The 72089-nt window shown below is 43.7% G+C and overlaps 1 protein-coding gene across 1 annotated transcript; it reads left to right on the top strand.

Annotated features, from left to right (window-relative positions):
- The first annotated feature begins 10376 nt into the window (after positions 1 to 10376).
- Positions 10377 to 60226, top strand: PTCHD1 (patched domain containing 1). The gene is made up of 3 exons (XM_068533525.1): positions 10377 to 10727; positions 46650 to 47310; positions 58292 to 60226. The coding sequence occupies exons 1-3, from the start codon at positions 10377 to 10379 to the stop codon at positions 59944 to 59946; spliced, it is 2667 nt and encodes an 888-aa protein (XP_068389626.1). The 3' UTR covers positions 59947 to 60226.
- Positions 60227 to 72089: the final 11863 nt, after the last annotated feature.

The following is a 72089-nucleotide window of genomic DNA, read 5'->3' on the forward strand; positions in this document are numbered from 1 at the left end:
CCTGTCCCCACCGCCTCCTCCTCATTTATCTCCTCTTCCTTCTCCCCCCAGTGAAGTTGTCTCATTTAAGCAACTGGCCTTAAGATATAACTCAACTCCCTAGGGAGCAAGGACATTTATTAATCCACATGAATCACCATATTACAGACCTAATTGACTTTAGCCTCCACATTGTGGACTCCTCCAGGCTACTGACCTCTCTTGTCCAACTCTCATGTCCAAACCATTACATTCAATCCCCATTTGTTGTAGCTTAGAGCTTACACAGTCCATCTTTCCTTCTTCCTCACCCTGACAAGAAGCTCTGTCCTCCAGTAGAATCTGGTAACAATAAACTAGTATCTCTAAGGTTGGATATGGTTTAGCATAGCTCTTTGCAATGAAACTGTGTCTTCAGAAACCATGATGCAGTGTCTTAGCTCCATTCTGCAATCATCTCAGTCCTGTCAATTCTATCCCCCCCCCCAAAAATGTATCAATCCTTCCCTTTCTCTCCATCCCACTGGCCTCCACCTTGCTTCAGGCCCTAATCTCTTCTTGTTCAAATTGTTATCATGACCTCCTAACTGGTCTCTTTGCCTCTAGTCTTGCCCTCCCTTTATCCACCTTCCACATAGCCACTAGAGTAACTTTATAAAACATAAACCTGGCCATAAACTCCCCTGTTTAAAGCCTTGAAATGGCTCCCCGTCGCCTTCAAAATAAACACCCAGCTCTCTATCTAGGCTTATAAGTCCCTTTTTAACACGGCCCCTGTCTACTTTTCCAAGTTACTGTCTATCCATCTTGAACTATCTGTAGTTACCAAAACAAGCTAAGCTCTCTATGGCCATCTTTATAATCTCAAACGTTATTCTCCCTGCCTGGAATATTCTTTCCCTCCATGATGGGTTGGCCAACTCCTTTTTTTTTTTTTTTTTTTTTTTTTAGACAAATTTACTGAGGTATAATGTACATACCATGAAATTCACTAGGCTTGACTAACTGCTAACCTTTGAGATGCCATTTGGATGTCATCTCCTGTTTTCAGATGGGCTCCCCCAAAGACAGATACTGAAACAAAGATGTGGGCACAAACAGTTTATTTGGGAGGGGATTTCCAGAAAGCAGAGTGAGGGAGTGGAGAAGGGAGAGAGAGAAGAGAGAAAAGCCAATAAAAGGTGTGTTCACAAGTGGGGTCAGCTCTGCTGTGGTGTCTTTGAGAGCCTGTGTGAAACATCTCTCTGAGTTGTCCTACAGAGAGGCAGAGAAATTTGGGTATTTCTTTCTTTTTCGTATCCCTCACTAACTGAGGGTCACTCCTAGGGTTGTTAGTTAGCTCTCTGGCACTTCCAGCCTGCCCCCCGTGGCCGGAGAATATCTCAGACAGAGAGAAGTAGGAAGCCATCAGCATATATAGGAACTACCTCGAGTGAACTTCTAGAGCAGGCCAAGAGGCTAAGGTTGGAGCACCAGACAGCACCTCTACACATACCCTTCAGAGCCTTTCCAAACCCTACCTCTGCTTTTCAGATTGGGTTAGAGGAACCTTCTCACTGGTCTCATAGCACCAATGTCCTTGCCACACTACACAACTTTGTTGTTTCACTTGGTGGCCTCAGTCCACTGCACTGTGGACACTTCAAAAGCAAGGTCTTTACACATCTTCGTTCTCCACATCTAGCAAGATGCCTTGGACTTATCAAGCCCAATAATGGGTATGGTCGTTTCAAAGCACTTTACATTCATTATCATGTTTTATACCTGAAAATCTCCTTACCTGGGAGATAGCATCATCATCTTTATCATTCTGATTTTTATGAAGAGAAATCTGAAATACGGTGATGAGACAGAGCTAGATGGAGGACCATATTTGCTGATGGCTAGGCCAGTAGCCAAACTGCTTCAGTTTTTGCTGCTAGGCGGACCACAGGAGGCAATGGCATTCACCTGAGGCTAAACCTTTCAACTCACGGAAGAAAAAGCTTTTCCACAACTAGAATAATCCCCTTTACAATATTCAGAAGATGCCTGAAGGTGGAAGCAAAGCAGCCCCAGAAATGCCAAGTCTTGTGTTTTTTCTGAAAAAGGATTCTTTGATTTTTTTTTTTCTTCTCTCACTTAGACTCTCTTAGGAGCTGCCTCCGATGTAACTTTTCTAGAATTCTAATATTTGTGAACATGTAAATCAGATTTTACTATTAATTAATTCACCAACATAATGCCATTCACTAGAAGGAAGTTATCAGCCATGGGGAACAGAATGCCTTGTAGCTCTGTCATTTTTAAAAGTCAAAGCAAGAAGTACACAGTTCTAATAACAGAAGAGATGAAGTGCTTTGTTCTTAGGTTATGCTCTGGAGTACAATTTTTAAAGGGATTAAATATATAAACATCAAAGAAAGACTGCCCCGAAGCTAAGAATTGTATCAGGAAACCCCCTGCTTTCTTATGTCCCCTATGCTCATACATAAGACAATGGATCTGGTGATTATAACGGTCTCTGTTCACTTTACACAGTAAGTAAGGGAAGAGAATTAAAGAATCTTTCCTTTGCAGTATAATGACTACTGGTGAACCACTAAAAAATGGAAGAATTTCAACAGGCATAAGGTCAGAGTCTATTTGGTTGCTTTTTCTGCTATGTATTTTGGAACCACTTGACAGTTTTCCATTTTAACATTTTGAGGGATTTTTCTTGGTAGAATCCAGACAAGGACTGCAGAAGTTTTGCCATCTGCAAAAAGAGTGGGTTGGATTAGATCAGCAAACACTTTGGGTTCCATAACAATATTTTTGTTGGTCCACAGAACTCCTCTAAGGAATACCAACATCAGAAATGAATACAAACACTGAAAACCTGACTAATGGATAGGCCATTGATATTGACGCTTTACAACACTATTAAATGAATAATAAATACAGAAATAGCATGAAATTGTTTATAATATTCATGGCACATTATATTAGCTGATTATGATTTTTTTACACTTTATGATATTCAGTCAAGGCATTTTAGAAAAGGAATCAGGTAGTTTTCTGCTTAAAAGAATGATTGAACAGGAAAACATGGATTTTGATATCAGATAGGCCTGGATTCTATTTATACTTCCATTACAGTGTAACCCTGAACAAGACAGTTTATCTTAATCCTCAATTTCCTCTCTTTAAAATGGGTTTGACAATACCTATAGCCCACAGAGTGATTTTGCAAATTACATGGGCTAAGATACGGGAAAGTGCCTAAGGCTAAACTTAGCACATAAAACACATGAGAGTATTCTTTTCCTCATTTTCTATCATTCCTGTGAGTTTTCAGCACAATCACTCCTAAAATTCAAGAGATTGTAGTTTAGAATTAGTTCTAACATTTTCCTTTAAATGTCCCCCCCCCCCAATACAAACACACCACAAATGCACCAAATTATTGGGCACAATTTTAAATATGATCATATTGGATTTAGTGGTCTGCCAGTTTAAATTTATTTCCATTTTAAATGACCTGGCTTAGAAAAAATGATCAACTCCCTGATTATATTAGTTTAAAGAAACTCTTTAGCTCTAAAATTTCCCTAAAACCAATTTAGAAGTGATAGAGGCTGGAAAGGGGAGGAGTGACTAGGTTTTAATGGATCTGTCCCTGGTGCTGAAAGTGAATAAAGTACCTAAACTCTCCTCATTTAGATGCAGTGGAAGGAAAGCCAGCTTCACTTAATGAAAAACCTGAGTTGCACTTAGATTTCAAGAAAGTGGCATTACTCAGGAATTCCCAGAATGAGGAGCGGTCATCTTTGACCAAGCTCAAAACTTTAGGACCATCCCAAGGGAAGAGAGAAGGGGACCTCTATCAGCCCAGCCCAGTGGTCAAAAGCCTATCAAAAATTGATACATAATATTTACATCTCATTAACGCGTAGATATCTATAACATTAGATAACGAAGAAGCTCAAAACAGCAAGATGCTAACTCGAGGCTAAAGGTATTCTAAGGCTGGAAACCAACCAGATATCATCTATGCCTTTTTTGTTGCCTCTCCTCTAACCCTTAACTCTGGTTCCTATTTTAATTCTCAGTATATTTATCCAACCCTATTAGACTAAAAATTTCTTGAGAGCAGGGAATCCCTCACTCAATTTCTCCTAGTTGTTGACCTCAGTAGAAACTTGCTCACTGAAATAATTCAAATAAAATTGTTCAATCAAGTTAAATTAATCAATGTTGTTTTGGCAGTCAGAGAAAGCTTATTAGATACATGAGCTAGGATTTTAAGAGAACCTTGAAGGACAGAAGGATTTTGAAAGATGGAGAAAGGGCAAGGCCATGCTTTCTGCTTTTTAGGAGAAAAAAAGCAAAGCAAATATTTGGACCTGGCCACCTCAACCTACTGGTGGCGTGGTGAGCCCAGACACCCAAATAGTGTCTTTCAAAATGGTTCTCCCTGAATCGATGCATGAAATATCCCTCTCTTAGCCCTGAGGCCTATGTTTATTCAAGAAAATTATTTTGCATGACTTTTTTCCTTATGTCATGATTGATCATTTTTCTACAAGACTCATGATGATATTGAGAGCCTACTGAGTTGGCAGAATATCCTGAAAGACTCAGATATCCAATCAGCACACTTTTCAGAGGGGATCATCTACACACAGCAGCGTGCCTCTTTATCTTAAGCAACCTATTAGGACTTGCCACACACATGTGTTCTCTCTTCAACTGCAAGTTCAAACTATCTGTAGAAGTCTCCCTTTGTGTAAACTTTCTGTGAATACAGTGTTGCTCTGCATAAAACGGTTTTTTGGTCAAAATAGGGCTGAGTCCCAGGAGATATTTTACGGAGGCATCCCTGCACAAAACACTGACGTTTGCCAGGGGACCCTCCCCACTCTGAAAGGAAAATGCTTGCTACACTTTTCCCTTCCCTGCATCTGTTTCCATTCTCCAAGAAATCTTACCTAGATGGCATCTTTTAGGATGGCAGAAGCACCCACCACTTAGAAATATATCAGGGTTACTGAGATTAGGATAGTATAAAGTGATGATAAACACACTATGCTAAGTACTACCCTAAATTGCAGCCACCCAACTTTCCTTTGCATGATCCTGCTATGTACAGTGATTTCATGGTGGATATAGAACAGTTTAGATTTAAGATATATGCATGAAAATATTTTGTTGTTTCTCAGGCAGAAAATGGTGGTGTGATTATTGAAAGCTAATGTTTGACATACTTGCTAGACCAGAGAACACCCTTGTTTCTAACCTTTTCAAACCAAATAAGCTTTTCCTTTGGGTCCACACTCCTTCCACACCATGATCAATCCCTCTGGCATCTCTGAGCCATACTGAGCCAAGAGACTGATTCCAAATATAACAGATGATAGAAATCCCCTGCCCCCAAGCAGGAATACTTCATTTATTTGACCAAGAAATTTAATCCGTGTGAAGGGATGCCCTTGTCCCTTCCAATTTAACAATAATCAGAAAGGCATTGGTTAGGAGCTGTCCACTTAAAAGGTAGTGATGGATATTTGACCCTAAGAAAATAGAGATGCAGTCAGACATTTATCTCCAGGCTGTTCATCTCACTGCTATTTACAAAAGTAAAAATTTTAAAAACCTAAATGTCCAGCAATATGGTACAAGTTGAAGTTTCAGCCATATGACAGAATTCTATGCAGCCATTAAAATGTCTTATAGCAATATTAATTGACATGAGAAAATGCTCATAATCTATTTAATGGGAAAAATGTTTATCGAAGAGAATGTTTATTATAACCCTCAATTTTAGAAAAAGGCAGTGTATAAACATTGTATATGCACTGCCAAAGCCCTCCTGCCAAAGACCACCAGGAACATGCCAATAATTGAACAAGCTGGCTTTATTTTTCATTGCAGCCAGGGAGAACACGCACCATGGAGAACTGAGGGGCGTCTCAATAAGAAGGTGTTAGAGAGGACTTATCATAGGATTTGGGCTCGTGTTAATGATTTGGGGTAAGGTTTAAAGCAGTGGGGCTGGCTCTGGTTTGGATGCTCTCGGGAAGCAGGCATAGTTTTCTGATTGTGTCTTACTAAATCTTCATCTAGAGGGAGAGAAGACTAGAGCAAGGCTAAAGCTGTCATTTGTTTTTCAACACACCACAACAGTCACTCATATTAGCCAGGGTAGGAACATGTTTGGTCAGTTTTGTGGTTTGGACAAGGTTCCTGTTTTGTCTGTGTTCAGACATGATTATGGAGTGTTCCTAATTTTGTCTGGATCCATCACAGTTACAGAGTGACCTTACCTGCCATTAGTGTTTTGGGGAATGGTTTTTGCTCAACAGGAGAACCCCAAAGCTTAGTTGTGAGCAGGTCCTAGCAACCCCAAGTCCCAGCAGATTATACCAGGCCAGCTTCTGCATGGCAGGGACTGACTTTCTTTTTCACATACACACACATATTCAGTCAGAGAAAACTAGAATTGTAACAAATATCATTTACTGTTTGTGATATTCCAGGCACCGTTTTAAGTGCCCCACATTTTTAACCTATTTAACCTTCACGGCAACTCTATGTAGTAAGTACAATCAATATTCCCACTTTCCAGAAGAGAGAAGTGTGGCATAAAGAGGTTAAGTTACTTACCCAACAAAAGTAGTAGAGCAAGGATTCAACTTAGTGGCTATAGACCAATAGCCTTAACCTCTACATTATGTTGTCTATGTATACAATAAGTTATTAATAGAGGTCACCTTTGAAAGGTGGTGAAAGTACAGGGATACAGGTGTCTTTTTCTTTTTCTTGTTCTTATTTTCTAAATTTTCTACAATTAATATGTATTAATCTTTAATCAGAAAAAGGAATAATTTACAAATGTACTTATGGAAGCTCTGTACCCAAGCCAAGGTCATCGTCCTAATGCAAACTCAAGTCTTTGGTGGTGGCAATGCTCCCCTGAACGCCTGAATCAAAAGAGAAGACGAATCAAATCGGGAGGAGGCAACGCCCTCTCTGCGCGCGCGCTCTCTTTCTCTTACTCCAACTCAATTTAGACAATACTAACTGGATTTCCCGCATTAAAAAGTGGCAGGAAGACCCACTCTCAGGCCGGTCCGTGTGTCTTGAGTTAAAGCCGGTAGGGTAAGTTCCCCCCAGCATACAGAAGAACAATTAGGAACCGAGTTGGGAGGACTAGAGGCAAATGCCTCGGTCTCAAAGGAAAGGCCCTTTCCTTGTGGGAGAAAACACCCCCAACCGGCCCGGTGAGCACCGCTGGGTTTGTCCCGCTCTAGGACTCAGCCCAGGCACTGAGAGCGGGGATGCCAGCTCTTCAGCCCGCGTGAAGGCTTGTATTAAAAGGCCGAAAATTCTAGGGACGGGAGCGAACCAAGGTTAGGAGGGAACCATTTGGAGGGACAAAGACCTCAGAATGCAAAGAGCTTTGCCGAAATGTTAAAGGCTCCCCAGCAGACCTGTCGGCTGGTTTCCCTTCTCTTACTTCTGTCGCTGCGCTGGCACCAGAGCAACAGGAAACATCTTTGTTTGCTCCCCGCGCCGAGACTGACTTTAGGCCTCCTGAGAGGTGCCCACCCACCAGCTGCCGCCGGCTCGGCCGCAGAGAACAGTGCTCGCAGTAATTCCCACTGCCACCGTACCCCCCTCCCTCCGCCGGCCCTTTCCTTCTCTCCGTGTGCCCCGGCCGAGAGCCAGGCGAGGCATCCACCCTGCCATTTAGCACCTCGGCTGCGCAGTGGTGGGTGGTTTCCCAAAGCGTGTGCCCTCGCAGCCGCTCGCGCTCGAGTCGCCGCTAGCAGGGGCACAAGTCAATGAGGCTTTTCCCTCCGCGATCATCGTGAATCAGCAAAGCGCTGCAGAGCAGCGGCGTCTCCGCGAGCAGAAATTAAGATGACGGGGGAAGGGCACAAGTGGAGAGTTGCAGGGGAATTTCTAGCCCCTCCCGGGAATGGCAATTCTGAGGGGGTGGGGGGGGAGGGTTGTCGGCTGGAAGCTGCTGGTGAACCAGAGGGAGTCTTTGGAAATAGAGAGCGGTGTGGGGAACAGCGAGGGGGAGCTTTGAAAGTGGACGAGAGTACGGCTGGGTAAAAGGACCTAGGGAGCGCAGGCAGAGCTGAGCGCAGGCAGAGCTGAGGGTGCGCCCCCGGGGTGGGCAGCGCAGCAGCTGCAGGTGTTGCTGAGGGAATATAGGACGGAGGGTCTGGTGTGGGGAAAGGGAGAAGAGGAACCAAGAAAGGAGGATTTCCCGGCCCACGACTTCCTGTTTCTGACGTGCAAGTTCCCAAGTTCAGTTTGAGAAGTGGAGGGCCGCTTGGCATTGGGGAATCTGGGCTGGGAACGTTAGGGAAACACCTCCCTTAGTCGCGGTCTCCCATCCATCTCCCTCTCCCTCTCCTTCTCCTCCTCCTCTCTTCCTCCTCCTCCTCCTCCTCTTCTCCCTCTCCCTATCCCGTCTTCCTTCCGCTTTGATTAATATGCATGCCCATGCTCAGTAGTGCGGGCCACACTCCAGGGACCGCGCCTCCAGTCACCGCCGCGTCTCGCTTGACCCTTGGCACTAAAAAGCTAAGCAGGAGCGACCGGAGGCGTGGGATGGGAAGGCCGAGCGCTCAAAGCGCGAAGCCTGGGGACCCCTCTCCGCGCCCCGGTCCCCACCCCCCTGGCCGGACGGAGCGCCTCAGCGGCCCAGACTCCGAGATCCCGCTCGGTCTGCGTTGCAATGGATGGACCCGGGGATTGGAGCGCGCAACGAACCGCGCTAAATTGTACCTGTGCGTGGCCGTTCCCGCCGCCGCCGCAGGTCTATCCCGGGCCCGAAGCCGGCGCCCGCCTTCTCGGGGAATTCTCTGGAGGGGGTGTGCGAGGGGAACCACAGTGGCTGCCTTCTAGCTCACGGCTGGCGCGCACAAGCACACGCCCAACTTTGCCGAGCCGTCGGCGCCCCCCGGGTACCCCCGCGCCCCCTGCGGCTCGGCACTCTCGGAGACCACATCTCTCCAGGTCTGAGATAAGGTGTCCCCCACTCCCACACTCGCCCATTTGAGGAGGAGAGGGCGGGGTAGAGGAGAGAAGAGGAGTAGCGCTACAGACTCCCTAACCAGCTGTCCACAAACACTCTATGCCCGCAGGGGCGCCCGCTCCAGCCCCGCCGCACCAGGTCCCCCAGACCCGCCAGTGACGACAGAGAGAGGAGGAGGAGGAAGAGGAGGAGAAGGAGGAGGCGGCGGCGGCGGCGGCGGCGGCGGCGGCGGCGGCGGCGGCGGCGGCAGTGCGGAGAGGCGGGAGTCCGGGAGCAACAGAGCCCTGGCGACCGGCGGCTCCACCGACTGACCATCATTATCAGCACTTTTATTACTGGGGGACGGTCTGGGGAGGTTGAGGGGCGCGCAGCAGAACTGTCCAACCCACTCTGGAGTGACCCTAATTGAGAGCGAGAAGACTCGCCAGAGGCGCCTTTGGAGTGGACGTGCCCCAGACGCACACCCGGACTCTGTGGTCCCGCGGAAGCTGCAATGTTGGGGATATTTTAAATGGCTCTTACTTGAGAGGAGGCGTGATTTCCACGTTCGAGCGTCTTCGCTCCCCACCCCCTCTCCGCACCAGCCAGTGCGCGCCACCACCTGAGCCTGGCGAGAGAGCCTGGGCGCACGCAGTCTTCAGCCTCTTCCTTTCCGCCTCTGGGGGGATTCGGCTCTGAGCGGGTCCGCCCGACGACCCCCGGGAAAACTCTTTACTTTTTGTTTGGAAAATCGGGGCCATTTCTTTATTCATCTCCGGGTCTCCCCGGAGGAGGACAGGGGAGGGGAGGGCGTGCGCGGCGGGCCGGGCCGGGGGAGGGGAGTGCGGGGAGGGGAGGGGACTGGGTGTAGCCTGGAATTCTCCGTCCTCGTGCTCCTAGGCTGGCGCGCAGAAGCTCCCCGCGATAGCGCCGCCGCCACTCCCCGCGCCACCCCGTCGTTGGCCTCGGGGGTCGGGTGAGTGGGGTCATGACGCGCCGCGGGGGCTGCCCCGGGCACCTCCGGCGCTGAGCCGGGACGCTGCCCCGCCGCTCCGAGCCCCTCTGGCGGGGAGGCGGCGGGGGGTGGGGAGGGCGCACGGGGTAGGGCGGGGTGGGGGCGGCGCGGAGGCCGCCAAGCTGGGGGGCTCAACGGGCCGGCGCGGCCGCGGGCAGGAGGGCGTGTCTCCGGCCCGAGGGGACCCTCCCGAGGCGCGGCGCGGGACTCCCCGATGGTGGTGCCGCGGCTCCGGGAGAGCACCGGGTCTCGCCTCCGCCGCCGCCGCCGCCGCCGTCGCCGCCGCCGCGGGCGCCACCACCGCCGCCGCCGCCGCCGCCGCCGCCGCCGCCCGAGCCCGCGCCGAGCGTGCGCCTCGCCCTCCTCCCGCGCCCGCTCTGCTCTAGGATGCTGCGGCAGGTTCTGCACAGGGGCTTGAGGACGTGTTTCTCCCGGCTCGGCCACTTCATTGCCAGTCACCCTGTCTTCTTCGCCTCGGCGCCGGTGCTCATCTCCATCCTGCTCGGCGCCAGCTTCAGCCGCTACCAGGTCGAGGAGAGCGTGGAGCACCTGCTGGCGCCCCAGCACAGCCTCGCCAAGATCGAGCGCAACCTCGTCAACAGCCTCTTCCCGGTCAACCGCTCCAAGCACCGGCTCTACTCGGACCTGCAGACCCCTGGGCGCTACGGCCGGGTCATCGTCACCTCCTTCCAGAAAGCCAACATGCTGGACCAGCATCACACCGACCTGATCTTAAAGGTGAGAGGGGGGCGGGCACGGGCAGCCTCTGCGGGCGCCGCTGCCGCGGTTGGGCTGACTGAGCGCGGGGGTCCGGGCTGAGAGCGCCGCCTCTCCCATCCCAGGCGACTGCCGCAGGGGCTCTGCTGCACCGCGCGCCCCTCGAAGGCCGCCCGGAGCCTCCCAGCCTCCCGGGCGGGGAGCGTCCGGGTCCGGGCCCGGCCCTGCCCTGGCCGCCGTCGCCGCCACCCCGGCAGCCGCTGCAACAGTTGGGGCGGCGGCGGCCACGGTGCTGTGGTCCGTGCGCTTGTTTTGGTTGCAGTGGTCTTGGGGGCGGGGAGGCTTTGGGGTAACTGGGCCAGAAGGAACCGAACTAGAGAAGACATTCTAGAAAGTCCTGCTACTTGAAAACAAAATACTATCTTGGGGGGATTCAGAGACCCCTCTCCCCTGTCCTCATTTCTTCTCCCTTCCTCTGACCCGGGAGTGTTTTGGAAAAGGCTGCTCGGAGGGGCTGTGAGCGGGATGGTAAAGGAAATGCCTCCCATCCACCAGAAAGAAGTACGGTCCTGGAGAGAGGACAGGGGCTGCCCTGCTGCCCTCTTCCCTGGGCGAGGTAGCCATCTCTGACTTACAGGGTGAGAGAGGACGTTTGTAATTCGCAGTTGTTTCATCTTTCACAGTAGCTCCTCTCCTTTGAAATGCAAAAAGTTCTTTGGGAAATGAGGGATTCGACTGATGCACTTTCATTTGGGTGTATTTGGGCGTGAGGGTGAGGGGCAGAGCCAGAAGGGTGAGGACAGAAGCCAGGCTGTGTGGCCCTGAGAAGAGCACAGGAAACCGAGCAGCTGCTTAGAGGGTGACACTCAAAGAAACAGGCTGTGCTGTCAGCCTGAGGTGGGAATTTGATGTAAAAAGTGAGGTTAATGGTGATAACTTTCAGGAAGTTCCTAAGGAAAGCAGAGGAGTGAGGACTAGAGTTGGAAAAGTGGAGACCTTGGGAGAGAAAAGCAGAAAGAGGTGAGAATGTTCCACCCAAGCCCTGGTGGGGATTCTGGGTCTTGTTTACTTAAGGTACTCCTCTGGGGAGGGCAGACAGGAACCAGTCCCAGCTGGAGCCCTGGGGCCCAGGGATGGAAGGTGCTGGTTTTGTGTGGGTCTCTGGTCCAGATCCAGGATTGGAGGCTGGTTAGATTTCTAGTCTACTTATCCCACCGGGAGTCAGCCAGTGAACCTGGGGGACTCTTTCCTTCTCTTTTACTCTACAGGTAACCCCCTAGAGACAAGCTAATTTTCCACCCTGTATTTGTTGACATGATCAATCAGCAATTAGCAATGAGCAGAATCTGACTAGAGACTCAGTGGAGTTAGGACCTTCGCACATTGGTGGCTCGTGGTATTTTTAATGGCACACACAGCATCACACATACTCACCACAGAACCTTAGTAACATTAATCCTGAGTTGTTTGCTTTTTTCATGATTATGCTTCCAACATCGAAGTGGTTTTTTTTTTCCCCCCGATACTTTAGTTACCGTATTTTGACACACAGATAAATACTGCTCCAAATGCTTTCCCAAGAAAACATGTAGTAGTTTCATGATAGGCTTAAGGAAACTATAATTTAGCCAGTCCTGACATTTAGAAGGCTGCCCCATCTTTTGATAGATGAGCTACTAAATGATGTTTCTCTTTGTTTTTGTTTTTGTTTTTTGTTTTTTGAGGTGATGTTTCCACTGGCTGGCTTTTTGGGCGTTTTTTCCCCCTAACAAACCGTCACGCCACTCTGACGGGCAGTCACCAGTTCTGCTCACTCTCAAGGTTAATGAGACATCAACGGGCACATAAGATGTCTTTTCAACCGGACTGTTTCTCTCCTATTTGATTTTGATCTGTTCAGGACAGAAAACCGTATTAGAAGAGAAAGTTGGGACTGGAGAGCCAGGGAGGCTGGCTTTGCCTTCATATCTAAAGGGCAACTTTAAAGGACGGCGGTCTTGTGAGTGAATTGTTTTAAGAAATGGGATGTTTTTTCAGGTTCTAGGTTTCTGGGGAAGATCAAAACCAAGTGGCATAGTGGTCAGAACTCATTTCTAGCTGATGGCTCTCTGGTGAAAATGAATTCACAGAGCTTATGAAAACCCAGACTCATGAAACTGAGGGAACTGCCTTCAATTCTATATATCCATCTTTTTCTTCTTATATCCAACGCCTATATTTGGTAGGTATGGAGGAGGGGGACAGAAAAATGGACCCTCGGTAGTCATGGTACTGTAAAGTGTGGGAACAAGCACTTACTTTTTTCCTCTTTTTTTCTATTAGAGACATGAAAGATTTGTCCTTTACACAAGATGTTAGGAGTGAAAGAGTCACTGTTTCCGCCCTTACTAGTGTTATTCTGATACTTTGTTGCTGGCACCAAGGAGAGCACTGACAGTTAACATTGTACCCAACACCGGCCAGCCCCTGCCTGTTTTATAACATCGCACTGGAAGTAAAGTGGACACAGCATAACCAGGGCTTGAGGCTTTCTCATGCCCCACGACAAAACTGAAGGAAGTAACTTGCAGGGCTGTGTCACTCACTCCTCATAGTGCTCCGGGGTTGTACCTGTTCAGTGAAGGCGATCCTCCTGGCAATATTAGTCCAACGACTTTCTGATCAAAAATAGACTGGGAAGGGATGATGACAAAAAATGAAAATCCAGGTTGGTTTTTTCAAAAACATAATTGAGAGTATCACAGAAAAAAATAATCCACCCCTGACAACCCAGCTGATCTGCTTTGCAGGAGCTTTCTCAAATTCATGCAAGTGACATGATTGCCATACTCTGACCTCTGCAGCGTTAGAGTCTGACCACAAACTATGAGAGAGGTGACTCTCCCTAGCAATGGTTTCCTCTGAAGCCTACAGGGCAAAGATGTAATTCTGGGTGAAAGCAGGTGGGGCCTGATGGTACTGGCAAAGGATCAACCATTAATTTCTGAACCCCTTTAAATACATGTTGATCTTCAAAAGTCTTCATTTCACTAGAATATAAAATTTAGCTCATTATTATATTTTAACAAAAATCCATGATGTTCATCTCAGAGCAAATTTCAGAGTAGTGCCTCCCGAGCTTTTAGGGATATGTTTCTTCCTGATCACCTAAAGTGAAGTGTAAGCAGGTCTTAGTTGATAACTGATCTGGCTGTGACCAAGACAATACTTGATTTGTTCCATCTGTGTAAAGAACCAATTTAGCCCATTCCTTATAACAATGATATCACCTTTATAACAGCTTATAAGTTATAAGCATATAGTATGTTTAAATACATCAAACACCTAAGGGTAGGCAGGAGAAATGGTGTGATTCCATTCTACCGATGAGAAAACTGCGCCTTAGAAATTAACCGAATTATCTATAGAAAAAAAAGACAAGGACAGAACCAGGACTGTGACCCAGGGTTTTGACTCCCCGCCCAGTGCTCTTTTCACTATCATTTACTGCCTCCCATATGATAAACTACTTGAATGATTTTAAATGTACATTTTTGGTATCCAAATGAGGTATATTCAATCAAAGTCTCATCCCCATCCTATACCGTTGTTCTAACAGTGGCAGTTGGATCATAAGGACATTCTCTCGACTGATGCTGCCTAGTGTCAATGGAAATCCACTTACAGAAACTCTACATGCCCAAAGTAAAGCATAAGATACTTGTAATTAGCAATATACAAAGACAGAAAGATAGACTATTCTGCTGGAAAAAAAATCTCTGGATGATTGAATGCAGCGATTTCCTGTTTGAGTGCTGTTCGTTGGCCAGGTCCAGGTGAATTCAACTCCAATGCCTCACTCACACAGTCCCTGGCACAGAGTAGACCTTCAGTAAATATCTGTCCAAGGGACCTGCCCTAGTTTGCTCAGACGTTTACGTGATGGGCAAAGAAAATTCCACAGAAACTACTCTGAAATGTATTTTCAAAATGACGTTTTTATGTGTACAACTTTATAGGCAGATTCTAAGGCTTCTCTTTTTCCAAGATACCATTCTTCCTTTCTCGTTTTCCAAGATCACCTCTGTAGTCCTATCAAAACACTTTTCAGTTTTGCAATTGCATAGGGGCGTCTCCTTTGCATAACGTCCTCTTTTTCAGGGGGACCTCATAGGCTGTTTTATTCTAAACCAAGGGAAGGACACATACTCACTATGCAGACATTCTTCCTTTTACTGGGGAATCTCATTTTGTTCAAATATTGAGTTTCTACTTTATTTAAACTTTTCATGTTTAATTATATTGAGGAGAATTAAGTTGCAAAATGAGACTGATAGAATTTAACTTGGAGTTATTTAATTCAAGCTTTCCACGAAGGGCAGCACAACAGCTAGCTCAGGGTCACAAAGACCTGATAGCTGGATCAAGATCCCAATTTTTCCAAATACTGTCTCAGCACTTTCAATCATTACAGGAATCGCCATTACGTCTTTCTCTACAGTCTAAGGATCGGCAAATTCCAGCCTATTTTTGAGCGTAGGAGTTTTTACATTTTCTAAAGATTGTAACAGAACAAAACAAAAACAAGGAAGAATATGAGACAGAGATAGTCTAAGACTCTCAAAGCCTAAAATATTTACTCTTTGGTCCTTTACATAAAGAAGTTCCTATACTATATTCCAAAACCCCCTTACCGGAGCAATTTCAGGAAGTTAATGCTGTTAAGTAATCTCTAAGGCAGTGGTTCTCAATCAGGGGCGATTGTGCCCTGCACGGGACATTCAGCAATGGTTGGAGACATTTTAGCTCATCACAACCAGGGGTGAGTTGCTACTGGCATCTAGTGGGTGGAGGTCATGGACGCTCTTAAACATCCCCTGTGCGCGGGACAGCCCCATACAGCAAAAACTTCTCTGGCCCCAAATCCTGCTTGAAAGGGTTCATGTGTGTATTTCTTTTTGTTTTGCTGGGAGTTTTTCATCTGCATTGATTACGTAAAATGAAAAAATGCCAAAGAGAAGTTCACATCGAAAAACCTTATAGAAGTTTGACTGGGGACAAATACTACAACCTGTGAGGAGACGCTCGCTCGGGCAGTTGGCCAAAGACCAGATTTTCCAACGTAACCTTCGCCAAGATGCACTTATCTTGCTCCCCTAGAGCTCTGTCCTTTATGGTCTAAATCCCAATGTAGAGGAACCCAGGAAACTGAATACGGTCTAACTGCTTGAATGATAAAGCTGCTGGATGGCTGCTGGCCTTGGGACTCGTCAGAGTGCCCACTACTGGCAGGCCTGACCCTCAGTCCGTAGCAGTCACCCACTAGGCCGGGCTTCTCCTGACACTGCGTAAGACCCCACTGTGAACAGTGACCTGCCGAGGAGACAGGAGGCCGTGCTCTGTTGCCTAGTCCAGCTGCTTTGCCTTTCTGGACATAAAATGACAAACGAAGAGCTTGCATCCAAAGGACAGGGGATCAAAGACCCTTGGGTTTGGAAGGCACCTTAAAGGTCATCTCCGCAGACACTGGAATGTGCTCTTAGCATCTCAGGGTGCTTTGTCTGGTGACAGGTGCTATGATGCCTTGGGCAGTCCTGTCACTTCGATGAGTTATCCAAGTGGCATGTACTCTTAGAGAAGATTGAGGCCAGGCCTGAAAGGGCAGCATTCGTGCATCTGCTGGACCAGCCAGTTGCCTTTTGCACTTTATTTTTGCACTAGGAGCAAAGTAAGGAGAGGGTGAGATCTCGTTTCATTCTCCTTGCATTTCATGGGAGGTGCATCTGAATAATCCAAGTTCAGTATCATTCTAGGGTTGTCTGACTTCTAAGCACATGTCATTTGTGTGACTAGTATCCTCCAATGCCCACTCTGTTTGTCTCATTTAGATTTGGGGAGCAATCTTTTACTTGCCCGTGTAGACAAGCATTTGGAACAAACTTTGGGTAAACTGCTAATTTAAACTGAAATGTAAATATAAAGCTGTAGTGTGAGAGGAAGCCCACCTTTTTAATGACTCAGAGTATCTTGACAGACGCCATATTAGAGTTGGAGAAGGATGGTTATTTTTTTTTAACAAACACAAAGACTGAACCTCTCAGGATTCACCAGACTTACAAACCTCATCCAACAGCTGAGCATTTAACCGGTGACTTCTTGTGATAACTAAGAGGAGAAGTAAGCTAAAAGAAGTTATTTGTTTCCTACCTGAGAGGTTGCAGCATCCCTTGGCACAGGAGCTAGGGGATCTGATCAGCTCCGACTTTGTGGTATATGCCATCTGGTACCTGACTTTGGGGCTCAGTATGAGCCCCAAGTGATACCTGAGATAGGCTTGAAGCAGGCCTTTGAAGTCACCTGCTTGGTAGCACATCACAGCAAGCAGGCCTGTCTGCAGCACTGCCTGTGCTGTTGCCACATGCCCGGAAGGCCACAGAACTTCCGAGGTACCCTGCCAGACTGATTTCATGACCAGCAGGGGAGGTGAGTAACCTTTAAAAGACAAAAAAAAAAAAAAAAAAAAGGAAAACCAACACCAGTTGTTATTTCATATGGGAATAACATGTCACGCCTTCAACTTCAGAAGTCATATTTTGAACAAAAGAAGGCAATGAGGGAACAGGGAAGTTATTTTTATCTTCTTGCTCTCCAGGAAATCCTCTTGAGAATATTGTTCCTGGTATTTTGAAAGATCCCCATTGTTAGGTCTTCTACTTTAGATTTAACTTGTGGGCTTCAGGTACAGTCGAGATGAGGATTTGAGTGCAGGCAGTTACCTTGGGGCGTGATAATCCAAAAACATCGGTAAGGAAGTGAGGACATGAAATAGGGAGTAGCCCGTCAAGGGAGTGTTCTCAAGCCAGTGTCCACTGCGGGCACCCAGGGCTCAGTCTCACTGGGGAACTCTGGGAGACACTGGATAACCTCCATCCAAGTTATCCCAACTGCGGGTGAAGGACCTGGATATTCTTCTCCCAAGTCTCCAGCCATCATTAGTTGATCCGGCTGCAGCCCGGCACAGTAAATAAATCTCTAGCAATTCCAGATGCTGTACGTGTTCCCATAATCAGAATTGTTTTCTGTTGTTGTTTTATAAAAGCCACAGGCAAAGAGCTGCAGGTGCTCACGGTGAGCGGCCTTGACATGTAGAGGCGAGTGTGAGTGGAGAGAATACAGGTGGAACCCTGAGAGCATCTGCACTAAGGGTCTTACCCCCATCTAGAGATATACCTCTAGGAGTTTAGGGCCCACATTGCTAAGGGATGTTCATCCCTTCACTCAACAAGATGGCCATGACCCAGGCAAGAATGACCCAGCATAGCTGTTCAGTTATTCTTGAATTTGATAAGTAACTGCCATTTTCATTTTTGCCACTGGATGGTGGTAAAGATGATTCCAAGCTGGACCTGGATGCCACCTGGATTTGTGGTTTTATATCAAGCCCTCACATTTGAGTGGCCTGTGTCCAGCCCCTCTTCCCTTCAGGAATACAAGAGGAGCCTTCAGGCCCCCCTTTCACAGCCCCCATCTTCACACATCTACCTGTGTTGTTCTCCCCCCCTAGAAGTGCACCCGCTGCTTACTATGAGGTCAGACTCACACGTCTCCTACTTTGTGAGGCCTTCCCAAATTCATGGCTCCCTCCCTCCCTTAAATCTATCTGGCTTTCAGTTGTACCCACATTCTTTAATGCTTAACTAGATACTATTCTATAATTTGCTCTATTGTCATGTGATACTTTCTCTTAAGATCATAAAGCTCTTCAAGGGCAGGACCAATGTCTTACACGCCCACATCTCTCCTAGAAACTAGTATAATGTGGAATGTACAGCAGGTGCTTAATAAGTTGTCGCTGGTTGATGGCTTGTAGGATGGAAAACACGCTCTGCCTTCCCTATTCATTTATTTTGCTTGAATATAATTTTGCCGGGTAGCATGACCATGTGATTTCTTTAGATCTGTCTTCACTTCTCATCCTTGATAAATTTTGGTTCCAAACTTGATGATACGCAATAAGCATCCATTCTGCCTTAGGATCTGTTGATACTTACTTTATATGGGGAGAAACTCATATAAAGAAAAACCAAAACCAAACGCCTGACCACCTCTTTTGGTTCAAGTAGTTTGGAAAGGTGTAAATTGACCTCAGTCTCCAGTGGTCCATTCCCATCTGGGAGGGCAGAGCACTCTGCAGTTCCCAGCAAGTACCGTCAAAGTCAGCTCTCCACTACACGTGTCCTTATGTACGTGAAGTAAAGTCTCAAAACATTGGCCTAACCCATACTCAAATGTAAACATGAAACACATTTTTTTTAAATCAAGGACGAGTGGTTTTCCCAGCTGTAGCATCAGTGTTCAAGAGATCACCATTCTGATGTCATTCAGCTTCGAATTTCTCAAGAGGGAGCCCAGGGTAACAAAGACTTGTTCTAAGAGGTGAACTTAGAAAATGATGCTGGTACACAATCAGTGTATCTCTGGTGAGTTTAACAGAAACACTAGAACTGTTAATTTCTCAGCATTAAAGGGGAGATTCCTTTGCTCATTCTTCCATGGGCTCCACGAATTTGTCAAATACCATGGCTTTGTCAATTCCTTCCAATTGTCTCAATAAAAACCGCATCTCTGCTATACAACTAGCATAAGCGCTCAAAAAAAAAATCTTCGTAATGCTCAGTACCTTAATTTTTTGAGTTTTGCACTGTTGTCTCGTTTTTATTCTGGTCTTGGTATAGCATGTAGGCAAGCGGTCATGCTCAGTAAACTGACTGCTCTTAGGCTCTTTATGTCCACACATCACCTGGGCATCTCGGGAAAATACAGATTCTGATTCAGCCTGGGGTGGGACCTGCAATTCTGAATTACTAACAGGCTCTCAGATGATGGTGATGTTGCTGGTCAGTGGCGCACACTTTGAGTAGCAAGGCTCAGAACCTTCATGCTTGACAGGGCTTTGCACACAAAGGAAGCGTTCACTTCTTGTCGAGAAGTATCTCTGGAATGAAAAGCTCTGGGAGTCTGTGGGCTCCAGCTTCAAGGTTCTCTTCACCGCTCCTCACAGCCCAGCATGCCAGAAAGGGATTCTCCAGCAATTTAGGTGAGCGAGTTGATAACTCTCCTCTCTCACTTAATTGACATGACTACACTGTTTCCCTGGGAAATCTTCCCCACATAAGTAGATCCACAAGCACTTCAAAGGGAGGAGTGTGTCAGAATTGCCAGAGATCAGGAGAACCAGGCCAAGTGATAATAAAGCCCCTTGAAACTGTGAAATGTAAAATTTTGCTGACTGGGGGTTTTAGTCATTTAGGTCAGTGCATTTCTCCACCTTCCCTTGTCTAAAATTTCTTTTCATAGGGTTATAAAAGAAATCTACAATTATTTAGGATCAAAGAAAATTTCTCTACTTTCCCGGTTCTCTATGCCTAAACTCTTCAAACAAAACTAACCTCAGTTTAAGTGAAGATTAGCAATTTTTCTCAAATTTGAATATGTTTTGGAATTCCCTGGGAATTTTATTAATGTTCATATTCTGATTCAATAGGTCTGAGACAGCAGGCCTGAGCTTCCGCATTTCTAACAAGCTCCCAGGGCTACTGCTGCTACTGCTGGTCTGAGAACCGCACTGACTAGATCAGTGGCTTGGTGGACCTGAAGAACCTTTGTATAATATATCCTGACTAATTAGTGCCATTTAACTGCCTCCATAGGCTAAAGCAGTGGTTCTCCACCTTGAGTAGGTATCCCCTGGAGGGCCTGTCCGAACACAGATTTCAGACCTCACCCCCAGAATTTCCAATTCTGTAGGTCTGGGGTGGGGCCTGAGAATTTGCATTTCAAACAGGTTCCCAAGGTGATGCTGTTCCTGCTGGTCTAGGGACCAAACTTTGAGAACCACTGCTATAAAGCATCCTAGTAATTAGCTGCCAGGACTAATTCTAAACATGCAGTTTCTCTCTGTCTGTAGAAACCTGGACAACAGATACAGCAGGGTGACAAAGTTATTTGTTCAGCCGTTAATTTTGAATGATGCTGTCAGTCAAAGGAGACTACATAAGCCTGAACCTTTAAGTTTGCGGTTTAAGGCAAGCATATTGGACAGAGGGCCCTGCCCCTGCTGCCTGTCTCCAGGAGCTGGAGTTTAGGAGAAAGGGGCTGAGTAGAAGAAAGGATGCTCAGAGATGAGGAGGAGAGAGATAGCCCCCCACTCCACACACATGCAGTGTGGATGTTGTTACTACCATCACTGTGTGATGGCCAAAGCTTCCTTCCTTCCAAAGACTTCCCACACAGGGTCACCTGCCATTTGCCTTTGCAGAAACATAATTTACATCAGACCAGAAGGCGCAGCAGGTACAAATAGGAGCGACATGTTGTGTTTCTGAGACAAGGACCCAGCTCTGTGGTTGCCAGAGGTGAGGTGTCCATGGGGAGGACCCTGGCAGCTAATGTTCAGTTTCAACTACTGACTGATGTCAGTTCTGTTAGAGAGAGGTGAAGTCGAACTGGAGTGAAGTTCAGTGAGTACTGATTTTGGCATAGTGGAATTAGCATTGTTTCAGAGCCCCAAAGTTCTGTGTTTGAGACTGTGAACCATCAAAGTGTCCGTGATAAAAGTCATTTATCCTCTCTGGGGTCTTCATTTCCTCACCCATAAAATGGGATCAGCAATATCATCATCATGGTGTTGGAAGACAGAAGGAGATATAACGTGTGTAAACAAACTTTGTAAAGTGCAGCATGCCTAAAGCCACACAAACCTCCCAATATCTGCACTGAACGCACACGTGTTTGTCTGGGGCAAGAGAACAACCTCTTGGGGATTCCCAGGGGAGAAGACTAACCACCTTAGTCACTCAGTTGACACATTCCAAATCACCGTCTCCTTTTATAAAAAGTGTCTGTACAGTCCGTGACTACCTTTTACTAACCAGAAGCTTTGTTGACATGGCCTCGTGCTCCCAGATGATGTAATATTACATCAGTCTATATTTTTACTTTGAATTACTCAAGGAGAATTTTAAAATAGCATATCTGATCACCTATCGTCTACACTTCTAAAGCCTTAGACCTACACTGTCCAATTCAAAAGCCACTAGCCACATGTGGCTATCTGATTTAAATTTAAATTAATTAAAATAAGAAATTCATTTCCTCACTTGCACTAGCCACTTTTCAAGTGCTCAATAGCCCGCATGTTCCTGTAATGGACAGAACAGATAACATTTTCATCATCAGAAAAGTTCTATTCGACAACACTGCTTTTCACAAATAAATAACCGATGCATCATACAGCTTAACTAATAAGCAGAGGAATCAAGATGGAAACACAGATCTGGCTTCTAAAGCATCAGTAAAAAATTAACTCCACCACATTGCCCCCAAGAAATACAGAAATAGATGAGCAAGGCATGGCCCCTGGTGCCAGATGCCCTTGAAGAAGTATTTCAATCAGTAACAGAGTAAGGAGGAGCTTTCGGCTTCAGCTTCGACATGTAAAGAGCTTGGAAGTTGTCATCCCCATCCTTACAACAGGAAAAACCTAGACGAACTGAAAATCAGTGATTTTTCTCGAGCACATCAGAGAACTGAGGTCACAGGGCAAAGTGCCATCCCCAAATCCATAGAGGCATGGAAACAATCTGCTGACCTGGAGCACATGTCTCTGGTAGAAACATTTAAATGGTAATTTTGACATACTGCTGGCAGGGAGTGGAAGAAAAGTAATCCTCCTGAAATTCACCTAGTCTTCTCCATAACGAAGGGCTACTCCCCAAGGAAGAAGACTTTGCCAGAGCACAATTCTGAAACTTTATCCCAGGTTCCTCCTTCCCACTGGAGCCCCCTTTAGCTTTTGTCTCATGTAAGTTGGGGGTGCAGAGTCCACAGGTGTCAGGGCTTCAAGGAAATAGATTAGGAGTGCAGCAGCCAGGAAAGGGAGTAGGAGGCAGGGGAAGAAAACTATACCACTGGAGAAATATCTGTGAAGGTCATAGCCCCAAGGCACAGGCCCACTTAAAGACTGAGATTTCTTCAAAAGATTATATACCATTTACCCTCCCATCACCTTGCCACCACACCAACAGGGCTCCAATATAATAATAGTGGATTATAGCTGAAGAGCTGCAAGACACAGACTCTCTCTGAGGAGGAGTACTTAGGGAAGCCAAAGTTAAGAGGAAAGACAAAAAGAATGACAATAGAGAAATTTGAAGCTTCTGGTACCTATAGCCACAACAAACATTAAATACATCCTAAGTCCTTACTATAAAATTCTATTTACCTCAGTTCCTACTAACTGATACAACATGTCCAGCTTTGGGGAAAAAATTACAAGGCATGCAAAAAAAGAAAAAATACATAGTCTGAAGAGACAAAGGAAGCATAAGAACCATACTCAGATATGACACAGATGTCAGCATTATCACACAAGAAATCTAAAGTAACTATGATTAATATGTTTTTGACTTTAATGGAAAAAGTAGGCAACATCAAGAACAGATAGATAATGTAAGCAGAGAGATGGAAACTCCAGATAAATCAAAAGGAAATGCTAGAAATCAAAACTGTAGCAGAAATGAAGAATGGTTTTGATGGACCATCATCAGTACACTCAACACAGCCCAGGAACGAATCAGTGAGCTTAAATACAGGATGAAAGAAACTTCACATATTGAAACACAAAGAGACAAAAGAGTGAAAACACCCCAGAACATCCACGAATTGTAGGACAATATCAAAATAACATACACGTAATTAAAATGTCAGAAGGAGAAGAGAGAATGCAACAGAAGAAACGTTTGAAATAATAATGGCCAAGAATTTTCTAAAATTAATGATAGACACCAAACTACAGATCCAGGTATCTCAGAGAACACCAAGGAGGACGAGTACCCATAAAAGCACACTTAGGCATATCATACTCAAACTACAGAAAACCAAAGACTAAGAGGAAATCTTGAAAGAAGACAGGGGATTGGGGTGGGGGAACACCTTACATATAGAAACAAAGGTAAGAACTACATTAGACTTCTTATCAAAAACCACACAAGCAGGAATAGTGGAATGAAATGTTTAATGAGTTGAAAGGAAAAAAACTCACCAACCTGAAATTCTGTAATTCCACAAAATTATGCTTCAAAGTGAAGGAGATACAAAAACTTTCTCAGACCAAAAAAAAAACACTGATGGAATTCATTGCCTGCAGACCTGTTCTGCAAGAAATTCTCTTCAGCAGAAGGAAAATTACATAGATCAAAAACTCCGATCTATATAAAGAACAGTGTTAGAGAAGGAATAAATGAAGGTAAAGTAAAATCTTTTTAGCTTTCTTATTCTTAATTGATCAAAAGATAACGGTTTAAAGCAATAAATAGTAACAATATATTGATTGACTATAACATATGGATAAGTAGAATGAATGTCAGCCATGTCACTAGGGACAGGAGGGAGGAATTGGAACTACTGTGTTACAACTGTACTACATATGAAGCATTACAGTATTATCTGAAGGTGAACTTAGATTAGGTATTGATATATATTGTAGGTGCTAGGGCAACCACTAAGATTTTTTTAGAAAAAGAACAAATGCAACAAATAGAGAATAGTTACAACTATGGTAGACATTAATCCAACCATATCAATAGTTACTTAAAACATGAATGGTATATACCAATTAAAAGGCAGTGACTATCAGAGCGGATCAAGAGAAAACAAGACCCAACTCTGTGTTGCCTACAAGGAACCCACTTTAAATATAAAGACTCAGATAGGTTAAAAATGAAGAGATAGAGAAAGATGTACCATGCTAACACTAAGCAAAAGAAAGCTATTATTAATTTAAGATATGGCTGACTTCAGAACAAGGAAAATTATCAGGAATAAAGAGGGGCATTACATAATGATAAAAGGATTAATTCTCCAAGAAGACATAACAACCCTAAACATGTATACACCTAACAAACAGAGTATTAAAATACAGGAGGCAAGAACTGATAGAACTGAAAGGAGAAATAGACAAACCCACTATTATAGCCAGAGACTTCAACATTCCTCTGTTAGTAATTGATAAGAGCAAGCAGGCAGAAAATCAGTAAGGATATGGATGACATGGACAGAAGTAAGGGCCAGGATGTCTAATACTCTGGGAAGAGTCATGACCCAAATTTTATAACGACAGTTCTTATAGAAGTATAGAGATTAAGTTGGAGAGGCAAGATATTGGAGAGGGGGAGATCCCCTCCTCCACCCAGGAGACATATGTAAGTTTGTAAGCAAGAGGCTTTGAGTAGAAAAGCTGCAGAAGGAGAAAAGATGGGGGCTAAATTAGACCACCATTTTCCAAAATGTGCTTTAGTAAAAATTTCCTGTGATGCGGCAAAGAAAATTGGCTTCTGTGACCAAATAACTTTGGGAAACAATGCATGTAGTAGCCCCATATTGAATGCACATTAGCATATCAAAGGCTTTTAAAAGCTCCTCTGTAAAGAAATCTATTTAACTCTATCCAGTTCAGCATTTCTGAAATTTATTTGATCATGAATACTTTTTACTTTTTTGATGACCCTTATTAACAACCCAAGGAACTAATGTGCTTCAGAATATAGACTGAAAATACTATCCCAAAAATAGGGAGATGGTATCAATAGGATTTGAGCTTCCCTGGATCTGTGAGTAAACAAAGGGAAAAGGGTGAAGTCACCTTAGAAGTTGCCCACCTGGGTAAGTAGAAAGAGGAGAAGGATGTTAACCATAACAGGAAACAGGTGGAAGAACAAATTTGGAAGAAAAGATTCAGCTGTTGGATATATGGCCAGTTGAAATATTGCCATAATATGTATTTTCAAATCTTCAGGAGGCAGATGGAAATTCAGATATGGAGTTTGGAAGAGAGGTGAGGCATTGATGTGAACTGGGGATTGGTCAGCATAAAAATGACCAGCCAAACCATGGAGATGGAACTCATTGCCCAAGAAGAGTTTATGAATGTGACAAGATCAGAAGTGCCAGAGATAGAATCTTGAGTAGTATCAAATTTACAAGGTAGGTAAAGGTAGAGAAGTCGGTTAGATAGACACTGGAAAACCAGGTTGAGAGGCAGGAGGAGAGGAGAAAATTGTGTCATGGAATTCATCGTGGGAGAGAGAGAGGGTTTTGGTCAAACCACACATATTGAGCACCTTTGTTTGCCAGGCACATAATCAAGGATGCAGCAGTGAAGAAACCATGCCCATGCCTTAATGGAACCTATTGGATTCCCACGAAAATCTCAAAAATGCCTAACCATCTTAGATATGTTTAAAGTACTGTTTTGACTTAACTGTGTGAATCTGCTGAGAGTTCAAAAAAATGAGGACTGAAAAGTAGTCATTGGATTTACCTGCTTAGAAGTCATTGTGGACTTTTGGTTGAGTTCTGGGATACAGTCCAGAATGGAGTGGTTTGAGAAGTGAGTGGGAGGTGAGGAAATGAAGTTAGCAAGCGTGAAACACTCTTTCAAGTGTAGTTGGAGACAGCATATGTAAAGAGCTTCTTAAAGAAGGGGAGCTATGGCAGAAGTTGGAAGGGAAGTGGGGTCAATGAGGCCTTTTTTAATATGGGAAAGACATAAGCCTATTTCAAAGCTCATGGGAAGGAACTAGTAGAAAGTTTGAGGACATGGGAGAAGAGGGGATAAACAATACTAGGAAGAAGGAAAGGAAAGCCAGAACCCAATGGAAGCAATTGATCTTAGAGAGAGGAAGGGTCATGGCCTTGATTTTCACAGGAGGGGGAGGATAGAAACGAATGGATGTGGGTATTTTTAGAGATATGGTGGCAGCAAGTTGAGGGTAATTTCCATCTGATGGCTTGGGGTTTTCTCTGCAAGATAGAAAACAAGGTCAGTAGCTGAAAGTCTTGTCAAGTGCTGAAGAAAGTGAGCGTTTGTCATTATAATATCTATGGGCTTGGAGGCTAATTGACAAGGGAATAAAGAGACTAGGTGGTAAACTGGAAACAATCTCTCTGGAATTTGGGTATGAATGTGAAGAGACAGTCTCTTCCTCCCTTTTGTCTCAAGATGGGCAAAAGTATAGAGAAGAAATTAAAGTGGAAGTGAGAGGCAAGCTGAGAGAGCTCACACTGGCTACATTTACATTTCAGAAGAATATGGATTATATAGAAGCAAGGATTTCTTAACTCCAAGGGTTGTTTGGCATCTGAATGGCTCATCAGAGGAGACTGAAATGACCTAGAATGGTTCAAAGAGAGGTTGGGATGGTGTGATCTCCAAGGGTAACATGGCCTTAGAATTCCATCCCATATCTCAGTGGTCCTCAACCCTGGCTACATGGTAGAATCCCTGGAGGAATTCAAACATACCATGCCTAGGTCTCACACCCATGGATTCTCATCCCATTGGTCTGACAACAGGGTGGCCTGCTCCAAATGTGGTCCTCACGCTGGCAGCAGCAGCAGCAACCCCTGGGACCTTATTAGGATGGCAGACTCCACCCAGGCTCCACCCAGACGTACAAGATCTGAATCTATATTGTTACAAGATCCCCAGTTGATCTGTGTACATATTAAAGTCTGAGAAATGCTGGACTAAAGCATGGCCTAGAGCAGGGCCAGTCATGGGTACTTTTTAAAACTCCCCCAGGAAATTCTAACGTGCAACCAGACTTGAGAACCACTGCTACATAGAAAAAGAGATCCTTTTGAAACCGTATTAATTAAGCTCAAGTGATAAAGTGTCATAGTATTACACACACACACATACACAAAGAGTGCACGTAGAAACTGGTGAAATCCAAACAAGGCCTGTAGTTGAGTTAATAGGATTGTACCAAGTCAGTTTCATGCTTTTTATCATGTACTATGGTTATGTATGATATTATCATTAGGGGGAAGCTGAGTGATAGACACATGGGAACTCTGAACTGTATGTACAACTTCTTGTGAGTCTTAAATTACTTTAAAATAAAAAGTTAAAAAGAAAACATTTTAAGCTAAGAGAACACCTGCCTAGGATGAGGAGCAGCTGTTGTCCATCATCATCTAAGAAATAAACGGGCTCCATCATTCATTCGGAGCGGAACCATTGGAGGATTTAAAGCAGAGGGATGACAGGTTTGGATTTGTGTTCTAGAAAAATAAATCTGGTGGCAGTTTGGAGGAATGGCTAAAAACAAAAAAGATGAGTTAGGAACCTGCTTCTGTCATCCAGATGGATTATAAGGGCTAGAACCAAATCAGGAGCAATGGAAATGGAGCACGAGAGGGTGGACTTGAGAGATTTTGGAGGTAAAATCCACAGGATGTGATGAATGATTCAAGGATTTGTCAACCTTGGCTGTGTGTGTAGGCCCCTGGGAAGCTTTTTCAAATAGATAACCTGAGCCCTTGCCAAGGGATTCTGATTTAAAGGTGTGAGGGGGAGCCCAGGCATCTGAGTTTGTAGAGTTCCACAGGTGGTTCACATGGGCAGGGTTGAAAGCAGCCGGCTCCAACTGAGGAGGCGGGAAGTGCAGGGTAAACCTCACAGGTTTTCAATCCAGTCGTGCTGGAACCACAGAGGATGACGAGGAGGCAGCAGAGAGGCAGCCAGGATAAATTAGGGAGGTAGCCCTTCCTCTTCCATTTGTTGTACATTGAGTAAAACTGTAAGACTCTGAGTTAAAATGTGTAAAGCCATTATCCTTGCAACCTAGCTGTCTTCCCATGGCTTGTCTAAACATATATTTTTTTAATGAAAACAAAACCTTAGTTCGTTTGTGCCATCCAAACATAACTTCAGCTTATTTAAAAACAATGACAGGGACTTCCCTGGTGGCACAGTGGTTGAGGGTCCGCCTGCCAATGCAGGGGACACGGGTTCAAGCCCTGGTCCGGGAAGATCCCACATGCCGCGGAGCAACTAAGCCCGTGCACCACAACTACTGAGCCTGAACTCTAGAGCCCGCGAGCCACAACTACTGAGCCTGTGCTCCAGAGCCCGCGAGCCACAGCTACTGAGCCCACGAGCCACAACTACTGAAGCCCGCGTGCCTAGAGCCTGAGCTCCACAAGAGAAGCCACCACAATGAGAAGCCCGCGCACCACAAGGATGAGTAGCCCCTGCTTGATGCAACTAGAGAAAGCCCGTGCGCAGCAACAGAGACCCAATGCAGCCACAAATAAATAAATAAATAAATGTATTAAAAAATAAAAATGATGACAGAAATTAACACAACATTGTAAACCAACTATACTTCAATTAAAAAAAAAAAAACCAACGACAACAGCAACTTTCTGTTAACCCCAAATTTTGAAGGATTTATACAAACAAATCTTCAGGAGGCTAGACTAAATGCTTTGAGAACAAGGTGAAATTCCTTGTTTTTACTGCCGTTGGCCCCTCTGCATATTCTGGAAGCCCCTCCCAACCTTTCTCCCAAATCCACGCAGATGCTGTTCCCGTTTTCCTCTGAACAAGTCTTTCCTTTGGGGTTGCTGAGGCTGCTTTCTGGAATCCATCCAAACGCTTGCTCCTGCCCGCCCGCTACCCTCGCCGCCACCACCACACCTGGGTCACCAGGCCAGCAGGCGCAACGGAGCCTCCGCAGTCAGTGCTCACTGCTAATAAGCCCCCGGATTCCGGAGAAGGGCTTCTGGGGCCGTGCACCATGCCCTCAGAGCTTCAAGTCAGAAGTAGCCGATGGCTAGTGGTTTATCTTCTTCAGGGTGACCCGCCAATGCCACCAGTCTCCAGCTCGTAAAAACAATCTGGGGTTTCCCCACTGAGAGCTGCTTGCTGCCTATTGGGACCTCTCTTCATAAAGCTGTGTGCAAAGCACCGTGAAGATGTTTCCATCTCAAAATGGTCTGTTCTTTAGCATTTCTGTTTTCCCCATTAAAGACATTCTTGCCCCTTTTTTAACTTAAAAAGAGAAGTTACAAAGCTCACCGATATCCATTATAATAGTGCAGAAGCACCTCATAACATATAATAAGCACATTACAGCGTGTAACAATGATTTAAGTGGTTAATGTGAGATGGAAAACACTAAGGTGACATTTACAGGGATACTTCTGTGTCTATGTCTCAGCTTTCTACTAGCTATGTTATTTACAAGGTAACAGAGTAATGCCTAGGCTCATCCATTTCTTAAATGAACCCGAACTAACTTTGAGATCTGCAGGCTGGTTTATATTGATTCTGATAAAGCTACTTCAGCATGGAAAAGGGGAGAGGAAATAATAGACTCAGAATTTTAAAATCTCCTTATTCCAAATTCCAATGTCCTATTCTTTCTAGAACTGCCTATATTAATAACTGCCTGTGTATTCCCTTGAGAGCTGGGCTGGAAAAGCATTACAGTGCTGTTTTGTTTTGTGTTTAAATTGTCACAGCATCTTTACTTTTAGACATAAAAGTACATATACTCATTGTAGCGACCATCATTCCCCCACGTGTTCTGGTTCCTCTTGCTTGTCTGTTTGCCTTTTTGTTTGTTTTGCTTTTCCCCCCCGAGTATTTGAGAACTACCTAGTTCTTCTGCTTGATCACTTCTCAATATTTAACTAGGCTTTAGGCCATGCAAGTGGAAGCTGTTTAAAGCATGCTGGTGATGCCAAGGCGACTGGGCAAGAGTGTGTTGGCTTGTCCAGAACGTTTCTGTCTTAAGTACTGTGTGCCTGCACTGTGCTGGGAGTGGGGATATAACAAAGAATAAGACTCAGAGAGCTGAAAGAAGATGTCCTTATAATATGGCAGGTGATGAGACAGATGTGTCCACACGCAGGGGACCAGAGAGGACCTTGTCTGCATTTCCAGGGCAGGCTTCCTGGAGGGGGTGGTGCCTGAGCTGAGTCCATCGCTCCTCACAAGTCCAAACTCCCAGAAGGGAGGGCTGGGGACCACGAGTAGGCTGCTCACTCTGCAGCCCTTTCCAAAGCAGCCTCACTTTCTTATTGGTCCTGCTCTGCAGCAGCTTCTCCCCCTAAATAGAGAACATGGCTCTAAAAAGTGCCCTGCAGATCCTTCCTGCCTCACATCAAATAAGGCACTGCAAAATATCATGCTTAGGAAACCTTGCCATCGTGCCTCCCACAAAAAGAGAAATGCTACTTCTCACAAAGAATAAAGCCCTCACATCGTGAGACAGGCGGTAGCTTTATGACAAGACACCACTAGACAGCCAGGAAGAATATAGGATTTCTAGGCATTAAAACCATCATGTGCCTCGTGAATAGAAGCTCACAGGTGATTCTCACTGAGATGGGGAGAGGCTCCAACATTTACTAAGAACCTGTGATGTGTTCCTCTGCCAGGCATTCCATCTACATTGACCTATTCAGAAACCAACAGCACTCTAGATAGCAAGCCCATTTTGATGATGTGGAAACTGAAGCTCAGGAAGGGGATATGCTCAACGTTATCAGGTAGTCACCAGTTTGGTTGGATATGATCACAAGTCTGTGTGACCCCAATGTCAGGCTCTTTTCAGCATGCCAGGCTGCCTCTGGAGCTCTTCTTTTTGGCTTTCTTTACAAGCCAGCCCCACTTGTCTTGAACTTACATATTCTCTTAAAAATCAATAAAGAAAAGACCCAACAACCCAATAACCAAAGGGACAAACAGCTTGGACAGGCACTTTGTAAAAGAGGATAGCCAGATGGCTAACGAGCATATGCAAAGGTGCTAAGCTTCAGGCATCATGGAAATGCACATTAAACCAAGATGAGGTACCAGTACACACCCACCAGAATGGTAAAAATTTTAAAGACTGATAATACCAAGTGTTGCTGAGGATATGGGGCAACTGGAACCCTCACACATTGATGGCGGGAATGTAAAATTGTACAATCACTTTGGAAAACTTAAACCAAATATATGCCTACTCTCTGGTTCTGAAATTCCACCCCTGGTCTCTGTACCCAGTGGTATGCTGAGACTGGCTCCCAGTGGCTCCTGAAAGCTGATTGGGCACATCTCTTCCTAACCCACATCCCCTTGGTAGCTTGAAATCGGCCAAGTCAGAGCTATTTTTGTTAGAGAACTTACTGTTACACATTTACCAACACACCACTGCATATACCTGAGAGAAATGAGTACAGATGTCCACAAAAGGACTTGTACAAGAATGCCCATCGCGGTTTTATTGATAACAACCCAAAAGGACCACCGATAAGAGAACGAAAGAATACACTGTGGTATGTTCATGCAATGAAATACTATGCAGCAAGAATTAAAATACAAGCTATAGATAAACACAACAGGGATGAACCTCAGAGGCCACGGGCTGAGTAAAAGAAGGCAGACACAGAAGAGTACAGCTGACTTTGAACAACACAGGGGTTAGGGATGCCGACCCTCTGCACGATTGAAAATCCATATATAACTTTACAGTTTGGACCCCAGATTCGTGGTTCTACATCCACAGATTCAACCAACCACAGATCATGTAATACTGTAGAATATACTTACTGAAAAAAACCCGAATGTAAGTGGACCCACACAGTTCAAACCTGTGTTGTTCAAGGGTCAGCTATACATACTGCATGATTCCATTTATTGCAAACTCAAGAATAAGCAAAGCTAATCAATGTTGATAGAAGTCAGAATAACCTTCCCCTGGGGGTTGTAGGGGTATTGACCAGAAAGGACACAAGGGGGCCTTCTGGGTGCAGTAGATGTTCTGTGTCTTGATCCAGGCAATGTTTATATAGGTACGTACATATAAAATTCATTGAGCTGTACACTTAAGATTTGTGCACTTTCCTATATACACGTTATACCTCAATAATGAACACTGTACACACATACACATTCTATTCAGTGACCCTGTTAATAAGGCGGAAGCGTTAGACCACCATCCCAGCAGAGCATCCAACAGTGGTGAGTACCGACATGAAGAAAAGCCGTCTGAATCTTGGCAGACAAATCAGCTCAGTTTTACTGACATCTGACACACCACCATCATGGAGACTTGCAACACCTGTACTGGCAGCACATGCTCCCTGGGCACATCACTGCCTGGGAAGGAATCCAGTGAACACATCAGCTGTCTCTCCCACACACCTACCACCATAACAGCAGAAATCCAGAAATGTAAAGATAGGGACTCTCATCCAACATTGGCGATATTCCAGCACTTGCTGTCAACAGAGAACACTGAAGCCTGAGACCCTACCTGCTGAGATGTTCCAGAAGCATGCAAAGAGGCTGCTGACTGTGTCTCTGAGTGGTTTTTTTTTTTTTTTTTTTCAAATGAAGAAAAGCCAAAGAAATGCCTGCTTCCTTTACCATCAGCAAGAAAGATGAGAGGTCATGTAATCTCACAGTTCATTCCTGGCAGGACGTAGGCCTAATCCTTTCTTGAGGGATTACCGTGCATTCTTGTCACGAGTATACCCTGGACCCAACATGTGGTTAGCTATAAACCTTAATGAAGAGAATGGACTATGCCCCAAATGAGGGAGAAGTGCTGTTGGTAGCATCTGGACATTTACATTCATGAACGTATCAGAGCCACTTGAGAAATATTTGCTGCGTACCTACTGCATGCAAGTTGGCAACATCAAAGAAATGTGTCCACCATCAAAAGACAATATGAAGAGAAGCTCAAAAGATCATAAATTTACTCCCTAAGGGTTGAGTTTTGACATAACCATTATTTGAATACACAAGAAACTGGGGGGTTGGTTTTAGAATGGTTTAGTATTTTGAGGATACTAGGAAACTCTAATTCCAGAGGCTTTGAGCGTTGTTAGACATCTTAGTTTGGGTTTCCCCAGAAGCAGACCTTAAAATAAGAAATCAAGTAAAGGTAGTTTATTTGGGAGTTGAAGGGCAACCAGAAGGGATGCAGGGCAGTGAGACAAAGGGGAAGGAGCCTCAAAGGGTATGTGATCAAGCAGACCAAGGCTGTGGGCAACCAGAGCACAACCCACTGGGGAAGCTCTGGGAACCAGTTTAAAACACACTCACCCATGAGTAATCCCACCCATGGGGAGGGAGCTGGGTATTTCTATGCCAACTCCCATCTGTCATTGCTTGAGGTCTGCTCCCAGGGGATGTTAATTCCCCAGAACTTTTGGCCTGCCAAGCAGATGGCAAAGTGGGCTCTCTGACAAAGAGGGGTGGGTACTGGAATTCAAGGTTAGGTAGGTATGTTCTCAAGAGCTAAGGGCTGGAGGATATGAACAGGGTGCCAACCACATCTGCTACAGAGGAACTTGAAGCAACTGGCCAAGAACTTCTGCACTTGTATGGTCTATGACTGCACTTTACAATCATACACACAGAAAAGTGAAAGGCCACACATCGGCTAGACCTGCACATCTATAAACATGCAGTTGATAGACGACACATTAAGACCCAAACGTAAGAAATGCAGTTCAAGTGTTTAATCAGTACTGCAGATTTAAAAGATGTCATCGGCTTCTGCTACGTGACTTACTCCCTGGGCTAAGCTGTCCAGATCTGTAAAAAGGTAGAGACATCAACCTTCTGCCTCCTTCAAGCCAGTATGACTACTCACTATGGTTCAGATCTTCATTTCACCAATGACCTAGTTACTGCATTGATATTTTAGTCCAGTTCCCCACCTCCACTCTCCAGTTTTCCCATTCCAGCTACCATGTTGCAGACAGAGTGGTCTTCCTAAGACACAGTTCTGGTCACCTCATTCTCTGTTTGAAACCCTTCATTGGCTCCCAAGTGCCGACAGGACAAAGCCTGTCTCCCAGGTTCAGCAGACAAGGCTTCGTGTGGTTTGGACCTTGCTTGCCTCTTTAGCTTTCCTCTCAGTTCCCGGACCAGCCTGAATCACGTCCTTTTCCCCGACATCTGTTCTGTGCCTCGAGTTTGCCCATGCTGTAGCCTCCACCTGATATACTCTCCCCACCAGTTCCATAACCCATGCCAAGCCTCTGCCTGTGGTTAATTTCTTCTCATTCTTCAGGTGCTAATTTAGAAGTCACTTCCTCAAGAAGAAGACTTCCCTGGTGCCAGCAAGGTTGGTGTAGGTGCCCTTCCCTTAATATCCAGTATTTCTCCCATCTTAGAACTCCATGCAGATTTTGTAATTGCCTCTTTGCCTGTCTGTATCTCCCATAGTTTGAACGCTCTGTGAGGGCAGAGCCATACCTATCTTGTTCACATGGCTTGATGTAAGATTTACTAATAGTTACTAATACATATTTGTTGAATATGAAAATCCTCCCTCATCTGTCCCGTCTCCTCTCCAACTTTGTATTTCATTGTACCCCCCACTGCTACACACACACACACACACACCAACATACTAGACTCCCTGTACCCCCCCTTTACTCCTATTATAGAACTTTAGCACTTTACTTCACTCTGTGGTTCGCCTGTGCTAACCAATTCTGACAATCTGCCTAAAGTCCCTCTACAATACTCTAAGTTTATTGAGGGTAAAACTATGTCAATATTCTTTATCTCCCCAGGGCTTATATTAATGCCCAGCATAGTGTAGACACCTAGTACATGTTGAGTAGATGGTTCACTGCTTTAACTGGTGATGAAATGCCTAAGACTTTCTCTGTATGACCTCTAACTCCTAACGAAGCAACAATGCTCTGGCCTCCCACCTGCCTGAGACCCATCACAGACTTCACATCTGCGAGCCTTGAAAAATTTCATCAGCCAAGTCTGAGCGCCACTGTCGGCCTTAAAGCAAGATAGAATCACCCAGAGTGACACCTTTGGACATGGAAAGCAACCTCGGCTCCTGGCTGGACGAAGCCACATGTCAGTAAGACAACCAAGGGGAAGCTACCTGTCAATTCCAGCAAGGCCAGTGTGCTCAGGGCAGGAGGATGGAATGTTCTAAGGGTACTATGGATGCACTCCACCTCTGCAGGAGTGAACAGAACTAGGCTATGTGAGAGCTGAATCTTGCAAAACATCAGAGCCTTGACATGGAAGGAAGGTGCAACGGTGGGAAGGTAGGTGTGGTTGGAAGTAGTTAGAGACGGAAGGAGTTTCTCCAGATTCCTTTCCCAGAGGCCTGTCTGATGACAGGACAGCATCACCTGCAATAGTCTAGGTTCCATCAGCAGTGATGGGTCTGCAAACCAAAGGACTGGCATCTCATGCCCATTGTGAGGCATAAATGGATGAAGTCACATCAGTGCTTACCTCCTCTGAGACCCCCATAGATAGGGAGAACATCCTGCTTTGCTTATGATGGTCCCACTCTATGCTTTGCTTATGATGGTCCCACTCTATGCCTGGTATTCCTGTGAAATTACTAGTGCCCTCTTGCACTCTCAAAAGTGTTCCAGTTTGCATGATAAATTATATGGTCACCTACACGGACAGCATTAACATCAGGGCCAGAATCTTCAAACAGACATGACACTGGATATAGGTACATGGGAGTTTTTATGTTAGTCTCTAAACTTTTCTGTATTTAAAAAAACTTTTCCCCTCCAACAAACAAAAACACTAGAAAAAATTCAAACTACTCCATAATTAAGCATAACACATAATTATTTCAGTACCTAATCTCCTACCTAAATTGTTTCTCTGCTCTTACATTTTTTAGATTATATTCTAACCATATCCATTTGTCTAATGAGGTCAGCCATTTGTCTGCAGTGTGTAAGTGACAGGACTAAATTCAATGTCATCTGTTTATTTAAGATGGAAATGATATGCAGGTAGAACAGTAGCCTTTGGGTACAAATGAAGTATCATTCAATGTCACCAGAGAAAATATAAATCAGCAAGAAGGAACAAACACGGAAGGTTCAGTCAGCACGGCTTTGTTGGGCTTCCTCTATGTACCATACAGGATGGAGTGAAACAGAGTCCCTGCCCTCATGGAGCATTTATATTCTAATGTTCAACTGCCTTTGTGGAGGAGTGATACCCAAATCCTGTACAGCCCCAACTTAAATCTGATGTTTTGCAATAAATCCCCAAATTGCCAGCCCTTTTCACAAATATATTCTATAACGTATTTTTTTCTTTTTCCTTCTGCGTGTGTGTATAGGGGGTGGGGGGAGAGTCACATAGAAAACATACAAGATGCAAAGGATGCTACCTGGACCGATGAAAGGCTTGTCCTCATACATCTGTTTTCCGCATCTCCAGCTAGTGGCATGTGCTTGTCACTAGTAATGAGATTGTAGCTTCTCTCTGAGGTCTCTATCATAGATATCTGGCATTTGCTGGGTCTCACTGTTCAGTACAGGTCAGAGTCTTGCTGCTTCCCCTAGGCTGCTTTGTCACGTTTGACCCCTTGATTTTGCTACGTCATCACCACTTTTAATTCATAACCGCCCCTAACCATGTCATTCTGTGGCTTGACCATGCTTAAGCCTAACACCCCAAAACAAGTTTATCAATATCCAGATGGCCAAAGCACAGAGATGAAGGGGTAAAGTCTTTACTGTGCCAAAAAACCCCCATTGGGAGACAATCTTATGAGCCCAAGATTTAAATCTGGGCTGATCCACTTACTAAATTTGTGACCGTGGGCAAGTTAAGTTCCTTGAGGCTCCGTTTCCTCACCTGTAAATGCAATGTAACATCGACCTCTCTGAATTGCTGTGAGGATTGAATGAGATGATAGATGCAGCATTCTCTGCACAAAGCCCAACCCTTCATAGGCAGTTAACACCTTTTAGTTTCCTTCTTCCGCCCACACCACAGTCCCCTTCCTAGTCGGATGTGCACGGTAATCTAATTGGGCAGCTAACCTGAAAAAGGCGGAATGGTTTCAGGCTGGGAGCTTATCCTGGAATTAGGGAGTGCAACTTGTAAACACATACAGTCCAGCTCTTCTCTTCAATTATGTGTATTGATGCACGCTATTAACCCCATTTACCCTTTAGTCTCTAGTAAAGATGTGAGCAAAAATCTGTCACCTTTACATTTCATTGAAGATACTTTTCAAGAAACACTGAGGAAGTTCTATGGGTAAAAGAAAAAAATTAAGGGGGACAAGGCAAAACAGAGGATAGAAAGGGGGCTTTCTGTTTGTTCGTTTTGGTTTTTTTGCTAACAGACCTTTACTGGGTAGCACTTGTGTGTCAGAGACTATATCGAGCAGTTTCCATTCAATTTCTCACTTATCCTCCAACAATCCTAAGGGGATAGGTACTATGATTGACCCCATTTTACTGATGAGGAAGCTGAGGCACAGAGCTATTAAGTAACAGCTTAGTGTTCAGGATCACATATCTACTAAGAGCCACAGCTGGCAGTTGAGTCCAGGCAGCCTGTCTTCTCCACGCCACATGAGGCCACCAACAATGGCACCTCCCAGAAAGGTCAAGGCCCTAGCAAGCTGAATCACAGAAACTATCATGGCCTTGACCATTTGCTCTGTAAGACTGCTTTTCCGATCTGGAAAAGGAGGGCAGCAGCTGAGACACTCCTGTGATTTTTAAGGTCAGTAGCTCTGTAAGGTCAGTAGTTTGGGAAACAGAAAAAAAACAATTTCCAGGAAAAAAATACACTATCAGGTAACACACTCTTTTATGAATTAAATCAAGTACTCGCTCTTATAAAGCTCACGGTCCACCACTCAGGAGTGCCGCCGCCATGTCATCAGGCGGAACTTTTTCCTTGCTCAGTGCCCATTACAAACTTAGTGAATCCTTTGAAGGAAAAAAAATTGCCAAAGATCTCATCTGATGAAGACGCTTGTTCATAATTTTGTAGGTTTAATATTGTTATCAATTATTTGCAGTTCCAAATAGTTCAGTGATGTGGGTTATATGGCATTTTTTTTCCCTTAAGCTGAAGACTGCTAAAAGTGTGCATTCCAGTTGCATGCAGGGACTCGTGGCCACAGTATCTGCAAGTCTCAGTTTTGCTCGTGGAAAAGGGGATGAGTGGATATTCTAGCCCCAAACTGTTGTCTTTTTCCTAAAAGCCTGTCCTGGTACCACCAAACTGGTCCTTGGAAACCAAATAAAATTGTCTGTGACCCCCTCCCCCCAGGGGAGTTCTGGCAGGACTCTTGGAAAGGAGGAGGGGCTAAAAGGGGAAAGAACAGACCCTTGCTGAAGGTCAGTTAGGGGATCCACATAAAATTGCCAATACTGAACCACTCTTTTACCTATAGAAGTGGAAATTTCATATGGTTTAACCCAATATTAAATGCCAGACCACACACCTTTTTTTATGTTATCACACTTGATCTTCATAATGACCCTATGAGGTCAGGTTTATCCCCATTTTACAGATAATGAAACTGAATTAAATGCCTGAAGTAACTGTCTTAGTTTGGGTTCCCCCTAAAGTTGACGCAGAGTCAAGGAACTGATGCAAGTAGTATATTTGGAAGACAACCCCAGGAAGCACTGGTAAGAGAATGGCAACATGAGACGGGGAAGGGAAGAAGTAAGTTATGGGGACATTGTCAAGCCGGTTACTCTGTGGGCAACTGAAGCCTAATCCCTCTGGGCAACTCCAGGAGCCAATGAGGAACACATGTCGCAGAGTCAGCCCACCTTGGGGACAAGGGAGCTGGGCTATTTATACACAAACTGTTTTTAGTCATCGATCCAGGCTGCTTGGGATTGAGATAGTACGCTAATGCTTCATTATTTCCACATCAGGCTGGAAATAGGGCTGATGTGCACTGAAGTGGTAAGGAGATAGGGGCAGCTATCTACGCCCTGAAAGCTAGCACTAAGCAGCGGGATTTGAACTGGTGGCATTCTGACCTCATAACCCATGTCCCTCCCACTACAGCACAAGATGTTGCCAAATCGTGGGAAAGATCACGGGCTCCAGGAGAATCAGGAATCAATTGTAGGGTTGTGTCTGGACAGCTGGAAGATACTAACCACTCCATGCTTCCCTGCTGAATAAGAACTACATTTGTGTAGCCCTCTAGAGTCTACAGTATGCATGCACATCTGTCACCTCATTGGCCCTCATCATGCCCATGAGACAGACTAAAATCCATTCACTCACAAGATTATTATAGTCATGTGTTTACTCCATAACTATTGAGTATATGTTTCAGGAACTAAGTAATGGAGATATAGAAGTAGACCAAAGAGACAAACACTCCAGCGTGGTAAAACACATATTCTAGTGGGGACAGCAGAATAAAGAAACAAATACGTATATATTGCATATAATGTAATGCCATATCGTAATTGGTGCCATGAAAAACTTAAAACAAGCCAAGATGATGGTGATGACAAGGGATGCTATTTTTTAACTTGGGGGTGGAGTCAGGGAAGATGATTACATTTGAGCAGGGAAGTGAAGGAAGTAAGGCTATCTGAAGGAAAGACATTCCAGGCAGAACCATGACAAAGACGGGCAAGTGTGACTAGGGCCCGGTGAGATATGAACCCGTAGAAAGTGCCAAGGGCAATGGATCATCTTGTTGGCTACAGTCAGGACTTGGGTTTTTGCTCTCAGCACGATAAGGAACCACTGGAGACTTTAGGGCAGGGAAGTGGCATGGTATGTGTTTTCAAAAGTTCATTCTTCATTTTTCTCTAACTCATGTGGCCAGCAAGACCCAGAACAAGGACTCAAATTGAAGTCTTCTGACTCCTGATCCAGTGCTTTTCCCACTTAGGTTCACAGTTGTTCTCCAGACCTAGACGTCCTTGGTATCCTTTTTTAATTTTTTCTGTCCCCTTGCATAGTTATTTGTGGTCTCCTGACCAAATCTTAAAACGGTTGTCGCCAGTTCCCCAGGCATTCGGCTCCTTGGGACTTCTCTTTGCCTCTTAGCCAGTCAGCTTTAATATTCTCCCATTTCTGAGAGCATCCTGTTCTCTTAGTTACCTAGCAAAACTCATGACCCACAAACTTGCTCAAGCAGAGTTTAAGCTTGACCATGAAAGTCAAGTGAGGACAGCAGGATTCAAAAATAACCACTCTAATCAGAAAGTTTAACTTGACAGATTTCCAGGAGTCTTCATATCAAGGATTTTTTTTTTTTTTTTTTTTTTTTTTGGTAATCAAGAGCAAGTCAAATTTTCTCCCAGACTACGGGAAAAAAGAGAGTATTGAACCTGTGGTTCATTGCATTCTATCTCATCCAGACCAACGTGGAATCAGGCAAAAGCTGCAATGAGATATTGCAATTGCCTTTTCCTTCGTCATTACTATATTTTGTTTCGAAAATCGCAGATTCATTTACTTCAAATCCAAAGCTGCAATGTCTTTTCAGCCAAGGCTGCAAAGACAAACAACCTGTTTCGGGAATTATAATGTGGGGCTTTTAGTGTCAGCACCCGCAAAACAGTGTTTACCCCCTGGTGAAGCAAGGAGAAAAACAGAAACATTCCGCTCTCCCAGACCTGCACTGGCACTGCAGCACTGACAAAGGTAACCATTTGGTTTTCTCGTCACTGGAGCAGGCCAGCATGACACCAGGCACCTGTGTGTAAAGGAAGCGTGTGGATAGTCACTTGTTTAGCTATATCCACAGCTTAAATTCGGGGTCCTCCGAACATGTTATGTTTCAAAGGCAGAATGATATTTCTGTCCACTTATTAAGGCATGACTAACTTGCTTTTGGCTGCACTACAAATGAATCACAGTAACAATCCCCAACTTGCGACTGATGTTCTGATGTAATACACTTCTATTAAAAGAAGAGGAAAGAGAGTGGGTGAGAGTGAGATCATGCAGAGACAGAACATAACACCGAGGGAGCTAGAGTAATTGATGAACTGCAGAGACCAGATCCATCCACTTCAAGGTGCTTTCTTGTGTCCTGGGTGAGGATACCTTGCCAGTCAGTTCCTACCCACTTACAGTGGCAGAATATAGACCCTGATCAAGGCCTGGAATTTGGAGGGACTCAGTGAAGAAAACACTTCATTCGGGGATGAAAACCAGATATTCCTTGAAAGCATTTTAAAGCAATTTTGATTTAGCATCACTTTGAAGGTAATACTTGGGGGCAAATGATATAGATTAGAAAGGCAAACCAATAAGCTCCCCTTTTAAACTGTTTCCACGTGTGCAGCTTATTTGGGAGTGGCAGAAGGAGGGGGCAGGAAGGTGAGATAAGGAAAGGAAGGCGGCTGATAAAGGTGGTGCCATCAGACTGATCCCCCCTGGGGACCACCCACCTCCTCTGAGCCTCCCGGCACAGCTGAGCTTGCTGGGGGACAGCTTGAGGTGTTAATTGCCCTGCCTGGCAGAATGGCCTTCCTGCCTTCTCTCTCCCCTTTTTCAACAAGAAACAAATACAAAAAGAGCTGGAAGGTATCGTAAAAGCTCTTCTGAACCCACAGGTATTTTTCCTATGTTAATTACCACTCAGGAGCAGACACTTCCTTCCTCCCAGATCCCTTCTGTACTCTCCTCTACAAGGTGCCCCTGCTGTGTCTTCTGAGGAAGATCTGAGTGTGCCAAGGAGAGGCAGAGAGGAAATTAGACTCTGGCCTGTCGTGACCAGCAGCCCACACTGGCTTTGTCCCAGGCTCTGGCAGAAGGGGATTATAAGAGCCAGTGCCTCCCCAGCACGGGAAATCACTCAGAGAAGGGAATCTTTTTTTTTTCCAGTAAACCTATTTTCCCTATCCTGTGGTTTTCTTTCTGGGTTTCATGTACTATCAAATCTGTCACTGACCTAAAAAGAACTTCAATGTGTTGGAAAAGCATACTTCAAGCAGCTGTAACAAATCTCAAATTGATATTTATGAAGTTAACTTTCTCTCACTGAGGATCTGATTGTATACTTTGTGGGTGTCACTCATCTTCGAATCATGTCATGTTAGAACCAAATTGTCCGTGGAGATTAGCTAGACCAATCTCCTTTTTTTACTGAAAAATCTGAGACATGAAGAGGCAGAGTGACATTCCTAGGGTCTCCGACACTCCTACCTAAGCAGCAAAAGCCAGACTTGAAGTCAAAACTTCTTATTACTGGATGCCATTATGCCCCCCGGTCTTTTTTCTTGGTAAGCCGGTTTTAGAAGTTTCATTTGGCAACTCAAGAGGCTGGATGGAGAATAAGAAAATTCAGTAAGTTCAAAACCCATCCCCTTCATTACCTGTTAACATTGCCATGTTCCGTTGCTGCCTAAAGATGAAGTTTGGCTGTTTGGATTATTTCTGGTCTCTCTTAATGGACCCCAGATCCCCAAATGTGGCCGTCCCACAGTTCAGTCACATCAAGGCCGGTCATTTGAACCAGGTGGGCTGACAATTCTTCATTCTTCCCCAAAAGTTCTAAAGTTGCCCTGGTCTAGACTCTCTAGGCCTCAATTGCTCCAGCTATAAAACGGGAATAATGATGTAACCATGTCCATAGAGTCTTGTATTGAATAAATTTTGAAAACTATATAGAGAGTACTTAGCAGACTAGTTACTATTACTGTCATCATTCTTAGCCTGAAGGGTGATGAGAGAAAAGAATCTAACAATTTAAACAGTATGTTCAGAGCCCTAGAATGAATCTCAATTTAACATTCAGTTTGGCCTCTTTGGCGGCAAATACAATAATAATAAACATATTGTGATCAAGACTGACATTGGATTAGGCTTTACTGGAGCGCTCGGCATTGTCTACTGTTAGGATAGTCCCTTTGTTTTGGACGTCAGATCTCTTATGTGATTTTCCATGTGTAAGTGTGAGCACCCTAAATTCAGGGAAATTAGCCTATTTTGACAACACAGTAGATTTGATGAGTACTTATTGAATGTGTGTTGAGTGAATAATCCAAAATCTATACATAGTTATAGAAACGTGGATTATATGCTGATTCACATGACAGATTCAGACTATATTAAGGGTCAGGACTATTACTTTATGTCATTTCCCTCTCCTTTTCTTTTCTGAGGGTCTCTAACCAATAATAAGCTTACAGGGATTGAGATTGTCCATTTCGTGGACTGAGGTGTCTTGGTCACCATCTCACTATCATGCTATGATGTTCTCCTATCTTTCTTTCCCCCTTCTGCCCCTAAGAGCAAAGATTAATTTAAAGGCAAAGATGAAGTCACTGTAAACTAACTTGTCATCGTTTTCACGTTCCTTTTCTTTTTCAGTGCAGAAATTTAAAGTGAGTATAAACCAAAAAAAAGCATAGCTTTGATCTCTGGCTTCCCTTTTCCCCTGTGAATGTAATCTAAGATCACCTACTAATGCCTCTGCTGTCCTGAGTGGGGCTCCTTTAGGAAAGTAAATCAAGGTATTCTAAAACCCTGTACAGGTAGATGTCCAAGTAGCACGCGCAGTGTGCAGTGTGGAGAGCCAAGAGTAGACTGTGTGTGTACTTGACGTGTAGGCATAAGAACCAAAGATCAGAACTGAGTAATCCCAAAAGTCCCAGGAGGGAGTCTCCATTCTCCTTTCCCATACCTCTCATTATCCTCTCACCTCTTATCCCACAGCAGAATCCCAGTAGACTCCCCCTGCCAGGTGGGTAGCCTCAGCCAACAGCCCTTCTCTGGCTGCTTTTTCACCCAGCATCTCCCTGCCACTGAGAAGCAACAGTGACACATTTCCCTTCGGAAATTCAAAGCAGGTGAATCTCACAGCAGTTCTGGTACTGAGAGTTAAGAAATCTTCCCTCTCAAACTTCAGTAAGGTTCTTATTTTCCAAGCCTCCCTCCTATGAGCTGGTGGTACAGGGGTTAACAGCATGTCTGCTTTCTTTGGTCTGTGGTCCCAGGGGGTCCCAGCAGTAGATCGGCAGAGTTGGCAGATGACTAGTTTACAACTCCCCACCCAGCATGGCATGGTCGCCTTGGAGAATGGATGGAAAATATCCCCTTGCTATAACTGGGTTCAGCCCTGTGGCTTAGCACCATCTTATTTGGCCATCTTTTTCTCTTGACATATTTAGTAATCACTCTAAGGGAGATTTATTAGACTGTTCATGGGAACAAACAATGCACTAAATATTACACATATGCATGCTTTCAATACCACTCCTTTTCTAGCCTATTCTGAATCTTTCCCCCAAAGTCTTTCTTTTAACTCTCTCTTGTCTTTAAATTCCTCTTGGTTCTTCTCTCCTCCAAAGTAACTTTTCATATTTTGGAATTTTTTTTGTAGTTAGGAGTTCTTTTAATCAAAATTCACTGGGCCAAGCTTAGAGAAGGATGGATGAAAACACACTCTCAGTGTTTAGAACCATTCAAGACATTTTGCTCTTCATCAATCCCAAAGCATCAAAACAAAAATTTAGCATACGGTTAGAGTTTTGTGAAAACAGTCTCCTAGGTATCCCTGGGACATCAACTCGTGTGTGTGTGTGTGTGTGTGTGTGTGTGTGTGTGTGTGTGTGTGTGTGTGTGTGTGTGTGTGTATGAAGGAAAGGACTCAAAATATTTCAGCCAAATGTAATACAATGAAGTGTCTCCTGAACCTCAGGGTTGGGGCCCATGAGGAGATGTGACGAAGGAGGCACTGAGAATGTGGATTAATAACCCATGCTCTGTGCTAACTAAAGGACTTTGGCAGCTGGTGCCCCTCAGACATTTTCAAAAAACATAGTAAGTATCCCACTCACCCTGGCACATGCATGCACAGGAAAATGTCTCAGCAAATAATCCAGCTACAGCAGATTTAAGAGCAAATCTATCAGGGTCATGGAGACGCTCAGAAGGTTATGAGTTATAATGGCACAGCAACAGTATGGCAACTCTGGATATGAGGCTTTTATTCCCTTTAAGTGTGAAATGTTCCTCGTTCATCAGGTATGTAATAATGGCTAGCTCTGCTCTTGGGAGAGCCCTCTCAGTGCCAGACACGGACCTAGATGTGCTCATTTGTTTAACACTCAGCTACATGTCCACTAATGGCCTCATTTCACAGAGAGAAGGCCTTATTTTCTCACCTTAGACTGTAGATTACACACGCTCCTACATATCTGAACTTGAGCCCTTGTAATTTTTTAGAGGTGGGGCAGTGAAAGCACAAAACCAGGATTTAGTTGCTAGCAAGAACCTTCATCTAGCTTCTGGTATTGCCAACCTAGAGGCGTATGGTGAGGGGCTAGGAGCACAGGTTCTGGAACCAGACTGCCTGGTAGAGCCCAGCTCTGTGTGGCCTTGGGCAAGTGACTTGGCTTCTCTGTGTCTCAGCTCCCTCGTCTGTAAAATGCGGCTAGTATTTGTACCTACTTTAGAGTTTCTTATAAGGATTAAATGACTTACTCCATATAAAGGGCCTAGAACTGTGCCTGGCACGCAGTCGGGGCTGTTAAATGAGTGTCTGTATTCCCATGTGCACTTGGATCACAGGCATACAGAACCCGGGCACAGCAAATCTGATTTAGGGCAAGGTGTGCAGAATAAATCCTACTGTGTTCCCTGAGCATGATTGCCATGTATCCCAGCCAAGCTCTGCAGTTACAGCTCCCTTCCCACAGAAGCAGAGACTACAAGGGCCCTCAAGGTGAACCGCTTGTCTTTTATGTCACAGAGTGACTACATTGAATGGGGAAATCATTTAGCTGCCCTACAAATCGGCAGCAAGGGATGGGCCTACAGGGGATCTGTGCACTTGGTATTGCACCTTAGTTCACTTTTTACATTTTCAAGGGGGAGACCTTATACTGGGGTGGACCAATATAAGATTTTCAGATATTTATAGACCAACTGAATCACACGTAAAGAACACACAATAATGCTGGTGCTCCTCAAACTTTAGCTATATCAGAATCCCCCGGAGGGCTTGTGAAAACCCAGATTCCTAGGCCACACCCCAGAGACTGTGACTCGCCAGGTCTGAGAACGTTCATTTCTGACAAGTTCCCAGGCTGTGCCCATGCTGCTGGCCCAGGGACCACACTGTGAGGACCACTAGTCAAATCTGTGGTTTACATCCTTACTACCCACTTCTGATGTAAGGTTATAACATTTAATGTGAACTCTTTAGCTTAGAGATGAGATGGCATGAGTGACTCCCTTTCCCCTCCGCCACAAAAAATAGAGACGTTTGAATCCACAGAGCTAGTGTCACTTAGTAATGTCTTATTTTTGGTAATAAACACTGACTCTCATTTTTTTCCCCATAGTTGCATGCTGCTGTGACCAGGATCCAGGTTCCAAGGCCTGGATTTAATTACACATTTGCTCACATATGTATCCTGAATAACGATAAGACTTGCATCGTGGACGACATAGTGCATGTCCTGGAGGAGCTAAAGAATGCTCGCGCCACCAACCGGACCAATTTTGCTATCACGTACCCGATCACTCACTTAAAGGACGGGAGGGCAGTTTACAACGGGCACCAGCTTGGAGGCGTCACCGTGCACAGCAAGGACCGAGTGAAATCCGCAGAGGCCGTCCAGCTCACCTACTACCTGCAGTCAATCAACAGTCTCAACGACATGGTGGCAGAGAGGTGGGAGTCCAGCTTCTGCGACACCGTCCGACTGTTCCAGAAATCTAACAGCAAAGTCAAAATGTACCCTTACACGTCCTCCTCACTGAGGGAAGATTTCCAGAAGACCAGCCGCGTATCAGAACGTTACCTGGTCACCAGCTTGATCCTGGTGGTCACCATGGCCATCCTCTGCTGCTCTATGCAGGACTGCGTCCGCAGCAAACCCTGGCTGGGCCTGCTCGGGCTGGTGACCATAAGCCTGGCCACTCTCACTGCGGCCGGGATCATCAATCTGACTGGTGGGAAATACAATTCCACCTTCCTGGGAGTCCCTTTCATCATGCTAGGTAATTACTACCCTTTGTTCTTCTGTTTCCTCCTTCTGGTGGTGGTGACTGGGTTCCTAAAAGGCAAGGAGAAGCCGCCCAACAAGTCTGTTTCATTTACGGCATCCTCCTCTTGCCCAGAAGCCCTGGGGCCAGTTCTATAAGGTGGTGTTGGGTCACAAGAGGCAGCCTTATCTGGCAAATGTGCCGGAAGTCCAAAGTCCTGGGTTCCAGCCCTGGTTCTCCGTTAAGTAGCTGCGTGGTGTTTAGCAGATATTAATCTCTGTGCTCCAGTGCCTTAGGTTGGGCTTCCCCAGAAGCAGACCCTGAGACAAGGATTTAGATACAAGTACTTTGAGACCCCAGCATGGGAGTGAGGACATGAAACAGGGAAGGAAGACGATTCAGGGTATGTTAATCAGCAGGTTACTGCTGTGGGCACCTGTGGCTTAGTCCCACTGGGGACCTTTGAGACCTCAGAGGTCTCCTTGAGGGGTGAGGAGGCTGAAAGCTGCACAGTGTACCCAGAAACCCTATGTATGATTCACTGAGGGCTCTCCCCCGAGTCATTACTCCCCAGCACTTCCCAGGGAAGACCAAGCACATTCCTGCAGCTGGAGAAATCCCTCAGGCTACCAGTATTTGGAGTAAGAAGACTTCCGTGAGCGCAAGCACGGGGAACGGGAGGGCGCACGGGTTGGGCACGAACAGTGTCCACTGGCCTCGGTTTCCCTACCCGATGGACTGAGGGGATGCGAACATCACACAGAAGGATATGGTAAACGTACGAGAACTTCGAAGGCAACAAGTGAGACATAAATAAGAAGGTAACTTTTTCCTGTCTTTGCTATGAACTCAGGAGAACGTTTTAAAATGATAGTGTGAGAATCCCACTATGTTCTCTCTTGGAGGCTGCAGGAACTTCCTGATAGAGATAATTGTCAACGTAAAGCCATAGTGGTCATAACATAATGTCACTTGCTCTGTCCATCTGATTTTGAAGGTGCCATGCCCAGCAAACCTGATGGCAGAGTTCTCGTGGGCCAAGGATTCAGTTAGCTTCCCCCTCTTCTTTGGCAACTTCTCATCAATCCCTTTAGCAAAATTAAAATGTCATTTGCAATCAGATACTGACATGGCAAATGAAGCGACATTTCTCATTGGCTGTGAAAAAACTATGGTGGAGCTCATTAGTATGCCTTGTGTCCCGTTTGGGGGTAGTAGAGAAGAAAGGAATTTACTCGGGAAATCTCAGCTGCATGACGGTTAAATGATAACGTGCGGGGCTGGCGGCCTCCCATGCTCTGCGGCCTGTGGGAATTGAGACCCAGGCAATAAACACATACTAGCAGCCTTTGTGGAAAAGTGGGGCACCGTGCGGAGACTGAGCATGCTGCGAATTTACCAGCTCGGTTTACTCATCACTGCCGAACTCAGCACCGGAGGAGGCTGCTACACTTCCTCCTGAACTCAGTCTGTTAAGACAGCAGCATCACTTGCCTCTTTAAGTAACCCCAAGACAATGTGGGTCAATTGTGGAATACAGGGCGGTTCCTTGAAGCGTGAGTAAGGACTGGTCATGAGGAGCTTCCACGGAGGCTTGAGTCAAGATTTCAGTTAAAATGTTCTGCTCGTGATTAGTCAGATGCTTGGGGGGTTTTTTTGTTTGTTTGTTTTTTTAGCTTTTCATTTTAAAAATACAGTGTTTTTTTTTTTTTTTTGGCTGTGATTGTTTTTGTGGGAGGAAGATAAACGGGGATAAGGGTTTATGGGAAACTGAAGGGAGACAGGTTCTTAAGGTGAGGAAAAAAGGATGTCAGGGCTAGAAAAAGGACTATCATTCCTGGTTTTATGACACTCTTAAGTAGTTACCAGTGAGCTCAAAGAATGATACAATATTTAAAACTTCCTGAAAATGAACTGCATTCATAAAACAAAATTACAATACTTAGAGGTCCTTAAAATTAATTTTTAAGTAAAACTAAACAGTAATATTCAAAACTTCTTTAAATTAATTTCACTAAAAAATCAATTTCACTATAAGTAAAATGAAATTAAATATTCAAAACTTCTTGAATTTTATTAAGTAAAATAAATTACAATATTTAAAATTTCTTAAAACTGATTTTTGTACTTTTTTAAGTTTTAAATATTGTAAGTAAAAGTCAACACAAAAAGGAATACAGCAGGTAGTACTGGTGTGGGGAGGGATGTAAGAGATGGAAAGATGCTGTTAGCAAGGGAGACCCAGTATCAGTGAACTTCACATGAATTCAATTCAGAAAAATCTGGCATTTGTCGTGAAAGAGATCAAGCGCCACAGTGCTCCACACACCCTTGCTTGTAATTTGTGAGGAATGTTACATGCACTGATTTGATGGCAGTTTTCCCTGCTGACAGTCAGTAGGCAACCTTTCTGTACATTTTCAGCTCAAAGAGATCTCAAATTACTTAGTCACAACATGAAAGGAAGCTACGCATTTCAGTAGCCAAGGCCCATTTGCAATAAATACTTTGCATCGCGTAATGGATGCTTAATATGCTCGTAAAGCCAACAGCGTCTGGATTTAGGATAGTTGCCCTTCTGTATTTCTCAGATAAACTCTTCGTTCTCAGATTTGATTGTAAAATGAAATATAAGCCAGAGCATGCTCATAAATGTGGCATTCAGGACCAATGTTTAATTCTGGTTTTTTGATGACCAGTCCTAAAATGCCAGTAAATATTTCAAATGACCAAGAAGAAATGCAGTGCAAAGCGTTTTGCACTATGAGTCAGTAAACTTGTCCAGTTTCTAAACTAAGCAGATTTAAGCAAAACCTCTTGATTTTCTGTGATATTAATATACTATCAAATAAAAAATTAAAAATATATGGCCTCCTTTAGAAGGAAAAGTATCTTAGAAAAAGTCTCTTTTTCCTTTCCAGACATTTCCTTGGCCGACAATAGGTCTATAATGTGGTAAACAATTATAGATTTAAAATTCAACAAACTAAACAGTCTCAGTGTGATGCCAGTCACATAAGGCCAGATCCAGCCAAATGCCAAAATGGCAGTAGATTTAGAATGGAAAATTTTAAGACCATGTGTGTCAAGCAGTATTAACCTGACAAAATTCCAGAATAGGAAAGAATTTGGATAAACTCTGAGAGTTCACCATAATGGGATGTGACTGTGTGTTTCTAGCCAAGACGATACGTGACATCTCTGGCAATAAGAATATATCCTACACAGATGAATCATTTTGGCAATGATGTAAGCATAGATACATCAGGATTTAGAATGTTTTTAATCAGTGTCATGCATATTAGACAACCCCACTTCTGCCAAAACCCCTGTCCATATGAGTCAGATCAGTTTATTTAGAGCTGAAATTCTTAAAGGTCTACAGTATCATAAATGCTCATTGACATTCTTTAGTTGTTATAATTTGGAGAGGAGTTTATTTCATCCATACCCCTTATGCGTAAAGTAATATCCTTTCTTTCCAAACTATGTTAACACCAGGTATTGAGGTACCTGAACTGCCATTTGTAAACATCTGACACTCATCATGTTAATCCGTTATGGAATTTCCTTTAAAGGATGAGGATTTACAACGTTGCCCTGCACTTGGGTATGATTTAAGAAATTGGCACAGGTTTTGTACATGCAAGCTCTCCTTACAGGCTTAATATTTCCACAGCTTTGCTGATCAGACACAAATCAGGAAAGGAATGGAATCCTGGAGAATACAGAAGGGAACAGAAGGAAGGTTTTCTTCCTTCTTCATCTGGCAGGTTTGGTGCTTCATGTACCTTCTGTACAGCTAAAACGGGAGAATTGAAGTTGCGGTGAAAGATATTTTGGATATTACTTTATATGTGGTAATCTAATTTATAAGGGTTGCTTTGCATTTATTAAGATACAAGAGCCTCAGAGACCAGATGAGACGAAAACTTTTCTTCAAGAAAAATATTCTTCAAGCCCTTTCACATGTTTGGGATTTTGAGACAGTCTAATGTCAGATCCAGGGTTCCCTCTTCCTTCTAAATTATCCAGCCAGGCCACTCAAATTCAAGGATAGGAAAGGAAGAAAGGATGTGATTAAGTGCTAGGAGGAGACTAATAGCAAGGATGTTTGGCTTCGTTCAGGTATATATTCTAAGATTATCTGTATGTAGCAGAAACCAGAAGATCAGGTTCAGTTCTCTGAGAATTTGTTCTTATTTGCTGCCACCTAGAACCTGATGCAGTATATGGAGCTCAGGCTTATAAAGAGGTAAAAGTTCCTGTGCAAGAAATTTCGTTCTAACGGAGAAATTGGAACTCATAATTATCTTGGCTCTAAACTTAAGCAAACCTGCAAAGTTTTGCTTTCCTGATGAGTATTCTGGTATATTTCTAAAGTCATGAGAAATGTGGGAGGGAAAAATCAGCCAGATAATAATAAAATACAAAATTGTCAATATTCAACCATTTTTCACCTACAAAATTGGTACCAACATCTGACCATTTTTGAACGGCAAAAGTGGTCATTTCTTATGGCTCAACCTACTACATTATCGTAGAAGTCCATTATTTGCAACAATAGGACAATCTACATGATGGAGTAGCAGTATGTTAGAATGCTGTGGAAATACTCTGCGTAGATATAAATCACTAAAAGGTTCAGTAGTTTCTAGAAAAATAATTGATTTATAGGGGGTTTGTTGTTCCCACTGTTGTTTACATCTGATTTGAAATAAGAGAGTAATTTTTCACAGTTTTTTCCTGAATAGCTTTTTTCTAATGACCTGTGCTCACTGTGGGACTAATTTACAAGGATGCTGTGTAAGCAAGTTTTGTGGCTAGTTCTCAGCTTTTTATTCTTATGCTCCACCACTCCTTACAGTAAGGGGTGGGTGGGGAAAAACAGGTTTGAGGGGATGGAGCAAACACGTTTTATTGTTCTATCCTTAACCATAAAGGAAGACAAGAACGGGACTAGGGGCACAGTCCAGGAAGGCAGAGCTCAGTTAGGCAGAGGAATGCAAGGGTGCTTCATCTCTGACCCAGGTCTCTTGGGTATCCTCTGGGCGGTCTAGCCAACTAGTCTAGGGAATAGGAGAGTGGCCAATTCCATGGAGGTCCGGCAGCTGGAAGCAACATCAGGACACTGAGCTGGTTAAAAAAAAAAAAAAAAAAACAGACCATGAGGAGAGACACCTAGCTTGTTGTTGCATTTGGATTAGCATCTCAGAAAGTCACTGCTGGGGCCCGGCAGTGTTGACCAGATGGGTCTACAGTAGCTCACAACGCCAGCAGATTCATAGTCATTGTCAAGGAAACCCTGCATTTCACCTAGGCTACTTCACCAGCCAAGAACCAAAATGTAGATGGAACCTAAGGGAGGGATTCTAGCCCCTTCGCTGCACTGACTGGTGTAGCACCAGCAAAATAAATTTCATATCAACCTACTAGTCATCTTGTGTGTATGTGGATGCGTGTGTGTGTGTATGTGGGTACATGTGTGTGTGTGTCTCTGTGTAATCTGGGTGCATAATACATATTATATATCACATTACCTATATTATATATCATATGTAATATGATATATTATGCAGTAAGTTCATGTTTATATATATTTTTATGTGTTTATAACATTACATATATTGTTTAAATGTTTGAATAGAAATACTATATATTTCTCTCTATATTACATAGTATATATTCACACATTTTATATGTAAATATATAAAATGTGTTTGAATAAGATATGCCACATATACATATATTTATATATTACATGTGTCTTCTATATGAAGAGATATTACACAATGACCATAGCATATATTATGGGCCACAGTTGTACACACTGATTTTATATAGTGCGTGCGCGCGCGTACACACACACACAGAGTATGTAAATACTTTATCTTTAAACAAGGAAGAGCTATTAGCCAATTCATTTCTTGGACTCTTATTTGCAGCTCTCAAATGAAGGAAAATCATTTCTCAGATTAAAACCCAATGCTGTGATTAGAATTACCAAAATGTGACAAGCCTCTGGTAGAAAGAGTAAGATGTGTGTATTCGCCCTGATGTGAGCATCTGTCTTAACTTAAACAGAGTACACCTTTACTCTCACTCTTAACTGTGAGACAAAACAGGCTGTGATAAACCAAACAATTCAGCATAGAAAGTAAATGTTTGTGACAGGCAAAGTGTAAATGTAACCCAATTAATGAACTTCTCCCTTAAAACAGATGTTACTCAAGCCAGACATATATACACTTTAAATTTCTTCTCAGAAAAACAAAAATCATGAATTTATGTGGATGTCATGGAAGGAAAAGCTTTCTATAAACATGAGCTACTTAGTGAAACTTACCTAAGAATAAAATATGTTTTAAGCAGATTTTGCTCATGCATTCATTATACACCACGGATTTTCTAGAAGAATGTAGTCATTTTATTTCCATATATGAAATCTGGCACTGCCCAGGCATGCTATAAATGGCTTCATTGTCTCCTGATATTAAATGTTTTCCCATTGAAACTGAAAGCCATCTCATTTTACCTCCTCCATCTTCTTAGTTATTCCTTACTTTTAGGAACTCAGGATGAGGAAATCCTGCTAGGATTAAAGGATTAAAATGCGAGGAGCGTCCAAAGGCATCAGCCTCCGTGCTGTGGTCTGTGTGCTGGGGAAGGCAGGAGGATCTGGGCCTGAAGAAAAATCTGCCTTACAAAGTCCAAGTGGACAAAGTAGATCGATTTGCCTGTGATATTCATTGGCCAAAAAAAAAAAAAAATAAACAAATCACCCAGACTGCCTCTGATAGCAAAGCCATTAAATACATTTAAAATATAACTGACTTTATGAACAACTTTCCGGAAGTGTATCTACTGGGTAAAGTTAGGTTAACTCTCAACTATTCACTTGTCGATTCCTGCGTCAGTGGATTGTAAACAATCCCAAAGGCTTGGGTCAGGTCCCAGAAAAGAGTGTGGGTGAGAGTGAGATTTAGTCTGTGAGTATTCCTGAGACTCACCCTAAGTGACTAGAGGATTTTCCACCATTAGTGTTATTTATCATCTGTGCTGCCTTGTCTCTTCATTGCCTCCAAAGCCTGCAAGTTAACTGCACATAAAGATAGAAAATTCTTTGGAAAAGAAGAAAAATGATTAGCCTAAATCCTTCGGTATTTGACTTTACTAGATGAAAATCCCAAAGTCTACTGCTAATAAAATTTAAATTGCACTCCTGGTATAAACTGTATCTGAACACTGGTGAAGAGCTCTACTGTCCTTATCCCAGGGCCTGGCTAAAAGCCTACGCTGCCACAGAGCATTCACTCATGAATAATCAGAACTTGGACCTGTGTGAGGGTCTTGACACACTGATAGGCATGTGTTCATATGCATGTAACTATACAGACATGCGATGAATCAAAACAGAAACAAACATCTTGAATGTGCTTTTCAAAGACTAAGTGAATACTTTAAAAGCTTCTTTATCTTCAGAATTTGATAGAATCAGTATGTATTGTTTAGCAGTTCCCTCTGGCAATTCATCAGCCTTAACCACTGTGACTGTAAGAGAGGGAGCGCGCTAGGATGCTGGTCAGTTCCTGGCAGGCTCACTACCACACAGCAGTCTTTGACTTCCAGGTCTCGGGCTGCCCCAGGTCTTGGACCTGCCCCTTGGATGATGAGCCCAGGCTCCCATTACGTGCAGGGCCTCTGGTCACCAAGGGCTAAATCTATTTGTTGACACTAAAGAAAGGAGGCAGCTGCTGAGAGAGGAAAGTGGAGAGGAACAGAATGTACCAAAATCTTTCTTCCCTGCCTTTCCTTGGTTTTCATTGGCCCAGTTTCTGAAATGGATGTAAAAACAAAGACCAGGGCTGGCTGGAGGAAAAACTGGGAAGGAGTTAGTCTCTGTGAGATCCTCCTTACCTATGATTTCCTCTGCACTCCCTCCCCATCTCCATTCTCTGTCCCATTCCCCAGACCAAAGGGAAGCTGCTTCAGTAGACACACTATTCCAGAGGGGGCTGCATTTAAAAGAATACCCTTGAAGGCCAAACCACAGGGAGTTCAGCTGTGATGATGGGCAGAGCAGACATTCTTGGGGGGCAGAGCATTCCTCATGTCCTACGGCTCTTGGAACATGTCTCCCCTTGAGTCCAGGCCAGAAAACAGGGGCTCCACAGTTCAGCTTTCCATTAGGGTAACAGATCAACCTCTTCAACATAAATACCCAGCTGTGAATCAGGTCTGGTGCCAGCTAGGCAGTCCAGGCTATTCATCCCTGGGAGGCGCCCGCAGCTATGTTGGCACTCACCCCTCCCTTGACTGACTGAGCTTCAGTAAGGAGGCCCAGTTATGGTGTTAGCAGTTGTCCCTGAAATCCAAAGAGCTCTTTGAAGACAGTGCACAACTGCAATTTGGAGTTTAGGGTGTAGGCATCTGCTAGAGGGGTGTGGCTTGAGAATCAAGAATCTAGCCTATCAGGAATAACGGTGGGAGCCTTTGCAGGCCAGGCCAACAGTGACTAGCAACAAATGCTGAGTGATCAGGTAAAACAGATTCTTTCTCAGGGCTTCCTCTTCTGGCCTCTGTATCTGTATGCGCACCCCTGTAGCGAGAGGAATGAAGGAGAAGCATAAGCCCCTATGAATAAAATCAGAATCCTCTGGAACTGCCCCCAGAACCAAGAACACGTGATGTGCAAAAGGAGTCAGGACTCAATAAAAATGGTCAAACTATAGAAGGATAAGGCATTTAAAATGCAGCAACAGATCTCAAGAGACAGGCGAACAGCTTACTTCCACCTTTCCTTGAGTTTGATTATTTTCATTCTGGACCCTCAAATGCCTTACTCTTTTCACCTAATAGCTCTGTTAACTCAAATTCCTTTCGTCAATTAGCTTCTAAGATCATCCAACAGCAAGGTAAGAAAAGGATTCTTATTGTATTTTCCAACAAGAATCAGGGTCAGATAATGCCATCATAAAACATCACACCAATTGTAAACAAGGACTGCAAAACAGACTTAATTCAAATCCTACTATATGAGTAATTCTAATCCTTCATTTTCTTACCATATTTAATGACTCAGCACCAAAGCCCTGTTTTAAAACTTTTGTTTGTTTGTTTCCAGCAAGGAAACACATAAAATTCCATTTGCCATTTTCAGTGAAACTCTGAAGTGTGTTTTGCCCACCAGAACTTATTCTACATGGCGCCAGATGAAATGGTCAGTATTGTTTCCCCAGGATGCAGATGCCTCGGAGGTACTTTTTTTACCCTCATTTCAAGGGATCAGTTATTTTCATCAAAGATCAGCTGGTCCTTCCTGAGAACACAGTGGCAACAAACTTAATAAATAGTTTTCCCTAGTAACACTAGACATTAACTATCTAAAACATAATTAGCAACAGTATGCCAGTCAACGAGTGCACTTTTTACTTCATGTCTGGGGAGTTTAGGTGCCTCCAGTTTAATAGGGGCCACGGTGCTAGTTCTCAAATTGACAGTCTTGACCTGCCCTCTAAAAGTGGCTGTAAAGCAGTGCCTAGTAAATTAAGATAAATGCCAAATCTCTCTGAGAAAACAGGCCTATATCGTGACTATGAAATGGGCATTCGGGTTTGAGGCCAAGACTTCACAATAAATATATAAATACCAGCCTGGGCACGAGGGAAGACGAGCGCTCAATGACTGAACACAAGATAACAGTGACTCACTTTACTCAGTATTACGATTGGCTGGAGATTTTAAATTCATTTTTAAAAACAGGACTATTGTACCACAGGGTAAAGATTTTATTATCCTCAATAATGGGATTGAATATGCCAAGGCGTAGAAGCAGAAAATGAGATCTGCTGAACTCAGTGCCAAGACAGGGGTGATAGAAAGCCACAACAGGTCACTTTGTGGGTCTTTTCAATGTTGCAGCGGCCTGGAAACCTGGGGAGGCCCGTCCAGGAAATGTCTGGCTCCAACTAGGAAAGATGGGAGAAGTTTAACTAGATCTGGTTTCAGGCAGTAGAATAAAGTCAAAACGGGCACTTACTGTACCTGTGCTGTTCCAAGGTTACTGGAATACTAACCAAGGAGCCAAAGGCACTAAGTAGTTCGGGAGGGAGGTTACTGATCTGGTCCGGTCCCTCAGAGGCCACTGCCAAAGAGTGCAGAGAAGCCAGCAGAGCCACCGCCTGCTTGAGACGCCATCCATAAACAACCAAAACGGGTCAAACATCCCTGAAGACAAGAGACACGCCACAAACCTTCAACCTGAATTTTCACTTTTATCCACTGCGTTCATGCGAATCTTGTTCCTTCTTCCATCCTTCCTGTTCACTGAAACTTATCCCTACTTATTTTGCTTCCCTCTGTTTCGCAGATTTATTGCTTCTTGCATTGATATTTGGGGAAGAAGAAAAAAGAGGCTGTGATTTAGGTTCCTGTGAAGGCTCAGATTAAATGCAGTGCTTCTTTCTCCCTAAAGCCTTCTACTTGGCCAAACTTAAATGAGGTGATGAGACGTTAACTCAGAACCCTCTGCCCACCGCCTTCGTCTGTGCTGACCTCCAGCCAGACTTGTGGGGATGACAAGCAAAATGATGAGTGGCCAGGCATCCTCTCTGGAGTGTTCCACCAACCAAGGCAAACAAATACTCTGCAAACTGCACCAACAACCCTAAACTATCAATGTGCATAATCCCCAAAAGATATAGGCACACGTCTACTCAGATTTTTATAGGCAAAAGTCCACCCAGCTTTCTTGAGCCAGAAGGAAGCACGAAGATCTTAGCTCCTCTATCTTCCCTCTATCCCTTAACATTTATGATTCACTAAAACACGAGTTTCTCTCTCCACAGGAGAAATCAGTGACACTTACTGTCACCTGTCACCCCTAGGACGGGTTATACTTCCTTTGACCCAGTAGTTCCCCAGGACCAAGGTGTTTCCCCTCTTTAGAGAGATTAGCCTTTTAAATTTTTGATCTGGTCTTTTTCTGCCCCCTCAGGTCATGGATTATATGGGACTTTTGAAATGTTATCCTCCTGGAGGAAAACTAGAGAAGACCAACACGTTAAAGAGAGAACTGCAGCAGTCTATGCAGACTCCATGCTCTCCTTTTCTCTCACCACTGCCATGTACCTGGTCACCTTTGGCATAGGGGCCAGCCCTTTCACGAACATTGAGGCAGCCAGGATTTTCTGCTGCAATTCCTGTATCGCAATCTTCTTCAACTACCTCTATGTACTCTCGTTTTATGGTTCCAGCCTGGTATTCACTGGCTACATAGAAAACAATTACCAGCATAGTATCTTCTGTAGGAAAGTCCCAAAGCCCGAGGCATTGCAGGAGAAGCCCGCATGGTACAGGTTTCTCCTGACGGCCAGGTTCAGCGAGGACACAACTGACGGCGAGGAAGCGAACACTTACGAGAGTCACCTATTGGTATGTTTCCTCAAACGCTATTACTGTGACTGGATAACCAACACCTATGTCAAGCCTTTTGTAGTTCTCTTTTACCTTATTTATATTTCCTTTGCCTTAATGGGCTATCTGCAGGTCAGTGAAGGGTCAGACCTTAGTAACATCGTAGCAACGGCGACACAAACCATTGAGTACACTACTGCCCAGCAAAAGTACTTTAGCAACTACAGTCCGGTGATTGGGTTTTACATATACGAGTCTATAGAATACTGGAACACTAGTGTCCAAGAAGACGTGCTAGAATACACCAAGGGGTTTGTGCGAATATCCTGGTTTGAGAGCTATTTAAATTACCTTCGGAAACTCAATGTGACCACTGGCTTGCCTAAGAAAAATTTCACAGACATGTTGAGAAATTCCTTCCTGAAAGCCCCCCAATTTTCACATTTTCAAGAGGACATCATCTTCTCTAAAAAGTACAATGATGAGGTTGATGTAGTGGCCTCCAGAATGTTTTTGGTGGCCAAGACCATGGAAACGAACAGAGAAGAACTCTATGATCTCCTGGAGACCCTGAGGAGACTTTCTGTCACCTCCAAGGTGAAGTTCATCGTCTTCAATCCGTCCTTCGTGTACATGGATCGATACGCCTCCTCTCTGGGAGCCCCCCTGCACAACTCCTGCATCAGTGCTTTGTTCCTGCTCTTCTTCTCGGCATTCCTGGTGGCAGACTCTCTGATTAATGTCTGGCTCACTCTAACGGTTGTGTCCGTGGAGTTTGGAGTTATAGGTTTCATGACATTATGGAAAGTAGAACTGGACTGCATCTCTGTGCTATGCTTAATTTATGGAATTAACTACACAATTGACAACTGTGCTCCACTATTATCCACCTTTGTTCTGGGCAAGGATTTCACAAGAACGAAGTGGGTAAAAAATGCCCTGGAAGTGCATGGGGTAGCTATTTTACAGAGTTACCTCTGCTATCTTGTTGGTCTGATTCCTCTTGCAGCTGTGCCTTCAAATCTGACCTGTACACTGTTCAGGTGCTTGTTTTTAATAGCATTTGTCACCTTCTTTCACTGCTTTGCCATTTTACCTGTGATACTGACTTTCCTGCCACCCTCTAAGAAAAAAAGGAAAGAGAAGAAAAACCCTGAAAATCGGGAGGAAATTGAGTGTGTAGAAATGGTGGATATCGATAGTACCAGAGTGGTTGACCAAATTACAACAGTGTGATAGCGTCTGCTTGTTATATTTTCACCCTAGGTCTTATCAAGAGCAAAGGGATGATGTTAATGGAAACAAACTGAAAGTTGTTCTTTGGTTTTTAAGAATAAGAAATAGGCATTGCCAAAAAAAGTAAAGGACAAGGTGGGGAAATGGGCATTGCATATTTTCAATCTTTAAAACAAAAGGTTGTCATCAGAGAAAATTTACACACACACACACACACACACCCTAGGAGACTCATAGTCTCTTAAACTAAGATCAAATAAGCAAAAGCTTATTAGCAAGCAGAATCCTCTTTTATTCACACTGCAGATGTTGCTGGTATTGTGACAAAAACCTTCTGATTGAAAGGTCAGCTGCCAAGGCGGAAATAGCTTTGAGCATTGCTCAAACAATAAAGCTTCCAGAACTTCTGCAGAGCGGTAGCTCCAAGCAGGGTCTGTGGTTTAAGGTCTAAGGTTTTTGCCATCTCATCTAGCTCCCCAACACCCCAATGAGATGTTTGTGAAAGTTCTGGCCACCAAAAGCAAGCCAGAACCTCAGAAACAGACACATGGCGGAGTGGCCATCACCCATGGACTGAAACTGAGTCGCCTCTAAACTCACCCAGGTGAGGCAGTTTTGTTGTCCAGAATGAATTTATCATACGCCCCACCCACCCACCATCAATATACTTTTAACACTGGTATGGTTTGGTTAATATACCTTTAAACCAATGACAGCTCCAGCAATGCAGAGTTAAGGTGATTCTATTTAGGTATATCTTGTTGCTTGTCACCAAATGGATCTGCTTTATTAGTTACAGCTCTTGGCAGGAGGCTCTGAGTACCCAAAACCATAGAGCCAAACCCAAATACCTGGCATGATGAAGGAAAAGCAGGTGTCTACTTGAACCCAGAGATAGTATTTCCATTTTGCCAAAAAAAAAAAAAAAAAAAAAAGGCCAGCTGGTACAGCTGTTTGCGGTTTGGCCCTACATGCATTTTTTTTTTTTTTTGCATGGATGCCCAGAAACAACATCTGCCCACACATAGCTGAGGAAGGAGAAATGAACACTGACATGGTTATCTGCCACAGCTTCCCACTTGTAGTGCCAGTCTGCCTTCGCTCAGGAGACGTGCTTGCTCAGAGATACAGAGGAGAAAAGTCCTGAAACTTTGTAAGTCCTGAAACTGAGAACTTCAGGCAGACATAAAGGGCTGAAAGTGAGATAAATGGGAATGACTGGAAGATGTAATCACCACCATAAATCTATCAACGATGACAGTCAAGCTTTCCTGCTAACCTGGCTGCACTTTCATCTTCCTGGTCCCCACGCCCCCCACCTTCGTTGGTACCCCTCTACTTCCTTGCACGGCCCTTCTGTACGTTATCGAGCCTAGATGTTTATACTGCTAACTTGCAGTATCTACAGGATCTAAACAGAAATGGTTTGATCTGAAGAGGCTGCGTATGTTGCCCCCGACCCCTGCATTTCTTTAAGTCTATAAAAATGAAGCTAAAACCTGGTCACACTTGAGGTATACGTCTACAGTATTTTTCCCTTTTAGAGACGTAGCTTATTTAGACATCTGTAGTGGTAAGCATTTCCCCAAAGCACCTTACCTTTCTGGACCTTAGCGGATGTACTGTGCAACTTCCCCATCCCCTGCAGAGGAGGAAACTGAGACCTAGGAGAATAAAGTGACTCACCCAGGGTCACAACACTGGAGGGTTTCCATCATTTTAGCATGCCTAAGACAGGGCAGGCCAATTTTAGATCTTCTCATAAGAGGGCTACTACTCCCTTCAAAGTACATTTCCAAGGAAGAAGCATAGGACTTATTGGCCACAAGGCAGACTTTTTTTTAATGTCTGGGTACTGTTTGGGATTTAGGTTTACCATTGTCTTTCCAGACAGCAAAAATGCCCAAATGATCCAGATGTAACTACACCAAGTGCAAACCTGTGCTTTCTATTTCATGTACTGTTGTTCACCCAGTTCTAAATATATGTGCAGGGGATCATAGCTAGTGCATTACACACTTGTTCAATCTCTCCTGCAAACACACTAAGTGATCATACCAATGTGTTATGCACTCAACTAGAGATAATGAGCTTTAATCTAAGGACAAATGCACTCCTCGAAAAAGGGCAAGTTCGCATAATAGATCTGCGATCAATTCTCTCTCCAAGGGACCTGCAACTAGGCTATCATTGATAAAACACAGCTGAAGAGGGGATTGGTTTTATTCTTAAATCATATGTTGCTAAATCATTTTCTGAAGAGCGTGTTCTAAATCAGCCATTGATTTAGTGCCGGCCACGTGGAGCACCTTGGGTTACAGTGACTCCACAAAACTGATACAACACACACCAATTAAGCGGATTTTGTTGAGAATCTAACCATTCAATTTGGTCAACCAGAATGACTTACTGTGGAACTTTATTTTATGACAGATAGTAGTTTTCCCTCTTGATTGGGTCTCTGTACACCTTGGGATATTGTATTTTTAAATGAAGGGCATTTTCAAACTTGTCAACTTCTCTTTTCAGCACTTGAAATCAAAGCTTATGGAATTCTGACTGTGGAATGAATGAATTATTTTGGGGGGAGTCTGCATGCCAAGACTGACTACTTATTATTTATTGTTAGATCATTATTATTTGTTAATATTCATTATTAATAATTGCTCTGATAGCATTGGTTTAGCCCCACCATGGAGAAGACATTTTAAAAATAGCTCAGAATCACATCCCCCCAAAATTTAAGTCTTTACTTCATGAAGTTTTACTTTTTCAATTGCTATAAAGAGGGAAGGAACGATCCTAGCAAGCACTTGCAAAAGTTTTATTTTTCAATTAATTCCAACCAAGACATTAATGTCCACTTTACCAAAGAAACTTATTTGGTTGGTTTTGAGTTGGTATTTATTGTTTGTTTACCAAAGAAAATATTCCATTCATCAAAAATATTTCCCCTGCTCAACTAAAAAAAAAAAAAAAAGCTGTGATACTTGGGCTTTCTTGGCCATTCATAAGGAAAAAAAGAAAAGTCAGGGTAAGGGTGATATTCTCTCGTTGAGTGAAACTCAGCAGAAGATGTAAATTCACAAGAAGCTTGGGGTTTGCAAGAAAGAAAATGACACTTGAAATAGGGTATTATTGTTAAGTCCTATAGCAATGGCCCAATGAATAGCATGAGGGCTCCTCGGGCTAAAAGGAGCATACTTGTTCCACAGAAAAAGTAAGATAATCGCTGATGAAACTCCTTCGCCATTGTTCCAGCTCATAAGTTTTGTTTTGGGTTTGGGGGGTTTTAGGTTTTGGGGTTTTGCTTTGCTTTGGTTTGTGACATTTGTTTGTGTTTGCTTGTTTTGCTCCTACCTTTTCTACCATTTTTACCCCCTCAATTTTCAGGCAGAAGTGAGATAATCAGATGCCATCCTCCATGGCTACAGTTATTTGTGCAATATGCTGCTCTGAACAAGGCCCTTGATAACCCTTTTATTTTAACTAACCACCACCCAATTGTTCTAAGTGGCATTCTGGGACCATGACATCACTTTCCTCCAGCCCCAGCAGTGGAGCGTGGCTGTGTCTGTCTCAAGAACGAGTGGGCTGGGCAGCCGCCCTGGGGGTGTGGCATGAGTCAGAGCCTCTTGGACACAAATGATATCCTCCTCATAATGGCTTTTTATTCCTTCGGATCCTATTAAAGTAGCCCTGCAGCTTATAGTAGTGTTTGATCTCTGTGAATCTCTGTTTTCTCATCTGTAAAATGGCGATAATAACAGTAACTGTCTTTCAATTCAGCAAATACTTACTGAGTGCCTAATATCACCCAGATACTGTTCTAGAGACTGGGGACAGCAGTGAACAAATCACATTAAAAAAAAATCTGCCCTCGAGAGCCTACATTTGAGTGATATCGTGGATTTACTGTAAGGATTAACATGAGAAGATGTTCAGAGGGCACTCATGGCAAGGCCTGGCACAGAGAAGGAACTCAAGACATTATTATTTGTAATTTGCCCATCCCACACAGTAGCACTAGAGCTCAGGATGTAAAGCTACAGAGAAGCAGATTTTTGCAGATCAGAGCCCAGGATTAGGGCTATGTAAAAATACAGAGTTGTCCTGGTCATTTTAAGACATTCAAAATTTGGCTAGATCATCACTTAGTGGGGCGAGTGTGAAGGTGGCACAAGCCCTAGATGGTGGAGTTGGATTGTAATCCTTGAAAGAAAGGGATATAGGCAGTTGGGAATGGAGTGGGGAGGGGAGGGCGCTTATTTCATTACTATGCCCGGCTTGTCTGAAGGCATTTGAACATTCCTTTGGGGTAATTTGCTTTTAAGTCTGTGCTACATAAAAAGCACCAGGTATTTAAAGACAAAGTTCCTATTTTTTTAAAGAATGGTAAATCTGCAACACGAAGGAAAATATTAAATTAGTACTGCCAGATTCTCTGGCAAAGAACTGAGAATGGCTTCAGCCAACACACTGCAGAGTACCTCCCCGTGGTGGTTACAACTGTTTATTTCTGTTTCACGCCAGTCCAGGAGAAAGCAAAGAGGAAAGTGAATGAGCTAAAATCCATTCACCTGAATAGGCAGTGTCAGGCTGTCCTCCCCAGCCCGCCTCTCACCTGCCCCCCTTCTGCCCAGGTGATGTGTTTGAAGTCCTCTGATATCTGTGAGGGCGCCATGCAAGGAAGAGGAAGTGAGGTGAGCAGACAGCTACGGCCTGTGTGTCAATTTTCAGGTTAGATTAAAATGAGCACGGCAAAGGTTTGGAGGAGCCGGCCCGGGGAAAGAGGCTTCTTTTCAAAGTACAAAGAAAGCAAGGTGTACCAAGGAGGCAACCCACAGAGGGCCCTTGGTGGAAGGAATGCTGTTCCTGTGGGACACGCCAGCCTCTTCCCCCTCCAGAATGTTGACACCAGATGAACCGTTGGATAGAATTAAGCTTACCCTCCTGTTTTTCACTCAGGAAAATGGAAACCTGGAGAAGTGAAATTACATGCACAGAGCCAGTTAGAAGCAGATACAGGACTATGATTGAAGGCTCCTAGCTCCTAGCCTCAGTCCTTTCTCCATCCTGCCACTTTACTGCCAAACTCTATGTGTCTAAATTACGGGGTCTTAACCTGGGGGCCATGAATGAGTTGGTGGGAGGGCGGGACTCTGAACTCCTGAAAGTTGAATTACACGCAAAAATGTGTATATATGTTCCATATGTGCATTTTCCTGAAGAGAGTTCATAGTTGTCATCAGGTTTCAAAAGAGGTCTGCGACCCCAAAAGGGTGAAGAACCACTGTCCTCAATTAATAAAGACCTCATTGGGAGTGTGATCCTGGTGTCCTCATTTTGGCTAATGGGCAATCAAGAATTTCTCAACCATCTTTTCTCCAAGGAGCCAAAACTGCTTCTAGGTATTGGTCTCTTCAGGCCCAGCCAAGTGCCTACTACTCTTCCTTTAGTCCTCATTCATTCATTTATTTAATCTGCAAACATGTTTTCACTGTCCAGTCTATGTTCTAGCACCACTTAAACACACTCTCCAGGGCAAGACCGGGGAAAGGACCCCTCTGCATCATGCTCTTATTGGCAGAAAGAATACCAGGCCACTACCACATTCTTACTGTTGCAACAAAGGAATACATAGCCTCAAAACTACAGTAACCACTCCCCACACATAGACACACACAGAGGGGGCAGCCAGCAAAGGTGACATGTGGACGTGGGCCCTGTTGAAGAAGAAGAAGCAGAGCAGCCTATTTCCAAGCTTTACAGGTCTATGCTTGTGGCAGCAGCATGCCATCCTTGAAGGGGTGTTCCCAAGTGATCCCTATTCAAGAGAGGGAGAGAATGTGTCTCATTCATCTCGGTAATATTTGTAGTGAACACATAGGAAATCATGGCCATGGACATATGGTTACACTTAAGGACAGATGTGTCTTGGACACAGATATACAAATTGAAGCCCGGTTCTCTTGACTCCCAACCATCAGCTAGATATCGTGGACATGGATGGAGGAAGCTAGAGAATAAACAACTCTATTTGTACCTGTTACTTGTGCTTCCTCTGGCATAACTTTAGGCACAAGGAATGTACCTGGGTTGTCCTAAGGGCAAGGCTGGGGAAGCACTGCTTAGCCCTCCCTGAAGCACAAAGGAGACACTGGTGACTGAACAGTGCCATTTACAGAAGCCTCTGCCCAGCCGTGAAAAGGGAAGCCTTCTGTTGAGGTGGAGGAATATGAGCCCCACTTTGTAGCATGTGATATGAAGGGTGAAGACTTTGCTCACTGAGATCTATAAAGTGCTTCGTTTAATTCCCACAAAATGGCAAAGACTCGGCCCATTCCTATTACCCACCCATTCCAGGCTCATCCTGGGGAAAACCCATATGATTCTCTTTGGCAAAACAATGTACTTAATTTCCAGGGTGAAACTTCAACATGTCTGGCTCAGACTTTCACATCTTTATTCTTTAAATTAACGTTCTGCCAGAATTGCTTTTGCCCCCTTCCAGAATCACCAAGGCAAATTCCATGATGCCTCCCAGGACCATAGGTGACTGGCCAAAATTGGTAATGACCCATTAGCGCTGCTTCACACACACACACACACACACACACACACGCCACGCACACATAACGCACATACACTCACACCTATAACACATGTACACATATAAATACATACATGCACATGCACACTGCCTTTTACAACATACCTGACACATTTGAGGCACATTAAAATGCTTTAGCAGGCCCAGCCCTGTGGTTCGGTGGGATTTGGCAAGCCAAAGGCTTCAGCTATCTGTAGGGAACCATAAAAAATATTATCTTCCCCTTTTGTATGTTCCCTGTCTGAGACCAGCCATATAATACACTTTAAGAAAAAGAAACCTAAGGAAGTGAATGTTTCTTGGAATTTACAAAGTGCTAACTAACAGCTTTATAGTGGAAAACTGCATTTGATGGAATTTATCTAAGTCATAGGTGAGAACAGCAGTGACCGCAAACCGCAGAGATCTCTCCCAAAGTCTGGAATTGTGGAAATTTACCTAGAATTTTTGCTTTGCAATCCGGACAAGGAGGAAAGGAGTGGAGAGGAAGGAAGAAGTACATATGGGGTGGTCACTGCGTTTTGCCAACTCCCAGTCTTAAGAAGGAGTGGGCATTTTCCGTTTATCTGCAGCATTAGTTTGATGGGAAAGCCAGTACCTTTCATCCACCTCAAGGAAAGGAGGTGCCGCCCAGGGAAGCCTAGTGATAAGAAACATCAGTTTGGGAGAAAAGTCACACAAGTAACAGAAAGAACTATCCAACACCAGAAACTTATAGCCACCCCACAACACACAAACACATACACACACACACACACACACACACACACACACACACACACACACAGAGGGAGTGGACATTAAGAGAAGTTGGGGTGAGGAGCCCTAGTGCAGTTCCTAAGATTTAGACAGAGTGTGGCAGGAAAAAAGGTAATTGTTGGGATGGTGAAATGAATCAAATTTGTGTGCAATGAATAGAAACATGAGCTGAGAATAATGGAATTGTTCAGGAATCTCTATAAGATAAAAGATATGGAGCCTGAATCTATACTTTTTAAATAAAGTAAAAGGACCCCACATTTTCTTTTGAATTCTCGATCCATAATTCCTCCTTAGTAACTTTATGAGAACACACTCAGGTTCTATTTTTATTGTCTGTGATCCCATAATTCACCCACCCACAGTTACGTATTCACACTCCAGCTTAGATGCTGTGAGCAGAGTTGTTGAATGCTAGGCCCAAACAAGGACAGTTTCAACTTGGGTTTAATAATTCCTTGGCCAAATTTCTCTCATTCCTCTAAATGTGCAGATGTTTCAAAGCTATAAAAAGGGTGTCTAGATAGCCAATGCATTTTTTTTTAACATCAAAGGTAACTCCTGCAACAATTATTAACAATGAAATAGTCATAACAGCTAAACGTTCCTTAAGCAGTCCAACTTCAGTGGGTGACAAAAGGGAAGAGAATCTATGTCAAACATTTAGTGATGCTGGGAAAGATCCTCACCCTAGACATAAAATAGTTTAGATAGCAAAATGTGGTCCCTCTCTTATTGTCATCGCTAATGAAAGAAGTTCCCGAAATTGCATATTATTCTGTAAAGTTTTGGGCTAAATCACAATGAACTTTAAAGTTGTATCCATGGCAATTGATCTGAAGGTTACATCTTGTCAGTCAGATTAATCACTAAATTCAGCCTTCAGAAGTCTTATCTATTCTTCAACAGAGACCCCAGTGTTACCTTGTGTTTCCCACTATTTTAGTTGGGTTTCTTCACAACAGGAAAGTAGGTGATTCTGAAAGTACTAAATTAGTTTTAAATTAAAAAGGAATATTCAAATCCTAGAGCACATAATTAGTTCAGCTTGGTCAGATTTGAGACAGATAAGCATCAAACCCTACTGGGAAAAATACCACAGTTGCACCCCGCGCTTGACAAAGTGTGAGTCACACCACTTTGATCCATGGCAGGCAACACCTGCTCAGGTAGAATTAATTGAAAACTTGCCCAGAAGAATTTCCCACAAAGAGTTAAAACACTTGTCTATCAAGGAGAATTAACCAACTATATTTTTTACCTAAAGTCAAGGCATGTTAAAGATGTTTAAAGAAAATTAGGAATAAAAAATGACCAACTCCTTCAGGAAACAAAAAATGATGCCCTATATTCTGTACCACTTGAGTTTCTCTGACACCTAAAATATGTATTTACGTCATCTCACACCTACACAAAAACAAAATCAGCAGGGAAGACCATCCCACTGATGATTGGCAACCCCACAGTTCCTCTCCATCTGACCAGCTTTCACCAGAGGGCAATACTTCAGGCTTACACAAGGAATTTATAGGCTGTAGCAGCCCCCGAGCCACTTAGCACACTAAACCTGGGAAATGCCTCATGCCAAATACATCGAGGCCTTAGCTGACTATCCTTTCATATTAAAACCCCATCTTCCAATAAAGTATCCTGTTTTCAATCTTGAGAGCAAATTCCAAGGGTAAAGAAGATTTCAAACTTATTGCTTTCACTTTTTCACACAGGTTTCTAATCTTCTGATAGACACAACCAAAGAGAGAAATGGCAGTGGGCCAGGGAAATATCTTCAGTTTTACTTTTTTTTCCTTTCCTTTCTTTTTTACATTCAGATATTTCAGTGCTTTTTAACAGCAGTTAGTATGTGTTCTTTTTTGTTGTTCTGTTTTTTCCAGATGAGCAATCAAAGAAGTTTATATGACTTAATGTCTTACAGATAGAGGTTTGGGTTTTTTGTTTGTTTAGCAGCAGATGTCGTTTAATAAAAACCCTGCATATGGTGCCTTCTTTGGCTTTAATGGTCACAATGTTACACCTCTGTCTCTGGAGAAAGAAAAGAAAAACGCATTTCCTGGCCTCAGTTTAACATATGATCACAAACAGTCGAATAAAACTGTAGCAGGAAGAATCCTATGTATCTACATGCCTGGGCTTAAAGGAAGTCAACAGAGGCCAAAGAAAAATATAAATGTGGCCTCTCTTTTCCATAGAATTCTGATCTCCCACAGGCATTTAGAGTTGAGAAGGAAATGCTCGGTGTAGGTCAACACCTACATGGAGAGGGAGGAGAAAAGCCTGCAAGGGGAGTGACAAAGCAGTATATATGCGTGCAGTGTCAAATCAGTGGTTGGGGGGTGTGGTGGGGTTTCATTTTAGTTTATTTCACAGGGTCTACTGAATGGATGCATGATTTCACCATCACAAAGAAAGTTTGAATCCAAAATTATATGTCACAGGTACCAAATTACAATATTGATCTTGTAAAAAATGTAACGGATTGGAACAATTTCAGATTTTCTCTCAATAGTTCTGAGCTGGGAATAGCAAAGAAGTTGCACTCACACTCCTGTCTGTTAAAGTCCTTATTTAGCCCATTTCCATGGAAACTGAAATCAGATCTCTCTCTCTCCCTCTCTGCCCCCACCCCCTTTGTTTCTCTCTCTCTTTGTCTCTCTCTGTCTCTGTCTCTCTGTCTCTCACATCTCCCACATACACACACACACACACACACACACACGGGAAAAAAGCTGTCTAGAGTTTGGTGGATGCCTGTGTGTGTGTGTGTGTGTGTGTGTGTGTGTGTAAACATCCATAGGCTAATTTCTGTGTGGACACTCTCTCATCAGTGGTAGCTCTCCAACAAGTGGAAGAAAGGCCAGAACGGCTTCCTTTTTCAGAAGCCAATCTGTAATGCAGATAAAAAACTTAGGTCAGAACACCAGGCCTTCACTAGCAAATCCTTGAAGAATTCCACTTCATAACTGCATGTTCAATTAATTTAGTTAACTAACTTGGAAATATTTTATGGTAGGAAGACATACATAAGAACTAAATTTAATCCCTTGGATTTTTGCCACTTTGCTCTACTCTCAAGCATCGACATTTCCCTAAATAGCCCAGAAAATAAGGACCAAGGGAAAAGCGAACATGAATGAGCTCATTTTCATATTTCAACATATACTTAGTTAAGTTTCAATCCTAATGGCAAAATATGTGCACATTCCAGACTTATGCAGATATTTAGTAAATGATTCCATCTTAGTCCAAATCTCCCTTAAAAATAGACCAACACTCAAGCTGCTGCCTATAAAAGGGCACTGCTAAAACTTTCAGTAAGGTTGGAAGAAGAACGAATACTGCCCCTCTCCATACTCCTGCAAAGATGTCATCAGGCAACCTGGACGCCTTCAATACATGGACAATTTCTGATAGGGGAAATATTTTACTTTCCATTTCTGTCTTTTTTCCATAGGAAAAGATAAAAACGGGATTTATTTTTAAAGAATTTCACTTAAAAATGAACTGTAGATGATAATTTTGGAGCTCAAAGTAGATTCTTTTACCACAGCCCTCAGTAAAGGTGGTGAGTTTTGTAACTCACGAAATATTTAGCTTTTGCTGGAATCCAAAACAGGATGGAAAGCTGTATGTTTTAGCTGGCAAAGATCAACAGGGCATCAGGACAAAACTCATGTTAGATATTAAACATGAGACTTTTGTTTTCAACCTCACTGCACCACATTCTCATTTGTGCTTTTTACTTGAATGGGTGGTCTTATACAGGGATGAGGGGGCTGACAGTCTGTAATCAAAACCTGGGGGGAGGGGTAGGCAATGATTTTAAAATGGAAAAGCCATTTCTTAGGATTAAAAAAATAATCAAGAGTGAGGGTTGGAAAAACTAAAAATTCTCATCACCAAGGCATGACTCAAGATGCCAGGCCCCTCCCTCTTGGGAGCAAGTGTTATCTTCCCCAGGGTATTACGTTGAGATGACATTTCATCATCTACATGAAAATCTTCATTTCTGCAGAAGGCATCACTGATTCACAAGAATATTAAAAAATTCCCTTGAGTCATAGCACTTAACTCACCAAACTCAAGAGGATCCACTGAGAGGGAGCCCTAAAAGAATGTGTAATAAATACTTATCACAACAGCTTGAACAGGAACACAGATGTGGAATCTGTAAGAATGTTGAGTCCCATGAACTGGAGGTCATTAAATAAAAGATCCCAGGCTGTTTTATCTGTCTGCATTTATATGAATTAAGAAATGTGAGGTTGTTGGCAAAGGGTCCCACTTAATCTTTCACTTTTGTTGACCTTGTATTGTAGAAAAATGACAAAAAAAAAAAGAAAAAGAAAAAACCCTGGAAGTAATACTAATGTTGTTAACAGGCCTTGCCAACTGACCTCCCATGGTTAAAACGCAAATTTTAGAAAGAATCAGTACTACTGAATAATTTTTATAAATATACATACTGAATCCAATGCTTAAACTTGAAATAACTATAGTGTGGTAGTCTGAGATTTGTACCCCTGCATGCCTCTCATGAACGCAAAAAGAATATCCTCTCCATCCCTTACTCTTTTACTGTTTTAGATGTTCCAGAAATATCCCTAGACTTGAGCCATTGTGGCTCAAATACTCCCCAAACAAACTTTTGCAAGTGTAAGCACTCAGGGGTTCCACTAAAGCTTCCAGACGAATTGTATCCTAAAAGTTATAGAATTATGCATCAACAGCTACAGGACACAATTATAAGCTGAAA

The sequence above is a fragment of the Eschrichtius robustus genome, chromosome X, assembly GCF_028021215.1.
Source record: "Eschrichtius robustus isolate mEscRob2 chromosome X, mEscRob2.pri, whole genome shotgun sequence".
Taxonomy (NCBI): domain Eukaryota; kingdom Metazoa; phylum Chordata; class Mammalia; order Artiodactyla; family Eschrichtiidae; genus Eschrichtius; species Eschrichtius robustus.

Excerpts from the sequence above, each read along its gene's own strand:
- PTCHD1 (XM_068533525.1), top strand. The coding sequence starts at position 10,377 with ATGCTGCGGCAGGTTCTGCACAGGGGCTTGAGGACGTGTTTCTCCCGG. Across the intron at positions 10,728-46,649 it reads ACACCGACCTGATCTTAAAG|TTGCATGCTGCTGTGACCAG; the intron begins GTGAGAGGGGGG and ends TTTTCCCCATAG. Across the intron at positions 47,311-58,291 it reads AGTCCCTTTCATCATGCTAG|GTCATGGATTATATGGGACT; the intron begins GTAATTACTACC and ends CTGCCCCCTCAG.